Genomic DNA, 61,533 nt, shown 5'->3' with positions numbered 1-61,533 from the left:
GGGAACTTTTAGCAGGCATACCCATTGTTGTGGAAGTTTGGAGCCTGACACCCATCTCCAGTGTGACCTCATCGGAAACCCCTCTCACCACCTTGACTGAGCGCTTCCTCAACTGAGGCACCAACAGCAGCAGCAACAACAGGAGCGCCAAGCTGCTGCTCACCCAGCTGAAGCTGCACAAGCTAGAAGGTGCCAGTGTGCGACCACATTGCTGCCCGGGATGCAAGGGATGTACTAATCTTGGCCATATTTGCTTAGCATGCGCAATCAAACACTTTTGCCTCGCACCTTCTTATCAGGCCATTGACAATGGCCAAGAACCTGCGGACTCATTACACTCTGACCACCATACTGGCAATTGCAAGTCGCCCTAAGCCCTTATTATGGAAGTCCCATTAGCAAAATGACACACGCCACAACTGCAACAGTTTGCCATCAGAATATTAATGACAATAATCAACTGATGGCTTTTCAAAGTTAAACACAACATTACAACCAAGTGACTACCATTGTGACAACTTGTGCAATATCTTCCTCTCACGCGTGCTCCTACGTGAGGCTCCCCCAGTTGATCTCTCTCTTCCCCCCAGTCGCTCTCTCTCTATCTTCCAACAACGGAGAGGGTTACCCTGGCAACCGGGCTCGACAGCCACAAACGGCTGTCTCAAGCCGCTCAGGCCCAGACCCGGTCCTGGAGATCAGGAGGCGGAGAGGGGAGGAGGGGTACCAAGGCAACCGGGCCCGGCCAGCCGCAATCGGCCATCTCAAGCCCGGCTCGGGCTGACCGGGGCACTGTGCTCGGCATGTCAGAGCGTGGGGCTGCACGGAGCTCAGCGAAGCCATCGCCGGCAGAGGGGAGAGGGTCTGTTGGCTCCCCCTCCCTTTCTCCCGCCTCCTTCACCCACCTCCCCCACCCATCCACTCCTCTCCCCCCCTCTCCCCCTCCCCTCCCACCCCCTCCACTCGCCCCTCCCCTTCCCCCCTCCTCCCGCCCTCCTCCGCCTCCCCTCCCCCTCGACTTCCCCCCTCCTCCCCTTCCCCCCACCTCCCCCCTCCCCTCCCCCCTCCTCCCCTTCCCCCCTCCTCCCCCCTCCCCTCCCCCCTCATCCCCTCCCCCCTCCTCCCCTCCCACCCTCCACCCATCCTTCCCTCTCCCCTCCCCCCTTTTCCCCTGCCCCGCCCCCCCTCCTCCCCCCTCCTACTCCCCCCCCCTCCCACCCCCTCCCACCCCCCTCTCCCCCCCCTCCCCCTCCCCCTCTCTCCCCCCTCTCTCCCCCCTCCCCCCCTCTCCCAACCCCTCCTCCACCCCTCTCCCACCTCCTCCCCCCCTCTCCCACCCTCTCCTCCCCCCCCACTCTCCCCCCCCCCCCCCTCTTTCCAACCCCCTCCTCCCCCCCTCTCCCACCCCCCCTCTCCCCCACCCCCCACCTCCCCTCCCTCCCACCCCCTCCTCCCCCCTCTCCACCCCCTCCTCCCCTCCTCTCCCACCCCTCCTCCCCCACCCCCTCCTCCCCCCATCTCCCACCCACTCCTCCCCCTCTCTCCCACCCCCTCCTCCCCCACCCCCTCCTGCCCCCTCTCCCACCCCCTCCTCCCCTCCTCTCCCACCCCCTCCTCCCCAACCACTCCTCCCCCCCTCTCCCACCCCCTCCTCCCCCCCTCTCCCACCCCCTCCTCCCCTCGCCCCCCATTGCCCCTCACCTTCCCTTCCCCCTTCCCCCCTCCCCTCCCCTTCCTCCCCCCGTGCCGCTCCCCTTTCCCCCCTCCCCTCTCCCCCCCTTCCCCCGCTCCCCTTTCCCTACCACTCCCCTCCCCTTTCCCCACCCCTTCCTTCCCCCTCCCCTCCTTTCCCTCCCCCCTCCACTCCCCTCCCCCCTCCCCTTTCCCCCCTTCCCTCCCCATTCCCCTCCCCCCCCTTCCCCCCTTCCCTCCCCATTCCTCCCTTCCCCCACTTTCCCTCCCCTTTCCCCCTACCCTCCCCTTTCCCCCCTTTCCCACCCCTTTCCCCCACTTCCCCCCCTTCCCCCCCTTCCCCCCCATTCCCCCCCATCCCCCCCTTCCCCCCATTCCCCTCCTTCCCCCCTTTCCCTCCCCTTTCCCCCCCCTTTCCCTCCCCTTTCCCCCCCTTTCCCTCCCCTTCCCCCCCTTCCCACCCCTTTCCCCCCTTCCCTCCCCTTTCCCTCCCCTTCCCCCCCTTCCCTCCCCTTCCCCCACTTCCCCCCCTTCCCTCCCCTTTCCCCCATTCCCCCCCTTTCCCTCCCCTTTCCCCCCTTCCCTCCCCTTTCCTCCCCTTTCCCCCCCTTTCCCTCCCCTTTCCCCCCCCTTTCCCCCCCTTTCCCCCCCTTCCCTCCCCTTTCCCCCCCAATCCGCCCTCCACTCTCCCCCCAATTCCCCTCCCCTTCCCCCCATTCCCCCATCCCCCCCCTTCCCCATCCCCCATTCCCCCATCCCCCTCCCCCCCATCCCTCCCATTCCCCCCATTCCCCCCTCCCCTCCCCTCCCATTCCCCCCATTCCCCCCTCCCCTCCCCTCTCCTCCCCTTCCCCCTCCCCTTCCCCCCCTTCCCCCCTCCCCTCCCCTCTCCCCTCCCCTTCCCCTCCCCTCCCCTCCTCTCCCCCTCTCCCCTCCCCTTCCCCCTCCTCTCCCCTCTCCTCCCTCCCCTCCCCTTTCCCCCCCTCTCCCCCTCCCCTCCCCTCCCCTTTCCCCCTCCTCTCCCCCCTCCCCTCCCCTTTCCCCTCCTCTCCCCCCTCCCCTCCCCTCCCCTCTCCCCCTCCTCCCTCCCTTCCCCTCCTCTCCCCCCCTCCCCTCCCCTTCCCCCTCCTCTCCCCCTTTCCCCTCCCTCCCCCTCCCCTCTTCCCCCTCCCTCCCCTCCCCCTCCCTCCTCCTTCCCCCTCCTCTCCCCTCCCTCTCCCCCTCCCTCTCCCTCCCTTTCCCCCTCCTCTCCCCCTCCTCTCCCCCTCCTCTCCCCTCCCCTTTCCCCCTCCTCTCCCCCTCCTCTCCCCCTCCTCTCCCCTCCCCTTTCCCCCTCCTCTCCCCCTCCTCTCCCCTCCTCTCCCCTCCCTTTCCCCCTCCTCTCCCCCTCCTCTCCCCCCTCCCCTTTCCCCCATTTCCCCCCTCCTCTCCCCCTCCTCTCCCCTCCCCTTTCCCCCTCCTCTCCCCCTCCTCTCCCCCCCTCCCCCCCTCCCCTTTCCCCCCTCATCTCCCCCTCCTCTCCCCCTCCCCTCCCCTCCCCTTTCCCCCCTTCCCCCCTCCCCTTTCCCCCTCCCCTCCCCTTTCCCCCCTCCCCTCCCCTTTCCCCCCTTTCCCCTCCCCTCCCCATTCCCCCCTTCCCCCCTCCCCTTTCCCCCTCCCCTCCCCTTCCCTTTCCCCCTCCCCTCCCCTCCCCATTCCGCGCCTCCCCTCCACTCCCCTTCCCCCCTCCCCTTTCACCCCTCCACTTTTCTCCCATCCCCTCTCCCCCCCCTTTCCCACCTCCCCTTTCCCCCCTCCCGTTCCCCCCATCCCCTTTCCCCCCTTCCCCCATCCCCTTTCCCCCCTTCCCCCCAGTTGCGCTCTCTCTCTTCCCCAGTCACTCTCTCTCTTCCCCCGAGTCACACTCTCTCTTCCCCCGAGTCACTCTCTCTCTTCCCCCAAGTCGCTCTCTCTCTTCCCCCCAGTCGCTCACTCTCTGTCCCCAAGTCGCTCTCCCTCTTCCCCCCGTCGCTCTCCCTCTTCCCCCAAGTCGCTCTCCCTCTTCCCCCCAAGTCGCTCTCCCTCTTCCCCACAAGTCGCTCTCCCTCTTCCCCCCAGTCGCCCTCCCTCTTCCCCCCAGTCGCTCTCTCTCTTCCCCCCCAGTCGCTCTCTCTCTTCCAACAACAACATGCCCTCGAAAAAGCCTCGGTACCGCCGGGCACTCCAGCTAGTATTAAATAAATGAGGGCATCTGGCGCTTATCTCCCTGACACCGGGATACTAGTGAGACAGACTTTATAGCAAGGTTCTGTTTATTGTGAAAAAGCAAAAAAAAAATATTCTCCCGTAATTATCCAGACTTCAATCAGCGCTAAAAACAGCTCTGACCCCGCCGTGATTTGAACAAGCAGCCTACTAATCTAAACACGCAGCCTTCTAATCTAAACAGAGACGCGCGATCGTTGCGCCACGAGGTCACCACAGTACACAGAAATAAACTAGGAAACTGCTCAAAATACATAACAGGTCGAACAGATTCCGAAAAACACTTAAACTTTCGGAGTGCAGAAACTAGTTGGAGCTGCAATCAAGGCCGTGTGAAAATATAAACTGTGGGTGTATATATACAATCATAGCAACTCACAACACAGAAGGAGGCCATTAGGCCCATCATACCTGTGCTGGCTTTGAAAGAGCAGCTGTGCTTAGTGCCACCCCCGCCCGCCTTTTGTCCCTAACCCTGTAAGACCTCATCCTCAAGTAGCTGTGCAACTCCCTTTACAATTTTTTAATAAAATCAGCTTCCTCCACAATTTCAGGTAGAGCTTTCCAGATCCCAACAACTCTCTGAGGGAAGAAATTCTCCACATCCCCCCTCCAGATCTTTTGGCAGTGAATATAATCCTATGACCTCCGTTTATTGACCCACTCGCCCGAGGGAGTAGTTTTTCTCTATCTAGTCTACCAAAACCTCTATTAGGTCACCTCTTTACCTTCTCTGTTCCAAGGAGAACAGTCCTAACTTTTCCAACCTCTCCTCGTAACTGAAGCCCCTCATTCTGGCAGCATCCTGGGAAACCTCCTTTGTATCCTTTCTAAAGCCCTTACATCTTTCCTGAAGTGAGGTGCCCAGAATTGTCCACAATACTCCAGCTGAGGCCTGTGCTCATAAACCCAATTAAACCATATACTTTATTGACAAACTTACCATCTTGACTTGTCACCTTTAAGGATGTGTGTATATGGACACCAATGTATCTCTGTTCATCAACACTTTACATAATCGTGCCATTTATCGTATATTGCCTTTCCATATTAGTCCCCCCGAAGAGCATCACTTCACAATTCTCCGCATTGACTTCCCTTTGCCATGCTTCTGACCATTTCACCATCCTGTCTGTGTCATCCTGAAGACTACAACTATCCTCATCCTTACCTATTATGTTGCCAAGTTTCGTGACATCTGCAAACCATATAATGCTGCGCCAGTCTAGTTCGTTTATAAAAATTGAAAAGATTAATGGACCCAAAACAGTCCCTTGTGGAACACCCCTGCAAAACTCCTCTCCGTCTCAAAATCACCCGTCCAACACTACCCTTTGCTTCCTTTCACTGAGCCAATTCCGTTTCATAGCAACCCCTTTTTTCTTAATTCCATGGGCTTCCATCTTCTTAAAAGCCTCCTGTGTGAGTGTGATATTTACATGTAAATTTAGTGTTTATGTAATGAGTATGATGCTTTATATATGCATCAGTTTAAAGTTTATTTTTGTAATATGATAAACCTACATAAAAGTTAAATATATGTAACTGCATCTGTGATATTTCTAAATGTACTTGGGTGTACCTGTATACAAGTTATACATATATTTGTGTGTATCAGTCTTTTAGTTATCATTGTATTTGTGTGTGTCTGTGTGTGTGTAATTTAAATGTACCATATTGAGAAATAAATACTTACAAAGTATATTTGGAATAAACACAGTTGCCCCCAATAAATGAATCAATATCACAGATGCATGAAAATACATTTGTAAGCAGCAGAGTCATGAAATGCATTTACATATAAAACAAGTCAAAAATAAATTTGTGGCCAAAACGGATCGACCTCATTGTATTTAAAATTATTGCACCGTTTTCATTCATCCAGCCTAATGGTTAGAATTCGAAGCTCTCGCCACAGTGTCATAGAGTCATAGAGTCATAGCGTTATACAGCACAGAAAGAGGCCCTTCGGACCATCGTGTCTGCACCGTCCAGTGACCCGAGTTCGATTCAAAGTCATCGGAATAACTTTATTTATTCAACGGTTTTTTATGACTTTTAAGTGATTTTATTAAATTACTTACGTGCATCCAATATGAATAAAGAATTGTTTTAATCGCTGCTGATGAACCGATAGCGTTCGTTTTCAGAATGAAAGAAATGCGAACTGAGGGAGAATCGGTTCTTCAATATGTTGTTTGTGGGACCTGGTTGTGTGTAAAATTGTCTGTCGAGATTCCTAATTACAACTGTTAGCTTTTACTAGAAAGTCTCTGTCAAAACACTTGAATAAGTATTTCATTGGCTGTAACGCACTTTGTGACGCCCTGAGGTCAAGAAAGGCGCGATATGAATGGAAATATTTATTTCTTGTTTTCTTGCAGTTGGAAAAAACTTACTGCTTGCGAAATAGTTTATCGACAATCTGAAAATAAAACTATAATCTAAGCGGAAGAAAATTGTGTGTAGCAATGTTAGAGAAAGGCCAGCGGTTAGATGTGGAAATGTTAAGGCATGAAGTCGGTGGTTATCTTTGTTCTCCAGTTGCAGGAACAGTGTGACAATTTAGTCACAACTGGGGCAGAGCAGGAGGAGTCTTCAGGTTCTCGGTCTGATTCAGCCGCACTAATTAGCGGCTCTAACTGGGAGGACCAGGCTAGAGAGGGTTGGATAATTGCACCACAAACACAGCTGAAAGTGGGTCAGGCGTTAGGTTTGCTCTGATTTGGGCTTCAGCAACTTTTTATTTACCTCGAACAGAAGATTGTGATAACATGACATCAGAAGGAATCCGCTACCATGCTTATGATCATGAGCACTGATTAGATGCAACAAACGAGGACACTTTGTAACATGGGTTGTCTTTTGGAGACTGTGCATTATCAAAGTAAATTATTTCCAACAAGTATTGTATCATCACCGTGTATAACTCCAGCCATGAAAAACTGGCATCCCACAGGCGCTGCCATCTGAACATAGCAGGAATGAGATTTCGGCGATTCTGAACTCCCTTGTGTGTTTTAACTCTACACAATTACTGAATCACCCACAGGCTGGTTTCCAGCGACAGAGGGCTTTTGACGGCCTCAGCTGCACAGACCCAGTAATAGCTGTAGAATCAATGCTTGGGACTGATGACCATTAGGAGCCAGGCATCATTCCGGGCAACACCCAGACCTAGTCAGGACAGTGTTAATTCCATCAGCAGTAGGTGAACGCAGGTACAGTATATAAGGCTGAAATCAAGCACACTAAAGAGCAGTTATCCGATAGAGTGAAAATCCATTTTCGAAAACGCCCATCAGTGTTGTTACTATCACCGTAACTGTAGGGAGAGGCAATGAATTTGCACCATTGCTGATGATAAATTCCATGGTGCAATGTATTGGCTGTAAGAAATTTCAGGTGTAATGGCAGGTGTTAGAGATACAGGCAATAAGTATCAGGGATAATCAAAAAGGAAAACCTTTGCATTTGTGCGGCACCATTCACTATCTCAGGACATCCCGTTGCACTTTGTAGCCAATAATGTACTTTTTAAGTTTAGTTTAGTTAATAGCAACGAGATAATGAACAGATAATCTGTTTTCTGTGAATGTTGTTTAAGAGGTAACAATTGGCCGGACACTGGAGGAAACTCCCATGCCTTTTTTTGAATAAGTGCCATTGGCTGATTTGCTTCCACACAAGAGGGGAGACAGGACCTCGGTTTAACATCCCACCGAAGGCTTCAGCTGCGAGATTATATTCGCAAGTCTCTGCAGTAAGTCGTGAACTCTTGACCAGCTAAATCAAAGAACATAAGAACTTAAGAAATAGGAGCAGGAGTAGGCCATTCGGCCCTTCGAGCCTGCTCCGCCATTCAATGAGATCATGGCTGACCTTCTGCCTCAATTCCATTCTGTGGAGATGCTGGTGTTGGACTAGGGTGGACAAATGTAAGAAGTCACACAACACCAGGTTATAGTCCAACAGTTTTATTTGAAATCACAAGCTTTCGGAGTGCTGCTCCTTTGTCAGGTGAAGTGGAGAGATGCATAAAGACACAGCTTATATAGTCAGAGAATAATGCCAGATGATTACAGGTAATCTTTCTAACTGCCCTTTATCACACCTCGGCTGAGAGATAAACGTAGCAATCAAAGGTGTGAATGGTGTCCAAACAGGTCAGTCAGGAAAACATTACATCAAAGAACAATGAGATGGGGTCGCAAGTGGTCAAATGTTGCAGATGCTGGGGTCTGTATGAAAAAAAAGACAAAAAAACTTTTTTTTTGCTGGAATTCACAGCAGGTCTGGCCGCATCTGTGTAGAGATAACAAACCAACGACGACTCGAGTCTGGATGACTCTACGTCAGGTGGGGTTACATGTAGCGTGACATGAACCCAAGAACCCGGTTGAGGCCGTCCTCATGAGTGCGGAACTTGGCTATCAGTTTCTGGTCGATGATTTTGCGTTGTCGTGTGTCTCGAAGGCCGCCTTGGAGAATGCTTACCTGAAGTCCTGCCTGGTGATTGTTGTGTGGTGTCCGTTCATCCGTTGTCGCAGTGTCTGCATGGTTTCGCTGATGTACCATGCTCCGTGGCATCCGTTCCTGCAACGTATGATGTAGACAACGTTGGCTGAGTCACATGAGTAGGTACCATGTACCTGGTGGGTGGTGTCCTCACGTGTGATGATGGTATCTGTGTTGATGATCTGGCATGTCTTGCAGAGGTTGCCGTGGCAGGGTTGTGTGGTGTCGTGGTCGCTGTTCTCCTGAAAGCTGGGTAATTTGCTGTGAACGATGGTCTGTTTGAGGTTAGGCAGCTGTTTGAAGTCGAGTAGTGGAAGCATGTGGATGGCCTTAGCGATGACATGTTGAAGGCTGCGAAGAACATGGCGTAGTTTCTCCGCTCCAGGGAAGTACTGGACGACGAAGGGTACTCTGTTGGTTGTGTCCCGTGTTTGTCTTCTGAGGAGGTCTGTGCGATTTTTTGCTGTGGCCCGTTGGAACTGTCGATCGACGAGTCGAACATCATATCCCATTCTTACGAGGGTGTCTTTCAGTGTCTGTAGGTGTCCATCGTTTTCCTCCTCGTCTGAGCAGATCCTGTGTATTCGCAGGGCTTGTCCATAGGGGATGGCTTCTTTAACGGAGTTAGGTTGGAAGCTGGAGAAGTGAAGCATCGTGAGGTTGTCCGTGGGCTTGTGGGAGAGTGAAGTGCTGAGGTGTCCGTCTTTGATGGAGATTCATGTGTCCAAGAATGAAACCGATTCTGAGGAGTAATCCATGATGAGTTTGATGGTGGGATGGAACTTGTTGATGTTATCGTGTAGTCTTTTCAGTGATTCTTCGCCGTGGGTCCATAGGAAGAATCTGTCAATAATGTATCTGGTGTATAGCATTGGTTGGAGGTCCTGTGCAGCGAAGAAGTATTGGCCGAACTTGTGCATGAAGATGTTGGCGTATTGGGGTGCAAATCTGGTCACAATGGCTGTTCCATGTGTTTGGGTAAAGAACTGGTTGTCGAAAGTGAAGACATTGTGGTCAAGGATGAAGCGGATGAGTTGTAGGATGGCGTCTGGAGATTGGTTTTGTTGGTGTTGAATACTGAGTCTGTCGCAGCAATGATGTCATCGTGGGGGATACTGGTGTAGAGTGCTGAGACGTCCATCATGGCGAGAAGTGTTCCTGGTTCAACTGGTCCGTGGGTGCTGAGTTTCCGTAAGATGTCTGTAGTGTCGCGACAGAAGCTGGTGGTTCCCTGTACGATGGGTTTCAGGATGCGCTCGACGTATCCAGAGAGGTTCTCACAGAGGGTTGCATTGCCTGATACAATAAGACGTCTGGGTGTGTTGGCTTTGTGTATCTTTGGGAGGCAGTAGAAGTCTCCCACGCGGGGAGTACATGGGATGAGAGCGCATAGGATGCTTTGAAGGTCTGTATCAAAGGTTTTGATCAGTCTGTTGAGTTGGCGGGTGTGTTCTTTGGTCGGATCTGCAGGTAACTGTCTGTAATGTTCCTGGTTGTCCAGTTGTCGGTACACTTCTTTGCAATAGTCCGTTCTGTTCTGTATGACGATGGCTCCTCCTTTGTCTGCTGGTTTGATGACAATGTTGTGGTTGGTTTTGAGAGCGTGGTTGGCGTTGCGTTGTGCTCGGGTGACATTCTGGACTGTCTTGTGGCTGCGGCTGATGAATCTGGCGTTGATGCATCTCCTGACAGCTTGAGCATGCCTGTCAAGCTTAGGGCAGCGCCCCTCCGGAGGGGTCCAATTTGACTCTTTCTTCTTCGGTTGCTGCACTGCGGATCCCCCTGTCTGCTGTTCCGGATCATTGATTGTCTCATTGGGTTCGCTGCTGACATCTTGGGATTTGTGGAAGAATTCCCGGAGCCTCATTCTCCTGATGAATTCCTCTGTGTCTGCTGCGAGACCGATGGGGTCCATTTTGGTGGTGGGGCAGAAATTGAGCCCTCGGCTGAGAACTTCGATTTCGTCTGGTTGAAGGATGTGGTCGGGCAAGTTGACGATGGACTTCCCTGTGGTTTCAACCTTTGTACCGGGGGAGGCTTGGTTGCTGCTGGTGGTGATGCCGAGTTTCTCAAGCTTCCTGTTCCTGGTGTGCATGTAGGCAGTGTAGTTCTGTTGCCTCGTCTGTTTGGCGGTGTCTCATAGCTGGTCTGATGTGTCCTGAGCACAGGCTGAGAACATGGATTCTATCTTGGTTTTGAGGTTGCGGCGTCTGCTGTAGTGCTGGTGTACGAGATGGTTGAGGAGTGTGCGAGAGGTACGACGGCAGATTGGGTTACCGCTTTGCGGAACACCTCCATTCAGTCCGTAAGGGTGACCCCGAGCTTCCGGTCGACTGTCATTTTAATTCACCGCTGCATTCCCACTCGGACCTCACCGTCCTTGGCCTCTTGTATTGTTCCATGGAAGCTCAATGTAAACTCGAGGAACAGCACCTCATCTTCCGATTAGGCACTTTGCAGCCTTCTGGACTCAATGTGGAGTTCAACAATTTCAGATCATAACCTCGGCCCCTATTACTTTTTTCTTGTAATTTTTCCACTCTTTTCCCCCGCCCCCCCTTTCCTTTTGTTTGTCTTTCCCACCTGGCAGCTATCTCTTGCCCTGCCAGTGCACTTCACACCTAATCTCAGCCTATTACCATCTCGTCTGGTTTCGAATACCTTTTATTGTCTCTTCTACTACTTTTGTCTCTTTCACATCTTTTGTCCGATCGCAGCCCTGCCTTCCATCTATTTTCTTTTCTTTCCAGTTTGAAGAAGGGTTCGACCCGAAACGTCAACTCAAATTTCTCTCCACGGATGTTGCCTGACCTGCTGAGTTTTTCCAGCATTTTCTGTTGTCATTTCGGATTTCCAACATCTGCAGTATTTTGCTATCATTACCCTTATGCTTGTTGTTCTAACAACGCTCCCTTTCGCCCAAAGCCTCCATTGAAACTTCCAAGCTCGTCTTTAAATCCCTTCATAACTTTCCACCCTTTCTATTGCTGTAACCTCTTCCGGCCCAACAACCATCACCCGTAAAATCACCCGTTTTTATGTACCTAACCTTTTGTGCTTTGTCCTCCCTTTTCTCCACTATTGACAGCCGTGCCTTCAGCCACTGAGGCCCCGCCATGTGAATTTCAGCTCACCGGCTGACCATTGTGGTTGCTGATTGAGGAAGGTCACCTGGAAGAGCCTGCTGAGTCCACCAAGGTGCAGCTTCAAAAGAAGCAAGTTCGAGCCGGAAGATGCTGTTACCCTGCAGGATGGGTGTTGGTTTTCGCCTGGGCTCTTTGATTTTAGGAGAGATTGACATGCTGCAGCTTGGAAAAATGTCACAAAGGAATTTGGCACTTTGCTGGGCTTTGTACAAGAACAAGCTTGCACTTAAATGGCCCCATTAATGTAGGCAACCACCGCAAGCTGTTTCACAGTGCCTTACTTTTTACAAAATGGACAGCTAGACTGAGAAAGACTTGTTATATGAACATGCATACAAACATACGAATTCGGAGCAGGAGTAGGCCACTCGGCACTTTGAACCTGCTCCACCATTCAATAAGATCATGCCTGATCTGATTACTCCACATTCCCGTCTACCTCCATAACTTTTCACCCCCTTGCTTACCAAGAATCTATCTACATCTGCCTTAAAAATATACAAAGACATTACTTTCACTGCCCTCTGAGGAAGAGAGTTCCAAAGACTCACGAACATTTGTGAGAAAAAAATTCTCCTCATCTCTGTCTTAAATGGGTGACCACTTATTATTAAACAGTGACCCCTAGTTCTAGATTCTCCCACAAGAGGAAACATCCTCTCCACATCCACCCTGTCCAGACCCCTCAGGACCTTATATATTTCAATCAAGTCACCTCTTATTCTTCTAAACTCCAGCGGATACAAGCCTAGCCTGTCCAGCCTTTCCTCATAAGACAACCCGCCCATTCCAGGTATAAGTCTAATAAACCTTCTCTGAACTGCCTCCAACGCATTTACATCCTTCCTTAAATAAGGAGACCAATAATGTACACAGTACTCCAGATGTGGTCTCATCAATGCCCTGTACAACTGAAGCATAACCTTCCTACTTTTGTATTCAATTCCCCTCGCAAAAAACGATAACATTCTGTTAGCTTTCCTAATTACTTGCTGTACCTGCATAGTAACCTTTTGTGATTCATGCACTAGGACACCCAGATCCCTCTGCATCCCAGAGCTCTGCAATCTCTCACCATTTAGATAATATGCTTCTTTTTTATTCTTCCTGCCAAAATGGACAACTCACATTTTCCCACATTATACTCCATCTGCCAGACATTTGCCCACTCACTTAACTTATCTATATCCTTTGTAGCCTTCTTATGTCCTCTTCACAATTTACTTTCCTACCTATCTTTGTGTCATCAGCAAATTTAGCAACCATGCCTTTAGTCCCTTCATCCAAGTCATTTATATAAATTGTAAAAAGTTGAGGCCCCAGCACTGATCCCTGGGGCACATCACTCGTTACATCTTGCCAATCAGAAAATGACCCATTTATGTCTACTCCCTGCTTCCTGTTAACTAGCCAATATGTTATCCATGCCAATATGATACCCCCTACATCATGATCTTTTATTTTCCGCAATAACCTTTGAGGTGGCACCTTATCAAATGCCTTCAGGAAATCTAAGTACAGTACATCCACCGGTTGCCCTTTATCCACAGCACATGCTACTTCCTCAAAGAACTCCAATAAATTGGTTAAACATAATTTCCCTTGCACAAAACCATGTTGACTCTGCCTGATTACTTTGAACTTTTCTAAATGCCCTGGTATAACATCTTTAATAATAGCTTCTAACGTCTTCCCTATGACAGATGTTAAGCTAACTGGCCTGCAGTTTCCCGCTTTTTGTCTCCCTCCCTTTTTGAATAAAGAAGTTACATTTGCTATTTTCAAATCTAATGCAACCTTCCGCGAATCTAGGGAATTTTGGAAAATTAAAACCAACGTATCAACTATCTCACTAGCCACATATTTTAAGACCATAGGATGAAGTCCATCAGGACCCAGGGACTTTTCAGCCCGCAGCTCCAACAATTTGTTCAGTACCACTTCCCTGGTGATTATAATTTTCTTGAGTTCCCCCCTCCCTTCCATTTCCTGATTTACAGCTATTTCTGGGATGTTACTTGTATCCTCTATAGTGAAGACCGATGCAACATTCCTGTTCACTTCAACTGCCATCTCCTTATTTTCCATTATTAATTCCCCAGACTCACTTTTTTTATAGGGCCAACGCTAATTTTGTTAACTCTTTTTAAAAAAATATCTATAGAAACTCTTACTATCTGCTTTTATATTTCTAGCTAGCTTTCTCTCATACTCTCTTTTTTCTCTCCTTATTAATCTTTGTCATTCTTTGCTTTTTTATATATTCTGTCCAATCTTCTGAGCGGCCACCCATCTTTGCACAATTATATGCTTTTTCTTTAAGTTTAATACTATCTTTAACTTTTTTAGTTAACCACGGATGGTAGGTCCTCCGCTTGGAGTTTTTCTTTCTTGTTGGAATGTATATATTCTGTGTATTTTGAAATATCCCCTTAGTCTATTGACCTATCCCTTAACCTAATTTGCCAGTTCACTTCAGCTAGCTCTGCTTTCATGCCCTTATAATTGCCCTTATTGAAGTTTAAAATACTAGTCTTGGACCCACTCCACTCTCTCAAACTGAATGTAAAATCCAATCATTTAATGATCGCTGCTTTCTAGTGGCGCCTTCACTATGAGGTCATTAATTAATCCTATCTCGTTGCACAATACCAGGTCCAGTATAGCCTGCTCTCTGGTTGGCTCCAGACCGTGCTGTTGTAATAAACTATCCCGAAAACATTCCATGAACTCTTCATCTAGGCTACATTTGCCCATCTGATTTTTCCAGTCTATATGCAGATTAAAATCCCCCATCATTATTGCCATACCCTCCTGACAAGCTCCCATTATTTATTCCTTTATACTCCATCCTACCATGTGGTTACTGTTACGGGGCCTGTATACCACTCCCACAAATGTCTTCTTGCCTTTATTATTGCTCAGCTCTACCCAAACCGCTTCTGCATCCTGATTTCCTGAACTTAGTACATCCCTCTCTATTGTGCTAATATCATCATTAAATAACAGAGCCACCCCTCCACCTTTTCCCACCTTCCTGTCCTTCCTAAATGTCATGTCATGCAATATTCAGGTCCCAGTCATGCAATATTCAGGTCCCAATCTATGTCATCCTGCAGCCATGTTTCGGTAATGGCTATCAGAGCATATTTATGTATTTATTTCTATTTGCGCTATCAGATCATCTGTTTTGTTTTGAATGCTATGTGCATTCAGATGCAGAGCCTTTAGTTTTGTCCTTTTATTATTTTTGTCACCTCTAGCCTTATCTGTTCATTTCATCTTAGATTGTACTCTCTATCCCTTCCTGTCATGGTTGTTTATACTTTTCCCATATTAATACCTTTCTCTATTGCCTTGTCTCTAACCACTGATTTACCAAATCTTCCCAATTTTGATCCCATGCCTCCAATATTTAGTTTAAAGCCCTCTCTACCGCCCTAGTTATATGACTTGCCAGAACACTGGTCCCAGCACGGTTAAGATGAAGACTGTCCCAACGATACAGATCCCACTTTCCCCAGTACTGGTGCCACTGCCCCAGAAATTGAAACCCATTTCTCTCACACCAGTCTTTAAGCCACACATTCATCTCTCTAATTTGAGTTACTCTATGCCAATCTGCTCGTGGCTCAGGTAATAATGACGTTCTGCTTTTCAATTTAGCTCCTAGCTGCTCACACTCTCTCAGCAGAACATCTTTCCTAGTTCTACCTATATCGTTGGTACCTACATGGACCACTGGCTTCTCCCCCTCCCACTGCAAGTTCCTCTCCAGCCCAGAGCAGATGTCCGGGACCCTGGCACCAAGCAGGCAACATGACTGTCTGGACTCTCGCTCTTGGCCGCAGAGAACTGTATCTATCCCTCTGAAAATGCTGTCCCCAATTACCATTACATTCCTATTAACTCCCTCCGCTTGAATGGCTTCCTTCACCTCGGTGCAGTGGTCAGTTTGATCATCCACCCGACAGCCACCGCTTTCATCCATATCACCTGCCCTGCCATCTTTAATGACTCCTCATTTATTTACCTACCTGCCTGCTTGTCTGCCTGCCTGGTTGAAACAAGTGAGCTCTCTGGCAGTTATAGAACCAGATTAGACTAGTTAATTAATTAATTACTCTCACCTGCTCTACAGCACAGAGCTTGCTTAGACCTGCCCAAGCCTGGAAGAAACTTAAAACTTAAAACATTAATTTTAAATTTAAGTTGAATACTAATTGCAAGCACACAAGACTAGATTTTATATAAAAAAAGAGATTAATCTTTAAGATTCACTCCCTCACTCACCAAACTCGCAGCTTAACACTGAGTGGTTGGAATAACTTGGGCAGAAGTGGGTTTTAAGTAGGGTTTTAAAGAAGGGGAGGGAGTTGGAGATACAAAGGGGTTTAAATGTCAGTGGCAAAGTGTTAGCTCTCGGTGGCTGATGGCAGAGGGCGATGTGTTGTAGGGCAGGAGAATGTTACAGAGACATGAATGGGCTCAAGCACAAAAATATGAATTTTACATTTTTCAGCGATAGAGAAGAGAGAAACAACATTCTTCTGGCAAGAACCAGAGATAGAATACTGTAGTAGGAAATAACTACAGAAAATGCTGGAAGAACACAACAGGCAAGGCAGCATCCGTGGAAACAGAAAAGAGTTAATGTTTCAGGCCTGGGACTCTTCATCACAAATGGAAAAGGCTAGAAATATAACAGATTTTTAGCAGGTGGAGAGGTAGGGTTGGGGAGGGGAGGGAGGAACTGAAGGACATTCTGTGTTAGGGTTGGAGGCAGGAGAGATTAAATATTGCAAATGGGGATGGCAGAATCATAAACAGCATGAAAAATGGGGGCAGGGGTTATTGTGTGAAATTGTTGAACTCAGTGTTGAGTCCAGAAGGCTGTAAAGTGCCTACTCGAAAGATGAGGTTCTGTTCCTCGAGCTTACATTGAGCTTCATTGGAACAGTGTAAGAGGCCGAGGACAGAGAGATCAGAGTGGGAGTGGAGCAGATAATTAAAGTGACAAGCGACTGGAAGCTCAGGGTCAACCTTATGGACTGAGTGGAAGTGTTCCACAAAGCAGTTGTCCAATCTGCATTTGGTCTCCCCAATGTAGAGGAGACCACATCGTGAGCTGCGAATACAGTACACTAAATTGCAAGAAGTACAAGCAAATCGCTGTTTTATCTGGAAGGGGTGCTTGGGGCTCTGGACAATGGGAAGGGAGGTGCAGGGAGAAGAGGAAGTTGTCCACTCCTCAATCACCTCCATCAACTTTCCCCTTCGCCCAGCACCTTCCCTTGCAAGCGCAGGTGATGCAACACCTGCCCTTTTACCTTCTCCTTCCCGCAGTTTGGGCGACCGTTTTGTGGAACACCTCTTTTCAGTCATTAAGAGTGGCCCCAAGCTTCCGGGCACATGTCACTTTAATTCTCCACTCCACTCCCACTCTGACCTCTCCGTCCTTGGCCTCTTACACTGTTTCAATGATGCTCAACGTAAGCTCGATGAACAGCACCTCATCTTTCAATTAGGCACTTTACAGCCTTCTGGAGTCAACATAGAGTACAACAATTTCATACTATAACCCCTGCCCCTATCATCAGGTTGTTTATGATTCTGCCATCTCCATTTGCAACATTTAATCTCCCCTGCCTCCTACCCCAACACAGAATGTCCTTCAGTTCCTTTCTCCCCTCCCCTCCCACTTTCCCTGCCTCTGTACCTGCTTAAAATGCTTTACATCTCTAGCAGTTTCCTGTTCTGATGGGTGGTCCCAGACCTGACACGTTAACTCTGTTTCTCTCTCCACGGATGGTGCCTGGCCTGCTGAGTGCTTCCAGCATTTTCTTTTGTTATTTCAGATTTCCAGGATCCACAGTATATTGCTATTGTGATAGAATAGTAAGCATGGGCAGCATGCAACAGGCCCGTCGGATTCAAATAATTAATCCATCATTTCTCCCCTCAGATTGCACACGGACCGAGTGTGTTTTTGCAGCATTTTCTGCCAGATTGGAGCAGAGTGTCTGCCTGTGCTGCAGGACAGTGGGTTGCCAGAACTTCAGTAAACATTCAGAAAATGTTCGTGCTGATGGGGACGAAATATTCACTCCATTCCCCGGAGCAATGGGCAGGATTGTAACCTCAGATTGGTCGAAACAGAGTATGTGGTGGTGAGATAGGGGCTGGGATCTGTCTTAGTTTGCATGCTATGGGCTGAGAAAAGCATTTTGTTGAGCGTTCAATGACTTTCTTACAGACGACCGATCCAGTCACCAGGAGCAAAAAAAAAGACTTGCATTAATATCGAACCTTTCACGAGCACCGGACATCCCAAAGCGCTTTACATCCAATGAAGTACTTTTTTGAAGTATAGCCACTGTTGTTGTGTAGGAAACACGGCAGTCAATTTCTGCACAGCAAATTCCCACAAATAACAATGTAATAATGACCAGGTAAACTGTTTTTGGTGATGTTGAATGAGGGATAAACATTGGCTTGGACACCGGGGATAACTCCGTTGCTCTTCAAAATAGTGCCATGGGATGTATTACACCCACGTGGGAGCAGACGGGGCTTCGGTTCAAAGACTCATTCAAAAGTCGGCTCCTCTGACCGTGCAGCCCTCCCTCAGAACTACTTTGGAGTGTCAGCTTAGAGTTTTGTGTTCTAGTCTCTGGAGCAGGACTTGAAAACCCACAACCTTCTGACTCAACGGCATGGTTGCAATAAACTGAGCCACAGCTGAGCCAAGGAGCAGTTACAAATAATTGAAAATTTCACCCTTCAGAGGGCAAAAGCCGGAAACAATGATGGTGTAGGAATTAACGAATTCCTACGAATAACGGAGATCGACACAAGAGAACAGATCTTTACTCAATGGAGATGCCACGAGGACTGACTGGGCAGTCCCGTGGTTTACGACATGACGTCATCGCGTTTGCCCATGCTCTTAAAGGGGCCACGCCCCGTACATGCAAACTCTATATACAAAACTCAGTAATGCCTAACACAATGGTACAGGTTTAGGCTGGTGTTAGAACATCGTTAGAGAACTATATAGTTAGCCAGAGTCATTCAGTGGTTCTGCCACATGCGCCCCCCCCAGAATTCGCTTTTACGGACTAAGTCAAACGGTGAAGAGTCTAACAAGCCTGTCAGAACGACTCCTGTACTCTCGAGGCGGAGGCTGCTGGCGGTCTGGCGGGCGGTCGCACTTGGCTTGCTGAAACGACGATGGGTGGCCAACCCCGTCTCGGCCGTTGTGCTGTCTCAACGGGGCGGTCGAGGTCTAAATGTGCAGGCTTTAAGTGGTCGACCAAAATGTGGTCCGGTTTACCACCGACATCGACCGTGAAGGTTTTGTCCCCTGCTTCCAACACGTGGATGGGGCTGGTATATGGGGCCTTGAGCAGATCCCTATGTGCGTCATGGCGAATAAAAAAGTATTCAGCCTTGTGAAGCTCCGTGGGAACGTGTGACCTCTGTGGCCCGTGGTGCGAAGGGGGCACTGGTGCAAAACAACTGGCCACCTCTTGGTGACTAGCAAGCTGGGCAGACGCGGACCATGGCTCCGTCGACGTTGGTAGGAAGTCCCCTGCGACTCGCAGAGGCTGACCATACACAAGCTCCGATGAAGAGAGACGGTTTTCTTTGGGGGCCGTGCAAATGACCAACAGGACCCACGGTAGCTTGTCTGCCCATCCAGCATCCTGGAGGCTGGCCCTCAGGGTGGCTTTCATTGACCGGTGGAAGCGTTCGCAGAGGCCATTCGCCTGTGGGTGGTAGGCTGTGGTGCAATGTAAATTGACACCGAGTCCTTGGGCCACTGCATTCCAGAGTTTGGAGGAAAACTGCGGTCACCTCTCTGATGAAATATCTGCGGGCACTCCGAAACAGGTGATCCAGGAGGAAATGAACGCCCTGGCCACGTCTGCCGAAGCAGTGGATGACCGGGGGACTACCTCTGGCCATCTGGTGGTGAGGTCAACCATGGTCAGGATGTGTGGAAAACCATGGGAGGGTGGGAGTGGTCCTACCAGGTCCATGTTGACGTGGTAAAAACATCGCTCCGGAACTGTGAAGGCGGCCAACGGAGCTTTGATGTGGCACTGTGCCTTGGCCTTTTGGCAGACCACATAGGTGTTGGCCCAGTCGCGGACATCTTTATGCATGCCATGCCATACAAATTTCGCTGACATCAGTTTCTGAGATGCCTTCATTCCAGGGTGTGACAACACATGTATGGCGTTGAAAACTTTGCGGCGGCAGACGACCGGCACGACAGGGTGAGGATCTTGTACGGCGACGTCACACAACAGCGTGGTGCCTGCCTAATGGAACTTGACGTTGGCCAACTGGAGGCCAGTTATGGCTGTTCTGCAAGCTTGGACTTCCGGGTCTGTGGTCCGCTGCCATGAGGGCGTAGCCGATGCCCACATGAACCGTATTGACGATCGCACGGGAGAGGCAGTCTGCCACAAAGTTGTCCTTACCGGCCACGTGCTGTATATCCATGGTGAATTCGGATATGTAGGTCAGTTGACGCTGCTGTCAGGCTGACCACAGTTCGGCGGTACTGGACATTGCAAAGGTCAGCGGCTTATGGTCCACAAAGGCGGTGAAAGGATGTCCTTCCAGTAGGAACCGAAAATGGCGGATGGCCAGAAAAAGGGCAAGCACCTCCCGGTCGAAGGTGCTGTATGCTCTCTCATTCTGCCGTAGTTGACGGCTGAAGAATGCCAACAGCTGGCACGTCCCTTTCACCCACTGCTGTTGCACGGCACTGACTGCGTAGTCCGACGCGTCAGTGATGAGGGCGATGGTGCCTCCTGGCAGCGGGTGTGCCAGCATAGTCGTGTTGGCTAAGGTGCTTTTGGTGTCGGCGAACGCTCGGGCGATGTCATCCGTCCAGTCTACCGGGTTCTTGCCAGTCTTGCTCTTGAGGGCCTCGTACAGGCGCTGCATGAGTAGTGCCGCCTTAGGCACGAAACGGTGGTAAAATTTTACTATGCCTAGGAATTCCTGCAGGGCCTTTATGTTCCGCGGGCGTGGAAAGGATGGCTCTGCCTCTACCTTCGAAGGTAAAGGAACCGCTCCCACTGATGTGATGCGATGCCCCAGGAAGTCAATTTGGTGCAAGCCAAACTGACACTTGGCCGGGTTGATAATCAGGCCGTGTTGGCTGAGGCTTCAAAAAAGGGTGCGTAGATGACAGGTATGTTCTTCCTTAGTAGGACTGGCAATTAGAATATCGTCCAGGTAGACGAAGAGGAACTTGAGGTCCCGCAGCTCGGAGTCCATCAAGCGTTGGAAAGCCTGGGCGGCATTCTTTAACCCAAACGGCATCCGTAAACACTCGGAGTCTGAATGGGGTGATGACTGCGGTCTTCTGGACGTCTTGTGGATGAACTGGGACCTGGTGGTAGCCCCAGACGAGGTCAACTTTTGAGAACACGGTGTTCCCTGCCAAATGGGCAGAGAAATCCTGGATATGGGGGGGTCGGGTAGCGATCAGGAGTGGTGGCGTCGTTTAGTCATTGATAATCGCCGCAGGGCCGCCATCCACCGCCAGGCTTTGGGACGTTATGGAGGGGTGAAGCCCAGGGACTATTCAACTGGTGACAAATCCCTAACCGTTCCATGGTTGCAAACTTCGCCTTTGTGACCGCCAGCTTGCCAGGTTCCAGGCGCCGGGCCCGCGCGTAGACCGGGGGGCCGTTGGTGGTGATGTGGTATTCCACACCATGTTTCGTGGCTGTGGAGGAGAACGTGGGTCTTGTCAGGTTGGGGAATTCGCTGAGCAGGCGAGCGAACTCATCAGGAGTTGGGAATGCACAGGAGATGGTGCATGACGTAGTGTTACTGCGGCAACATGGAAGAGAATTAAAAGTTGCTGCGTTGATCAGCCATCGGTTCCTAACATCGACCAGGAAGCTGTTGGCACACAGGACATCCACGCTGAGGAGGGGCTGGGAAACTTTGGCCATAACAAACTCCCAGTGAAAACATTGCCACCCGAGGCACAACTCCACTCGCCGTCTGCCGAAGGTCCGAATTGTTCCGCCATTGGCCGCTTCAAGGGAGGGGCCGTGATTTCCCGTCTGCACATCGAGGGCGGACATGGGTAAAATGCTGCACTGCGCTCCGGTGTCACACAGAAAACGACGACCGGAGAGAGTATCAGTGATGAACAGAAATTTCCCATGTTGTCGATCGCCATTGCGGCCGCGGGGTGCCCGTTAGACCCGTTCCTCGGTGTCGCAGTGTCAGTTGTTGTTTTTTTGGGGGGAAAACTGCAGGGAGGGCGGCAACGCTTCGCCTTCGCGCCGAACTGCGCGTGGTAGAAACACAACCCAGAAGGCTGACAAGCTGGGACGGCGTCTGCGGGGGATGGGTGCCTCATGGCGGCGCAGTACTGCCGAGTTACAGCAAAAATGTTGTCGGCCTCCGCAGCGATTGTTGCGCAGTCTTGCATTTCAGATCTGGCCAGGGCAGCTTGTACCTGTTCAGGCAGTTGGCTGAGGAAAATCTTGCGGAATAGGAAACATTCCCGTTCTGAGCCCAGGAGTGTGAGCATTTGGCTCATCAACTGTGAAGGCTTGGAGTCCCCGAGCCCGGGCAGATAGCGAGTAATCGACGGGCACGCTCCGATTTTGTGAGCCCGAAAACCTGCAGTAACCGCGCTTTGAGGGTTTCATACTTGCGCTCCGTTGGGGGGTTTTCGAGGAGGCTGACGATCCGAGAGGCAGTGGAGTTGTCGAGTGCGGAGACCATGTAAAGATACTTGGTCTGATCCACATCGATGTTCCTCAGGGTGAACTGGGCCTCGACCTGAATAAACCACGAGGGCGCTTGCTGCTCCCAGAACTGCGGTTGCTTTAGCAAAACGGCGTTTGCTTCCATGCTGTGCACTTCTTTTGTGAAATCGTTCACAAAAATGGGGATACCAATGTAGGAATTAATGAATTCCTACGAATAACGGAGATCGACACAAGAGAACAATCCAACAGGTCTTTACTCAACGGAGATGCCACGAGGACTGACTGGGCAGTCCCGTGGTTTACGACATGATGTCATCGCGTTTGCCCATGCTCTTAAAGGGGCCACGCCCCGTACATGCAAACACTATATACAAAACACAGTAATGCCTAACACAATGGTACAGGTTTAGGCTGTTGTTAGAACATCGTTAAAGAGAATTATATACAGTTAGCCAGAGTCATTCAGTGGTTCTGCCACAATGGTACATTTTCTGAATTAAAGACAATATTTGGGATTTTGTTATTGCTTTAATGGAGGTAGAAAAATAGTGAGAATCTTAATCAGGATTATGTTACATGCAAGTAAAGTATCGAGCGTTTATATTCAATATTGTAATTGTCTCCCACCAGCAACCCCATCTCCTGCAGGCACACTGCCGTCCTGAGTCACACCAAAGTCCAGGGCAGTGTGTACATTATTCTGCTCAAACACTTTCCCATTTCTCTCCTTCTAGTGCTGATACTTCCTGGCGTCCGGGCAGTGGAGTCTCTGACGCTGTGGATGGGCCTCTGATGTCACAATGGGAGATGACGCTCGCTCAGCTCCAGCCGGGAACAGTTCCGCTAACGTCAGCAGTTAAAGCTGGAGCGGGGCCGGTCAAAGGGAGGGACAGAACATAGGTCCAAAATGACCATTCAATGAGACCAGTAACGTTTATGAAATGAAGATATCCACTCCCACCATTAGACCGGGTCTGGATTGCTGCACCGACTTCAGGTGTCTCTTTCCGTTTGAACTGAACTGATTCCCCCACAGCCTGAAACAGGTTAAACAGGAAATAAACAGATTGCCAACAGTGTAAATAACAGGGAGACTGGCGATAATACGTCAGTAGGAATTACAGACACATATTATCCATAACAGCGTAAATACAATAAAAAGGAACACAAACACTCACCCCACACACTCCAGACTTCTGCACGTCAGTATGAGGCGGCAGAAAGCGGGGACAGATTGGTCTGTGAAGAAGTTTGATTCCAGGTACAGAACCGTCAGTGAGCGGTGTGTGCCGAGAGCGGAGGCGAGATCCTCTACACAAGAATCTGAGAGAGCGTTCTCTTCCAGGCTGGGATCAGAGAGAGAGAAATACAGGAATTAGAGTAAATCTTGGAAGTATATACGAAACATACATTTGTCTTTGTTGTATGTGAGATTCAGCCGGTGGGCCGTCCGGAGGAATTTCTCTAGGTTAACGTCGTGGTCCTGCTGCTCGTGGCCGCAGATGGTGACGTTGTCTAGATATGGGAAAGTGGCCTGGAGCGCGTTCTGGTCAACCATCCGTTCCATCTCCCGTTGGAAGACAGAAACTCCGTTGGTGACGCCGAAGGGAACTCTGAGAAAGTGATAGAGCCGACCGTCAGCTTCAAAAGCTGTGTACTGGCCGTCCTCAGCCCTGATGGGGAGCTGGTGGTACGCCGACTTCAGATCAATTGTCAAAAACACCCGGTATTGTGCTATCTGATTGACCATGTCAGATATGCAGGGAAGTGGATATGCATCCAGCTGGGTGTAGCGGTTGATCGTCTGGCTGTAGTCAATAACTAGGCGCTGTTTGCTGCCAGCCTTCACCACCACCACTTGTGCTCGCCATGGGCTATTGCTGCTCTCGATAATCCCTTCCTTCAGGAGTCTCGCTACCTCGGATTTAATGAAACCCCTATCCCCGGCACTGTAACGCCTACTTTTGATAGCAATGGGCTTACAGTCGCGGGTGAGGTTAGCGAACAAGTAGGGGGGGGAGACTTTAAGGGTGGAGAGGCTGCAAATGGCGCGCGGCGGGCGATTTAAAAACTGCTGGCAGCAGACTGTGAGAGGGGGGGAGGGGTCCACAGTACGCTAAAGTGACACTCTTAAGGTGGCACTGAAAATCCAACCCCAGTAGGATGGCAGCGCAGAGATGGGGCAGGACCAGAAGTTTAAAATTTTTGTATTCAGTACCCCGCACTGAAAGAGTCACCATACAGTAGCCACCGACGTCTGCTGACTGGGCTTTGGAAGCCATCGAGATGCGATGACACGTCGGCAGGACCGGGAGAGAGTAACTGCGCACCGTGTCGGGGTGTATAAAACTCTCCGTGCTCCCGCTGTCAAAAAGGCAGGTAGTGGCGCGGCCGTTTACCGTAATGTCCATCATGGACCTGAACAGTTGATGCGGGAGAGATTGATCCAGCGTCATGGAAGCCAGCGTATGCTCAAGCGCATCTATGCGGTCGTCCGCAGCGGCGGTGGAGGAGTCCGGGTCCCCCGTAACCGAAGCCGGAGGCGTCCAAGATGGCGGAGCCCACGGTCCCGATCCCCACGCGGCTGGGGAGCAGAAGATGGCGGACAAGATGGCTGCGCCCACGGTTCGCACGCGGCGCTGCTGGCGTTAGCGGTCTTCTCTTTGCAGGCGCTAACGTAGTGACCTTTCTTCCCGCAGCCGGAGCAGGTAGCACTCTTCGCGGGGCAGCGTGCTCTAGGGTGTTTAGCTTGGCCACAAAAATAGCATTTTTGTGCCTTGGACATCACTGCAGCTGTCGGAGGTGGCGGTCCCATGGCCCAAGATTGTGGCGTCCACGGCGCAGGGCGATTAGGGGAGAAAGCGTCCATATTTCTGTTGGCCGCGTCGAGCGAGAGCGCGAGGGACACTGCCTTTGTGAGGTCTATTTCACCCTTCTCCAGCAGTCTCTGCCGGGAGTAGTCGGACCTTAGACCCGCAACGAAAGCGTCTCGTATCAGTCCCTCCGCATGTGCCGCGGCCGATACTTCCTTGCAGTCGCAGCCGCGTCCGAGTACCCGCAGTGCCCATAGGAAGGCCTCCACCAATTCCCCGGGCTGCTGTCTGCAAGATCTTAAAAGGTGCCTGGCATAGACCGTGTTAACCGGCCGTGCATACTGCCCTTTTAGTAGGTCGATAGCCGCCGCGTAGGTCGTCGCATCTTGGATTAAAGTATAGACTTGGTGGCTCACCTTCGAGGCCAGGATTTGCAGTTTATTTTCATCGAGAGTCACGGTTGAGGCTTCCAGATACGCCTCAAAGCAACGCTGCCATTGTGCGAATATAGTCGATGAACCCGCTTCTTGGGGGTCTAAGTCCAGGCGTGTTGGTCTGAGGGCTCGCAGCAGCGCATGCTGCTCAGCGTTTTGCGCCATTGGTTGATCAGCATTCGGAGCCAACATTTAACTTTGGTAATAAAATTGATGCACTATCAATTACTACAAAAGACTGGGAGTTAAGTGAGTAACAAACAGGCTTTTATTACCAAAGAACAGAGCATGCCTCTCGTGGTTGCCTGGTATCCAAAAGGGCAGGGGGCTGCCGAGCAGTCACCTTTATACCCGGCCATGTGGGAGGAGCCAGGGGCGGAGTCAGCTGAGGCATGCACAGACAAGTACAACAATGTGCAAGAGTGAACAACAGTGAACAACAATACTAACAACAGTGGTTTACCACACACTTTTAACATAATAAAACATCACAAGGCACTTCAAATGAGCGTTACTAAAAAAGAACACGGCAAGAGAGCCCCAGGTGGGCAGAGGAAATGCTTCAAGGACACCCTCAAAGCCTCCTTGAAAAAGTGCAACATCCCCAGTGACACCTGGGAATCCCTGGCCCAAGACCACACAAAGCGGAGGAGAAGCATCCGTGAAGGCGACAAATACCTCGAGTCTCTTCGCCGGGAGCAAGCGGAAGCCGAGCGCAAGCAACGCACGTTAACTCAAGCACCCCACCCACCCGCCCCTTCAACCACCATCTGCCCCACCTGTGACAGAGACTGTAGGTCCCGCATTGGACTCATCAGTCACCTGAGAACTCATTTTTAATGTGCAAGCAAGTCATCCTCAGTTCTGAGGGACTGCTTAAGAAGAAAAGTCCCATTGACTTCTCCAGTACTGTTTCTTTACTAATATTAATAACTTTAAGTTCCTAACTCTCATTGGAACCTGCTGGAATTCGTGAAAGTTAAATGTTTAACAGTCGAACATCTTTGTATCTTGGATTAGAGGCATTCTGATATAAACAGAATGACTTTGAAGTGTCGTAAAAAGAATATATTTCTTGTTTTCTGAAATGTAAAGTGCTTGAGTAAGGGATAGGTGGTAGTAGTGACGTCACCCAAGAATGGTGAAAGTTTAGTTTCAGGGTAATACACATCGATAGCAGGGCTCCATTCGCTACAGATAGCAGTTGTTAAAGTTTTTACTTCAAAGCTGTTAGCAACTGTTATGTCAGGAATGCTCGTGTAGGGGAAGTAGTTTTGAAGTAACCATCTGCAAACTGTTTACATGAATAGTCTATTTTCAAAGGGTTTGGGCATAGATACGTCATACAGTTTTTTCTATGATATTTTTGTTTGATGTCGTCACAATATATGGTATATAAAAGGAGCATGATTTTCAACAGTATCTCAGTGTGTGCTCGAAACAGGGAAAAAGTCACTCTCTAAGCAATTGAAGACCGATCGCCATTCTGTGTATCAGTAAAGTCTGTCCTTATACTCCACTACTCGAAACGTATTGTCGTGAACAAGAGGAGAAAGGAGGTTGACTACTCAGACCCTTGGCTCACCATTATTTCTGGTATGCTTCTTGTGTCTTCTATAGTGAAGACAGATACAACATATTTGTTTAACGTATCTGCTATTTCATTATTCCCCCTTATAATATTTCCTGTCTCAGCCTCTAAGGGACTCATTTACTTTTGCTACTCTCTTCCTTTTTACATACTCCTAGAAACTCGTACAATCTGTTTTATATTTTTTTCTATTTTCTGCCTCAATGACTTGCATGTTCATCCTTTGTTGGCTTCTAAAACTCTCCCAATCCGCAGGCCTGCTAATCTCCCTGCCAACATTATAAGCCCCTTCCTTTGAGCTAATACTTTCCTTAACCTCTTAAGTTAACCAAGGACAGATTACTTTTTACGTGGTGCTTTTGTTTCTCAATAGAATGTATATTTGTTGATAATTATGACTTGTTTCTTTAAATGTTCGCCATTGCTTATCTACCATTATACCTTTTAATCTAATTTCCCATTCTACTTTAGCCAAGTCGCCCCTAATATCCATGTAATTGTCTTTATGAAAGTTTTTTTTATATTCATTCATGTGATGTGGGCATCGCTGGCAAGGCCAGGCCAACATTTATTGTCCATCCATAATTGCCATTAACTGAGTGGCTTACCATTTCAGAGGGCAGTTAGGTGTCAACCACATTGCTGTGGGCCTGGAGTCACATTTAGGCCAGACCAGGTAAGAATGGCAGATTTCCTCCCCTAAAGGACATTAGTGAACCAGATGGGTTTTATCGACAATCCAATAGTTTCATGGTCACCATTACTGATGCTAGCTTTATATTCCAGGTTACTTTATTAACTGAATTTAAATTAACCAGCTGCCATGGTGGGATTTGAACTCATGTCTCCGGATCATTACCAGTATCATAACCACTATGCTACCATAGTACTCTTTGATACTCTAGTTTCGGGTTAAAGTACGTCACTATGGAACTCAATGTGAAATTATATCACATTATGATCGCTCTTCCCCAGTGGATTCCTTACTATGAGATTATTAATTTACCATGTATTATGACACAAGCCAAGATCTATGACGTATCATTCTAGGAAACTGTCTCAAATGCATTCCACGACATGGTCCTCCAGACTACCTGTGATTTGTCCAGTCTTTATGAAGGTTAACGTCCCCCAATACTATTGCATTGCCTTTGTTTCAAGCTCCTCTCACTTCTTGATAAATACTCTGTACCACAATATAGCTGTTAGTGGCCTATAAACTACACCCCCCGTTGTTTTCTGCCCCCTTTTATATCTTATCTCCACCCATACTGATTCTACTCCCTGCTCTTCCGAGCCAAGATCCTTCCACTCTACAGTCCTTATGTCATCTTTTAGTATCAGGGCTACCCCTCCCCCTTTACCATTTTGTCTCATCCAAACGTCAAGTATCATGGAATATTTAGTTCACAACCCTTGGTCACCATGCAACCACTGCTTTGTAATGGCTATTAGATCAAACGCATTTATCTCTATTTGTGCCATTAATTCGCCTATCTTGTTACGAATGCTTCATGCATTCAGATAAACCTCCTTTAATATTATCTTTATGGTATTTTTCCCTGATTTAACCTTATTCACTGTTGCACTATAAACTTTAATCTCTCTGTCCCATCCTGTCACACTCTGCTTATCTTTACACTGATCCATGGCCTTGACTTTTCTCTTCAGTTTCATAAATTTAACCTCATCTGAACACTCCCCCTTTTAGGTTAAAGTTCTATCTATAGCCCTAGCTTTTCAATTCACCAGGACACTGGTCCCAGCCTGGTTCATGAGGAGCCCATACCAACGGAACTGCTCCCTCTTTCCCCAGTATGGCTGTCAATGTCCCTTGAATCTAAACCCCTGTTTCCCACACCACACTTTAAGCCACACATTTAACTCTCTGATCTGTTTGACCCTATGCCAATTTGCACGTAGCTCAGGAAGTAATCCAAAGACTATTACCTTTGAGTTTCTGCTTATTAATTTGGATACCAGCTCTTCAAACTCCCTCAGCAGAACCTCATGCCGAGTTCTAGCTATGCCTTTGATTGCTACATGGACCACAACATCTGGATCCTCCTCCCACTCCAAGCTCTTCTCCAGCCCAGAGATGATGTCCTTAACACTGGCACGGGGCAGGCAACACAACCTTCAGAACTCCTGGTTGCGTTTGCAGAGAGCAGCATCTATCGCCCTGACTATACTGTGCCCTACACTAACACATTAATTTTCACTCCTCCACTTGAATGGCCTTGAAGAGCAGGGAGTAGAATCAGTATGGGTGGAGATAATATATAAAAGGGGACAGAAAACACTGGTGGGAGTAGTTTATAGGTCATTAACAGCTATATTGTGGTACAGAGTATTAATCAGGAAGTGAGAGGAGCTTGAAACAAAGGCAATGCAATAGTATTGGGGGACTTTCATCTTCATAAAGACTGGACAAATCAAAGGTAGTCTGGAGGACCATGTCAAGGAATGTATTTGAGACAGTTTCCTAGACCACGTTAATCCGGTCAGTTTGATCATCTGCCCTGCAGAATTTGCCCTTATCCACACAGGCCATAACAAACTCATACCTGTTGGATAAAGACAAATGCCAAGGCTCCTGCAGCAATGTTCCTGGTGTCCCCTTACCGGCCTGACTCGCAGTCACACCCTCCTATTTATGACCACGAACCAGACTTGTACTATTTCTTAACCCAAGGGGTGTGCCTGCCTTCTGGATAAAAGTTTCCAGGTAACTATCACCCTCCCTGATATCCCATAAAGTCCGCCCCACAAACTTATGCTCAGCAACTCTGAGCTAAGGTTCATCGAAATGCAGACACGCATTGCAGATGTGGTTGTCTGGGATCACGATGCTGTCCACACACTCCCACATTCATCAGTTGCAGCACACCACCACTGCAATTCATATTTAAACCTAGAGTCATAGAGTCATAACGGCACAGAAGGAGGCCATTAGGCCCATCAAGTCCGTGCCGGCTCTCTGTGGAGAAATCCAGTCAGTCCCATTCCTCCGCTTTATCCCCGTAGCCCTGCAAGTTTATTTCACTCCAGTGCTTATCCAGTTTCCCCTTGAAAACATTGAGTGTCTCCGCTTCCACCACTTCCATCGGCAACGAGTTCCAGCTCCTCACCACTCGCTGAATCTCTTGCCCAAAACCTTAAATCTGTGTCCCCTAGTCCTTGTACCATCAACTAGTGGGAACAGCATTTCCCCGTCCAGTCTATCCGAACATGTCAAAATCTTGTACACCTCTATCAAATCACCCCTCAACCTCCTTTGCTCTAGTCTAATGAAAACAAATCCAGGTTCTCCAATCTGTCCTTGTAGCCAAGATCCCGCATCCCCGGAACCATTCTGGTAAATCTCCTCTGCATCTGCTCAAGGGCCTTCACATCCTTCCTGAATGAAGTTTTATTTATTTAATTAATTAACGTTTATGCATTTAATCAATGTAGATGATTTTTTTTAATCTACCTATAATTTAAACTAGATAAAGTAATTGGTTTAAAAACTAAAAATACTTAACTATAAATTGAACCACGAGTAGATTTGGAGGCAAAAAACAGCACCTCATTCCCCCTCTGCACTGAAATCCCACTCTCACCAAATTCCCAACTTGTCACTCTCTTAATGGTGGGGCCACTCTGTGCGACCTCTCTGTGCGACAACTCGGTGCACTTTTAAACAACTTTTGGAGGCACATCAAAGTTCGAAGTGCTCACTCAGCTTCCTGCTCACAGTAATCAACTCACCTATTCAGGCAATAGAAACATAGAAACATAGAAGATAGGAGCAGGAGTAGGCCATTCGGCCCCTTGAGCCTGCTCTGCCATTCAATGGGATCATGGCTGATCATCCAAACTCAGTTCCCTGTCCCTGCCTTCACCCCATATCCCTTGATCCCTTTAGCCTTAAGAAATATATCTAACTCCTTCTTGAATATATTTAATGAATTGGCCTCAACTGCTTTCTGTGGTAGAGAATTCCACAGGTTCACCACTGTCGGGGTGAAGAAATTCCTCCTCGCCTCTGTCCTAAATGGCTTACCCCTTACCTTTAGACTGTGACCCCTGGTTCTGGAATCCCCCGCCATCGGGAACATCCTTCTTGCATCTAGTCTGTCTAGTCCTGTTAGAATTTTATAAGTTTCAATGAGATCCCCTCTCATTCTTCTAAACTCCAGCGAGTATAAGCCCAATCGGCCCAATCTCTCCTCATACATCATTCCTGCCATCCCAGGTATCAGCCTGGTGAATCTTCGCTGCACTCCCTCCATGGCAAGAACATCCTCCTCAGATAAGGTGACCAAAACTGCACACAATACTCAAGGTGTGGTGTCACCAAGGCCCTGTACAACTGCAGCAAGACATCCTTGTTCCTGTACTCGAATCCTCTCACCACGAAGGCCAACATACCATTTGCCTTCTTAACCGCCTGCTGCACCAGCATGCTTACCTTCAGCGACTGGTGCACAAGGACATCCAGGTCTCGTTGCACTTCCCCTTCTCCCAATCTATTGCCACTCAGATAATAATCTGCCTTCCTGCTTTTGCCACCAAAGTGGATAACCTCGCATTTATCCACATTATATTGCATCTGCCATGCATCTGCCCAATCACCCAACCTGTCCAAATCATACTGGACTTTCTCGGCATCCTCCTCACTGCACACACGCCCACCCAGCTTTGTGTCATCTGCAAACTTGGAGATATTACATCTAGTTCCCTCGTCTAGATCATTAATATATATTGTGAATAGCTGGGGTCTTAGGACCGATCCCTGCGGTACCCCACTAGACACTGTCTGCCACTCGGAAAACGACCCATTTATTCCAACTCTTTGCTTTCTGTCTGCCAACCAGTTCTCTATCCAAGTCAGTACCTTGCCCACAATCCCATGTGCCTTAACTTTACACGCTAATCTCTTATGCAGGACCTTATCGAAAGCCTTCTGAAAGTCCAAATACACCACCTCCACTGGTTCTCCCTTATCTATTCTACCAGTTACATCCTCAAAAAATTCCAGTAGATTAGGCAAGCACGATTTACCTTTTGTAAATCCATGTTGACTTTGTCTGATCCGGTCACTTTTTTCCAAGTGCTCTGCTATTACATATTTTATAATAACGGACTCCAGCATTTTCCCCACTACTGATGTAAGGCTTACCAGTCTATAATTCCCCGTTTTCTCTCCACCACCTTTGTTGAACAGTGGGGTAACATTAGCTACCCTCCAGTTACAGCTGATTGATTGTTAACTGTTAACAGCCACTGACAGGCACTTCCTGTTAATTGTTGATAAACATGCAGTTTATTTCACAGTTTTTAAAATTTTAAGTACCGCTCATTAAATTTCCAACTTCGACACTGATTATGATGCACTCCCTTTATGGCCACTCTGTGCGACCACTCTGCTATTAATACATATACTGTACAGTATTTGTAACAGTACTGCAGATACTAATATTAATGTACAGTATTAGACATCCAGTTGTTATAACACAATCTCTCACAGTCTGGTACTTAGCCCAGTTCCTGTATTTTACAGTCCGGGTTCCTCAAAACCACAGACAGTAGTTTCACTCCTGAATCTCCCAGTTTATTATAACCCAGGTTCAGAGCCGTCAGTGACCGGTTTGCACTGAGCATGGAGGCGAGATCCTCAGCACAAGAAGCTGTGAGACCGACACTATCCAGCCTGGGGATCAGCATGTTGGAAAATAAGGATGTTGATAATTTTATACTATTACTGAGGCTAATATGAATTTGCTGTGTTTATTAATAACAATATGGCTGCTAATAAAAGTGTTCAATAACTCAATTACTGAAAACAAGAATGGTGTATATTAATAACACTAGTCCTGATACTGATAATAAACTTCAGTGTTAGACATCCAGTTATTATAAACACAATCTCACAGAGTCTGGTACTTACCCCAGTTCCTGTATTTTACAGTCCAGGTTCCTCAGAGCCGCAGACAATAGTTTCACTCCTGAATCTCTTAGATTATTATTATTCATCCTAAACACAGGTAGACAAAGTGCGAGAAACGAAGTGAATCAAACCTTAATTCATAGACAAATTACGTGTCTCTGATATTACAGGAAACCTGAAAGCAACTTAAGGAAATGATTGCAGAGGTTTCAGTCACTGAACATTAAACTCAATGCCGATCACTTTAACTTTTAGCGACAGTGTAAAATGGGTGCTATCAGACAGACCGCCCGCCCGATTTGTCTTTTGGTTGAAGTCAATGGAAAATTTAATTTAGGCACAGTATAAACTGGCTAACTATTTACTGTTGCACGTTTCCCATTATTAATGAAGACTGATTTCACCCCTGTCAGTATTTATTAAATGATGTGCTGTCTGTGTGAAGTCTTTAAATGTCCCTCAGTCTGATCTCATTCCCTGATGATCAGAATTACCCTCCTGGAACTCAGTGACTGGCCCGGTCATTTTTGGGAAAACCTGTCCCAGTTCTACTGCTCCTTCAATCCCAGATTTTTGGGAATGAGGCGAATGTCTCTCAATTAAACGATAAAGTGGTGATTCTCTGCAATTTATACTCTGTGCATTATATTAATTTGTATAATAACTCGGGGTGAGTTATATTGTGAAACGGCACTAACTGCTGCTGTAAAATCCGTCCCCCAGGATTTTATGTAACAAGGAGAGTTTATTCTGTCCCGTTACAATTTTAAATGTCCTTGTGCTCCTAGTTTATAGGGGAGGGGAGTCTCTCACTTTATTCCCCATTAAACTGGCTCTGCATTTATTTAAATTCCTTTTTTTTTGACGATATTTCCAGGAGTTCAGAGTCCATTGCCGTGCTCCCGGCAGGTCCTCGGGTTACCGGGAAATCGCGAGTCCACTAACGGCAGTTTGCCCAGAAACCATCCAATGTGTGCGAACCCCATGCGCTGGTGCGAATTCTGGGAAAATCCCACCTGGCTGCCTGGTGTAAGTCTATGTCCTGCGATATAACTGGGTAACTGGAGATTTTGGTGACTTTTTTAAAAATGGCATGTTTATTTATTTCATGTACAGCATTGGGAATAATTCTACATAGTTACAGTGCTAAAGTGCCTTTACCTTATATTGTCAATCGAAGACATTTTCTCTCCCCACCAGAAGCCATTTGGCTATATACCATGACATCATGGAAGCATTTTCCCTACTGTTCTGTGTACAGTTTGTAGTTGATATGGAAAACTGTTAGATTTTAAATTATTTTTATCTGAACAACATTCGCACCCGAACGACCAGATTTAGGAACAGCTTCTTTCCCAGGGTTGTCATCCTACTGAACTCTACAAATAAAGCCTGCACATCTGCCAATGCACTTTATTCTGTTTATGTTTATGTATTACAAGCCAAATGAATGTTGAATGTTAAATGTCTTAATCAAAATGTACACTCTCGGGAGCTGCAAGCCTACATTTCGTTGTACTGCACTTGTGCACCAACAATGACAATAAAGTTGATTATTATTATTATGTTTGTTAAGTTCAGCATATCTGTTTTATGCTGTCCATTGTTAATAAATATGCCGCTATTTGACATCATAATTTCATGATCAAACTCTTTCAGTTCCCGATAAGATTTACAGCATGCCCACTTGTTGGTACCACACCAATCTCATTTCCTGGTTAGAATTATACCCTGGTACTTCTGTTACTTGGTAAAGTTCTTGCTACTCGGCCTGGCTTTGGTTGAACTGGAAGCTTTTTTTTCTTCATTTATAACAAAATGTACACCTAACAAGTGGCTGTTAAACAACTCAAATAACAGCTATGGAAACAAACATGCAGTTACCTCAACACTTGACACTTGTGCAGTACGGGTTCCAGCCGCTGGAGTCCTTCACATTGAATGTAGCAGTGCTGTAGATCGAGGTGTTTTATTGTATCACAGAGTCCAATGATACCAGTCAACAACGCACAGTCAATCGGGGTCAGTCACAATGCTTTGTGTGAATGAGAGACTCCAAATATATGTTGTTGCATGGAACCCACTGTGACCAGCACGAGTGCGTGGTTCTGAGATTCAAACAGGTAATGAAATGTGTTCAGGAGGTCTCTTTTACCAGTTTTACTCGCTATGTTCCCAATCTGTCCTTGAACATTCTCCTTCACCCAGTCAATCAATCGGCAGGTGGTTTGATGAAGAAATGGACCTAAAAACTCCTCCAGGGGCCGAGCCGACTGTGGGGAGGAAAGACCAGCAACAAAACGGAGAAATATCTGAAATCGCCCATCTTCTTTGCTGTGGGCTTCATTGAGGAGTTTCCGGATGTCCCCGGGATTTGGAGTCAGGAATTGTGCGAGTGCGGCTACAAACTCTTGGATGGTGTGGTGTGGGAATGTGTACACCACGCTCTGGGCAGAATCACCTTTCTCCAAAAGTTCCATCATGAACCCAGACAGGAACTGGGAAGGTTGCAGATTGTACTTGATCAAATCTCCATTTCTAAATACAATCTTCTTCTCGGAGACTCCTGTGAAGGCCACCTCACCAAGCTTCAGTAACACATCACGGGGGCTTTCAATCTCTCGGCCATGGTTTTTCAGAATGTTGTAAATATAGTAGGAATATAGCTGGGTGATGGTCTTGCGAACTCGCTGCTGTTTCCTGTCTCTTTGTGTAAAGAAGGGACCCAGTGCCAGCCCGAGGATCCCGCAGTAGGAAGGGTTGTAGCACATGGTGTACAGGATCTCGTTCTCCTCCACGTGTTTGAAAACAGCTGCTGCCACCGTCTGATCTTCAAAAAACTTGTTGAAATATTCCTTCCGTTCTTCACCAGCAAATCCCAGGATATCAGCCCAGACACTGATCTCAGCCTTTTCCAATAAATGTAATGCAGTGGGGCGACTGGTCACTAGCACGGAACATCCTGGGAGCAGCTTGTGCTGTATTAAACTGTACACAATGTCAGATACTTCACACCAGTCTTCGGGATCTGTGCACATGTGCTGAGGTTCTGTATTTCTCCGACTGTCAGCAAAATCGATCCTGTCATTGAATTCATCCAATCCATCGAATATAAACAGCAATCCCTCTGGGTTCTTCCAAAGCTCTCCCAGAATATTCCCAAAGTAAGGATAGAGATCCAGTATCAGATTCCTCAGGTTTATTCTACAGTTAATAGCGTTCAAATCCCTGAATTTAAAACTGAAAACAAATTGAAAGTGTGGGTATATTTTCCCAGTGGCCCAGTCATGTACAACCTTTTGAACCATTGTTGTTTTTCCAATCCACGGGACTCCGCTCACTGCTCCTGAACTCCCAGATTTGGATTTTCTCTGGGAAAAACTGCTCTGGAGCAATTGATCTGTTCGGATTTTTTCCAGTTCTCTCCGGAGATATTTCTCTCTCCACTCTTCATGGTCTCGGCCTCTTGCCAGCAGTTCATGTTTACAAGTGTCTGATCTCGAACAGTAGAAATGACCGTTAGCTCAGCGTTTTGATCAACCAGCTGGAAAACTTTAACCTTCTCATTTATTAGGATAATGTTCACTCTCAGTGTTTCAGTTTGTACCCGGAGTGTTTCCTTGTGCTTCTGTTTAACATCTTCAATGAGAACAGAACGAAAGTGGTTCAAAATGTTAATTGCATTGACATAAAAAAACTCAATACCATTGCACTATTCAGTAAATTATTGCAAGATTTAATTCACAGCATCAATAGATGTGCATGTAGAAATTAAAACTGTTAATGGAAACCTCGCTGCAAATTGAACAATGACCATAAAATGTTTCAAATTCTCACTTGATTCTAATATTCACTGAACATGGAGATTTCTATGAAGGTGATATTTCCCTCTGATGGTTAATGCAATCAGCCCTGCATTGTACTACAGACATCTCATTATAAATCCACCCATGATCCTGGTTATACAACAGTAGTGGTTCTCACTGATCAATCTTCAAATGGAGCAGCTAGAAGACAGGAGAAGGAGCATAGGGACAAACTGTGAATGACCACTAGTCCCACTGTAATTGTATCAGACCATGGGATGGTTATCTGGCGGATTGTGTGCACAGAGAGGAAAACACTGTGAAGGGCCAGGAGCCTCACTCTCATTGCATCAGGCCGTGGGATGGTTATCTGGAGGGTTGTGTGCACTGAGAGAGGGACAGACTGTGAATGGCCTGGAGTCCCACTGTCGTTGTATCAGACCGTGGGATGGTTATCTGGAGGATTGTGTGCACTGAGAGAGGGACAGACTGTGAATGGCCTGGAGTCCCACTGTCGTTGTATCAGACCGTGGGATGGTTATCTGGAGGATTGTGTGCACTGAGAGAGGGACAGACTGTGAATGGCCAAGAGTCCCACTCTCATTTTATCTGACCATGGGATGGTGATCTGTAGGATTGTGTGTAATGGGAGAGGGACAGACTCTAAATGGTCAGAAGGTCCACTGTTCCTGTATGTTAGCTGGGGTATTGTGTGAACTGTGTGTGAAATAGACTAAGTGGTCAGAAGTTCTAATCAGGGCTTATTTGACACTTATCTGACCTTCCGACCCGATATCTTGTCCATCACCAAGACCGCCTACTTCAACCTCCAAAACATTGCTCATCTCCGCCACTGCCTCAAGACATCTGCTGCTGAAACTCTCATCAATGCCTTTGTTATGTCCAGACTTCACTATTCCAATGCTCTCCTGGTCGGCCTCCCACGATGTACCCTCCGTAAACTTAAGCTAATACAAAACCCAACTGCCCATATTCTAACTTGCACCAAGTCCCGTTCACCCATTACCCCTGCAGTCACTGAGCTACATTTGCTCCTGATCCAACAACGCCTTGGTTTTAAATTTCTCATTATTATTTTTAAATTGTTTCATGGTCTTGTCCCTCCCTATCTCTGTAACCTCCAGCACTAGCATCCTCAGAGATCTCTGCCTTACTCCAATTCTGGCCTCTTCTGCATCTCCGATTTTCATCACTCCACCATTGGCGGATGCCCCTTCAGCTTCCGGGGCCCGAAGCTCTGGAATTCCCTCCCTTATCCTTTCCGTCTCTTAACAGAAGTTCCACTGGTATTATATCAGGACTCGGGCAGGTTATCTGGTGTATTGTGTATAGAGAGAGGGGCAGACTATGAATTGACAGTTGTCTGGGTTATTACCTGCACTGCTATAGATACCTGAACACAGGTAAATGTAACTGCATTCTGATGGTACAGAGGGGAATCAGGAAGATGATTTAAGGTTTCAGGAGTTTAAGTTGAGGGTGCTTTATATATTTTGTTTTGGGCAAGAGACATCGGTACTGAAATGTTTTAATGGAATTCACAACATTAGTGCAGGAAACAAGTAGCGAAATAAATAGTAACGGTGAAAATTGAAAATCAGAAGTAAGAATGCAAATCAGGGTACATTTTTCACCCAAGAGGTATTAGAGCGGGTGGACCTGTTACCAGGGAAGGGCACTAAAGGGCAGTGTAGGTGGGGTCTAGAGACAATTGAAGATATTTTTGTGGATATTCTGAGAGGAGTATTAGGTGGCTTCATCTCTCTAATGGGCAGATTTGATTGACCCGAATGGTATTTTCCTGCCCCTAATCATTCTCCGGTTACATTGTATCTCCGAAATTGCAAACATTTTTTCAGCAGTTTTACACATACAAACACTAAATATGTTTTTATAACAGTCCTGTTATATCACTGATTAGAAATATAAATAGGTTTCCAGCATCCGCAGTATTTTGCTTTAGAATTACAAATAAAGCTGCCGCCTACTTCACCCAGTTTAATGTTAGAGCAGAAAACATTCACCGTCGATTTGAACTGTTCTACCAATAATTTTACTCCGTTTTTTTTCAAGTTGGTATAAGTTTCCTATAATGTAGGTTTGGGAAATTACAAATGTGTTTCCGTTAGTCATTACATTGGGTAAAAATACATGTGATTTAAGGACTATCCTTTGAGTAGAATGAGTGCCTCTCGTTCAATACCATTATAAAGAAAGCCAATAACTTCCTTGTCACCCTGAACATTGTACAGTTTTACACGGAATAATATTCTATTGTGTGAACACCTGTATATCTTCTCAGATCAGATATAGCACTTTCCAAAATATTATTGTGTGCTAAGAAGCGATAACATTATACAGTAACGCATGTCTCCAGAACTTTCCCTGCACTTTATGGTGGAACAGATTTCCAGGGGCACAGGAACCCCTTAAAAACTGGCTCAAGGCACTTTCTGATCCCAGAATTTCTGCGTGGCACAGCGGAGGTTTGTATTAAGATTCGCTGCATATCAGAATACTACCAGATGTGTATGGGGTTTCACAGTGTATCAGAATCCTGCCAGGTGTGTATGGGATTTCACAGTGTATCAGGATCCTGCCAGATGTGTATGGGGTTTCACCGTGTATCAAGATCCTGCCAGGTGTGTATGGGGTTTTGCAATGCATCAGGATCCTGCCAGGTGTGTATGGGGCTTCACAGTGTATCAGGATCCTGCCAGGTGTGTATGGGGTTTCACCGTGTACCAAGATCCTGCCAGGTGTGTATGGGGTTTCACAGTGCATCAGAATCCTGCCAGGTGTGTGTGGGGTTTCACAGTGTATCACGTTCCTGTCAGGTGTGTATGGGGTTTCACAGTGTATCACGTTCCTGTCAGGTGTGTATGGGGTTTCACAGTATATCACGTTCCTGTCAGGTGTGTAAGGGGATTCACAGAGCATCAGGATCCTGCCAGGTGTGTATGGGGCTTCACAGTGTATCAGGATCCTGCCAGGTGTGTATGGGGTTTCACCGTGTACCAAGATCCTGCCAGGTGTGTATGGGGTTTCACAGTGCATCAGAATCCTGCCAGGTGTGTGTGGGGTTTCACAGTGTATCACGTTCCTGTCAGGTGTGTATGGGGTTTCACAGTGTATCACGTTCCTGTCAGGTGTGTATGGGGTTTCACAGTATATCACGTTCCTGTCAGGTGTGTAAGGGGATTCACAGAGCATCAGTGTCCTGCCAGCTGTGTATGGGGTTTCACAGTGTATCAGGATCCTGCCAGGTGTGTAAGGGGATTCACAGTGCATCAGGGTCCTGTCAGGTGTGTATGGGGTTTCACAGTGCATCACGTTCCTGCCAGGTGTGTATGGGGTTTCACAGTGTATCACGTTCCTGCCAGATGTGTATGGGGTTTCACAGTGTATCACGTTCCTGTCAGGTGTGTTTGGTGTTTCACAGTGTATCAGGATTCTGCCAGGTATTTAGAATACCTCACAAGTGATAGAGATCAGCAGCTGGATTTAATGAAATACTGCAACGTCCGCATTATGCACGAAACATCAGAAATTGTTTGATTTGAATTTGAACCTATAAAGACTAGCTTTGGATTGATAATAAATCTAAAGACTTCCAATCATATGTTTCCAGGCTTTGAACTTCGGATTCCCAGATTCCGACAAACTCGAAACAAATGGGTACAGTCAATCATTCTGATTCTCAGATGTTAAATAAAAGTTTAGAAATCTCCAGGTTGTCACTTACCTTTCAGGTGCCTGGGTACTTCGGATAAACCTCGTGCGATGTTCATATAATCAAATGGATCAGAACCTGTTTAAATTAATGAGCGTTCATGAAATTAGATCTGTGTATTATTACAGCAAATCATGCTTTATTCCAATGTGAAATTGAATCCAGTGTGTGATTTTACCGTACCAAGTTCGAGCATTTCTCTCATTATTTTGTCCAACTTTGGTACCCCATGGCGCATTTTCACAAAGGGTTCCCACATCACCCTTCGGGCCCCAGAGCCTTTCTCCATCACCAGGTTTAGGAGAAGTTTGGAACTGTCCGCCCGGTTTCCCTTCTCCACGAGATCAGTGACTTTCTGTAAAGTATAATAAGGAGTATATTGACGAGCGAAGTGAAAGATAAACACTCAGAATCAGAAGGAAATGATCTGCACAGTGATAGGATCTCCCAGTTGTTTTGAGCTGAGAAAGCAATCACTGGGCCGGGTACTGACCCATTCTGAACATGGGCAGAATATTCTGTAAACATCTTGATTCACCATTAACGGGAAATAAATGTGATGAGTTTTAGTTCTAGTGGAGAAAGGAATCACTGAGAATCTGCAGCAGTTTTAATGCGATTAGTTTTCTCTCTCCATTCGTGTCCAACATGACACCAGCTTACTGATTGACGATATGATTCACTCATTTCTCACATGTTTTCCTGCTGACCCACTTTGTGATTTAATGAGAAATAAAGCAGCATAGAGACTGAACTCCAGTTACAGGGAAGGAACAAATCATAAGTGAGAGAAGCTGCTAGAAAGCTGCCCGAGAAATTATCGCTGACTAATTGAAATAACCACTGTTGATGTATAGGGCCAGAGAATCGAACAATTAAAATAAAGGTGAAAAATCGAATCTTTTGTTCCCTCGGTAACTGAAATGTTTGACACCCATTATTTGACACATCCACTGCCGGTATGAAACCTCGTTAACTGGGAACAGATATCCAGCAATGGGGTCGATGTAGTCATGGCATTCTTCATCAAAGGCTAGATTTATATAACGCCATTAAAGCAGAAAAGAAATCATCGAAAGGCACTTCACAGAGGTGCAATCAGACAATGGACACAGAGATGGCGAGGTGTGGAGAACGAGAGTGTGATTGTTATATTACTGGACCAGTAATGAGAAAGAGTTGGTGAGGGGAGAACGAGAGCGTGTTGGTTATATTACTGGACCAGTAACGATATAGAGACAGCGAGGGGAGAACGAGAGCGTGCTGGTAATATTACTGGACCAGTAACGATATAGAGAAGGCGAGGGGAGAACGAGAGTGTGTTGGTTATATTACTGGACCAGTAACGATAGAGTGACGGCGAGGGGAGAACGAGAGCGTGTTGGTTATATTACTGGACCAGTAACAATATAGAGACGGCAAGGGGAGAACTAGAGCCTGTTGGTTATATTACTGGACCAGTAACGATATAGAGACGGCGAGGTGTGGACAACGAGAGTGTGTTGTTTATATTACTGAACCAGTAACGATATAGAGACGGCGAGGTTTGGAGAACGAGAGAGTGTTGGTTATATTACTGGACCAGGAACGATATAGTGACGGCAAGGGTAGAACGAGAACGTGTTGGTTATATTACTGGACCAGTAACAATATAGAGACGGCGAGGGGAGAACGAGAGCGTGTTGGTTATATTACTGGACCAGTAACGATATAGAGATGGTGAGGTGTCGAGGACGAGAGCATGTTGGTTATATCACTGGACCAGTAACGATATAGAGACGGTGAGGGGGGAACGAGAGCGTGTTGGTTATATTACTGGACCAGTAACGATAAGGAGACAGCGAGGGGAGAACGAGAGCGTGTTGGTTATATTACTGGACCAGTAACGATATAGAGATGGCGAGGTGTGGAGAACGACAGCGTGTTGGTTATATTACTGGACCAGTAACGATATAGAGACGGCGAGGGGAAAACGAGATTGTGTTGGTTATATTACTGCACCAGTAACGATATAGAGACAGCGAGGGGTTGAGAACGAGAGTGTGTTGGTTATGTTACTGGACCAGTAACGATATAGAGACGGCGAGGGGAGACCGAGAGCATGTTGGTTATATTACTGCATCAGTAATGATATAGAGACGGCGAGGGGAGAACTAGAGTGTGTTGGTTATATTATTGGACCAGTAACGATATAGAGATGGCGAGGTGTGGAGAACGAGAGCGTGTTGGTTATATTGCAGGACCAGTAACAATACAGAGAAAGCAAGGGCAGAACGCGAGCGTGTTGGTTATATGACTGGACCAGGAATGATATAGAGAGGGCGAGGGGAGAATGAGATTGTGTTGGTTATATTACTGGACCAGTAACGATATAGAGACGGTGAGGGGAGAACGAGAGCGTGTTGGTTATTTTACTGGACAAGTAACGTTATAGAGACGGGGATGTATCGAGAACGAGAGCGTGTTGGTTATATTACTGGACCAGTAATGATATAGAGACGGCAAGGTGTCGAGAACGAGAGTGTTTTGGATATATTACTGGACCAGTAACGATATAGAAACGGCGAGGGGAGAACGAGAGTGTGTTGATTATATTACTGGCCCAATAACGATATAGAGACGGTGAGGGGAGAACGAGAGTCTGCTGGTTATATTACTGGACCCATAACGATATAGAGATGGCGAGGGGAGAACGAGAGCATGTTGGTTATATTACTGGACCAGTAACGATATAGAGATGGTGAGGTGTGGAGAACGAGAGCATGTTGGTTATATTACTGGACCAGTAACGATATAGTGACGGCGAGGGGTCGAGAACGAGAGCATATTGGTTATATTACTTGACCGGTAATGATATAGAGACGGCAAGGGGAGAACGAGAGCGTGTTGGTTATATTACTGGACCAGTAACGATAAGGAGACAGCGAGGGGAGAACGAGAGCGTGTTGGTTATATTACTGGACCAGTAACGATATAGAGATGGCGAGGTGTGGAGAACGACAGCGTGTTGGTTATATTACTGGACCAGTAACGATATAGAGACAGCGAGGGGAAAACGAGATTGTGTTGGTTATATTACTGCACCAGTAACGATATAGAGACAGCGAGGGGTTGAGAACGAGAGTGTGTTGGTTATGTTACTGGACCAGTAACGATATAGAGACGGCGAGGGGAGACCGAGAGCATGTTGGTTATATTACTGCATCAGTAATGATATAGAGACGGCGAGGGGAGAACTAGAGTGTGTTGGTTATATTATTGGACCAGTAACGATATAGAGATGGCGAGGTGTGGAGAACGAGAGCGTGTTGGTTATATTGCAGGACCAGTAACAATACAGAGAAAGCAAGGGGAGAACGCGAGCGTGTTGGTTATATGACTGGACCAGGAATGATATAGAGAGGGCGAGGGGAGAATGAGATTGTGTTGGTTATATTACTGGACCAGTAACGATATAGAGACGGTGAGGGGAGAACGAGAGCGTGTTGGTTATTTTACTGGACAAGTAACGTTATAGAGACGGGGATGTATCGAGAACGAGAGCGTGTTGGTTATATTACTGGACCAGTAATGATATAGAGACGGCAAGGTGTCGAGAACGAGAGTGTTTTGGATATATTACTGGACCAGTAACGATATAGAGACGGCGAGGGGAGAACGAGAGTGTGTTGATTATATTACTGGCCCAATAACGATATAGAGACGGTGAGGGGAGAACGAGAGTCTGCTGGTTATATTACTGGACCCATAACGATATAGAGATGGCGAGGGGAGAACGAGAGCATGTTGGTTATATTACTGGACCAGTAACGATATAGAGATGGTGAGGTGTGGAGAACGAGAGCATTTTGGTTATATTACTGGACCAGTAACGATATAGTGACGGCGAGGGGTCGAGAACGAGAGCATATTGGTTATATTACTTGACCGGTAATGATATAGAGACGGCAAGGGGAGAACGGGAGCGTGTTGGTTATATTACTGGACCAGTAGCGATATAGTGACGGCGAGGGGTCGAGAACGAGAGCGTTTTGGTTATATTACTGGACCGGTAATGATATAGAGACGGTGAGGGGAGAACGAGAGCATGTTGGTTATACTACTGGTACAGTAACGATATAGAGACGGTGAGGAGTGGAGCACGAAAGCATTTTGGTTATATTACTGGACCACTAATGATATAGAGATGGCGAGGTTTCAAGAACGAGAGTGTTTTGTATATATTACTGGGCAAGTAACGATATAGAGACAGCGAGGGGAGAACGAGAGTGTGTTGGGTATATTACTGGACCAGTAACGATATAGAGACATTGAGTGGAGAAGGAGAGTTTGTTGGTTATATTACTGGACCAGTAACGAAATAGAGACGGCGAGGGGTGGAGAACAAGAGAATGTTGGTTGTATTACTGGACCAGTAACGATATAGAGATGGCGAGGGGTGGAGAACGAGAGCGTGTTGGTTATATTACTTGACCAGTAACGATATACAGACAGCGAGGGGAGAACGACAGCCTGTTGGTTATATTACTGTACCAGTAACAATATAGAGACTGCGAGGGGAGAACGAGAGCCTTTTGGTTATATTACTGGACCAGTAACGATATTGAGTCGGCGAGGGGAGAACGAGAGTCTGTTGGTTATATTACTGGACCAATAACGATATAGAAACGGCGAGGAGAGAACGAGAGCATGTTGGTTATATTACTGGGCCAGTAACGATATAGAGACGGCGAGGGGAGAACGAGAGTGTGTTGGTTATATTACTGGACCAGTAACGATATATAGACAGCGAGGGGTTGAGAGCGAGAGCGTGTTGGTTATGTTAATGGACCAGTAATGATATAGAGACGGCGAGTGGAGAACGAGTGTGTTGGTTGTATTACTGGACCAGTAACGATATAGGAACGGCGAGGTGTGGAGAACGAGAGCGTGTTGGTTATATTACTGGACCAGTAACGATATAGACATGGCGAGGGGAGAACGAGAGCGTGTTGGTTATATTACAGGAACAGTAACGATATAGAGACGGCGAGGTGTCGAGATGGAGAGTGTTTTGGATATATTTCTGGACCAGTAACGACAGAGACGGCGAGGGGAGAACGAGAGCGTGTTGGTTATATTACTGGACCAGTAACGATATAGAGACTGCGAGGAGAGAACGAGAGCGTGTTGGTTATATTACTGGACCAGTAACGATATAGAGACGGCGAGGCGAGAACGAGAGCATGTTGGTTATATTACTGGACCAGTAATGATATAGAGACGGTGAGGGGAGAACGAGAGCGTGTTGGTTATATTACTGGGCCAGTAAGGATATAGACGGCGAGGTATCGAGAACGAGAGTGTTTTGGATATATTACTGGACCAGTAACGATATAAAGAAGGCGAGGGGAGAACGAGAGTGTGTTGGTTATATTACTGGGCCCGCAACGTTATAGAGACGGCGAGGGGAGAACGAGAGCCTGTTGATTATATTACTGGACCCGCAAAGATATAGAGACGGCGAGGGGAGAACGAGAGCATGTTGATTATATTACTGGACCAGTAACGATATAGAGACGGCGAGGGGAGAACAAGAGCGTGTTGGTTATATTACTGGACCAGTAATGACAGAGAGACAGCGAGGGGAGAACGAGAGCGTGTTGGTTATATTACTGGACAAGTAACGTTTTAGAGACGGGGATGTATCGAGAACGAGAGCGTGTTGGTTATATTTCTAGACCTGTAACGAAATAGACGGCGAGGTATCGAGAACGAGAGTGTTTTGGATATATTACTGGACCAGTAACGATATAAAGTCGGTGAGGGGAGATCGAGAGCGTGTTGCTTATATTCCTGGACCAGTAACGATATAGAGACGGCGAGGGGAGAACGAGAGTGTGTTGGTTATATTACTGGACCCGTAACGATATAGAGACGGCGAGGGGAGAACGAGAGCGTGTTGTTTATATTTTTGGATCCGTAACGATATAGAGACGGCGAGGGGAGAACGAGAGCATGTTGGTTATATTACTGGACCAGTAACAATATAGAGACGGCGAGGGGAGAACGAGAGCGTGTTGGTTATATTACTGGACCAGTAACGATATAGAGACGGCGAGGGGAGAACGAGAGCGTGTTTGATATATTACTGGACCAGTGACGATATAGATACGGCGAGGGGAGAACGAGAGCGTGTTAGTTATATTACTGGACCAGTAAGGATATAGACGGCGAGGTGTCGAGAACGAGAGTGTTTTGGATATATTACTGGACCAGTAACAATATAGAGACGGCGAGGGGTCGAGAACGAGTGCATGTTGTTTATATTACTGGACCAGTAACGATATAGAGATGGTGAGGGGAGAACAAGAGCATGTTGGTTATATTACTGGACCAGTAACGATATAGAGACAGCGAGGGGTCGAGAACGAGAGCATGTTGTTTATATTACTGGACCAGTAATGATATAGAGACGGCGAGGGGAGAACAAGAGCATGTTGGTTATATTACTGTATTACTGGTCCAGTAACGATATCGAGACGGCGAGGTGTGGAGCATGAGAGCATGTTGGTTATATTACTGGACCAGTAATAACGATATAGAGATGGTGATGTGTGGAGAATGAGAGCATGTTGGTTATATTACTGGACCGGTAACGATATAGAGACGGCGAGGGGAGAACAAGAGCATGTTGATTATATTATTGGATCAGTAACAATATAGAGATGGCGAGGTGTGGAGCACGAGAGCGTGTTGGTTATATTACTGGTCCAGTAACGATATAGAGATGGCGAGGTGTGGAGAACGAGAGCATTTTTGTTATATTACTGGATCAGTAACGATATAGAGATGGCGAGGTGTGGAGATCGAGAGTGTGTTGGTTATATTACTGGACCAGTAATGATATACAGACGGCGAGGGGAGAACGAGAGGGTGTTGGTATATTACTGGACCAGTAACGATATAGAGATGGCGAGGGGAGAATGAGAGCATGTTCGTTATATCACTGGACCAGTAACGATATAGAGACGGCGAGGGGAGAACGAGAGTGTGTTGGTTATATTACTGGACCAGTAACGAAATAGAGACGGCGAGGGGTCGAGGACAAGAGAGTGTTGGTTGTATTACTGGACCAGTAACGATATAGAGATGGCGAGGTGTGGAGGACGAGAGCTTGTTGGTTGTATTACTGGACCAGTAACGATATAGAGATGGCGAGGGGAGAACGAATGTGTTGGTTATATTACTGGACGAGTAACGATATAGAGAGGGCGAGGGGAGAATGAGAGCATGTGGGTTATATTACTGGACCTGAAACGATATAGAGGCGGCGGGGGGAGAACGAGAGTGTGTTGGTTATATTACTGGACAAGAGACGTTCTAGAGACGGCGAGGGGAGGACGAGAGTGTGTTGGTTATATTACTGGACCAGTAATGATATAGAGACGGCAAGGGGAGATCGAGAGCGTGTTGGTTATATTACTGGACCGCTAAGGATATAGACGGCGAGGTATCGAGAACGAGAGTGTTTTGGATATATTACTGGACAAGTAATGACATAAAGACGGCGAGGGGAGAACGCGAGTGTGTTGATTATATTACTGGACCAGTAACGATATAGAGACGGCGAGGGGAGAACGTGAGCGTGTTGGTTATATTACTGGACCAGTAACGATATAGAGACGGCGAGGGGAGAACGAGAGTGTGTTGGTTATATTACTGGACCAGTAACGATATAGAGACGGCGAGGGGAGAACGAGAGCGTGTTGGTTATATTACTGGACCAGTAACGATATAGAGACGGCGAGGGGAGAACGAGAGCGTGTTAGCTATATTACTGGACCAGTAAGGATATAGACGGCGAGGTGTCGAGAACGAGAGTGTTTTGGATATATTACTGGACCAGTAACGATATAGAGACGGCGAGGGGACGAGAACGAGAGCATGTTGTTTATATTACTGGACCAGTAACGATATAGAGACGGCGAGGGGAGAACAAGAGCATGTTGGTTATATTACTGGTCCAGTAACGATATAGAGATGGCGAGGTGTCGAGATGGAGAGTGTTTTGGATATATTTCTGGACCAGTAACGACAGAGACGGCGAGGGGAGAACGAGAGCGTGTTGGTTATATTACTGGACCAGTAACGATATAGAGACTGCGAGGAGAGAACGAGAGCGTGTTGGTTATATTACTGGACCAGTAACGATATAGAGACGGCGAGGCGAGAACGAGAGCATGTTGGTTATATTACTGGACCAGTAATGATATAGAGACGGTGAGGGGAGAACGAGAGCGTGTTGGTTATATTACTGGGCCAGTAAGGATATAGACGGCGAGGTATCGAGAACGAGAGTGTTTTGGATATATTACTGGACCAGTAACGATATAAAGAAGGCGAGGGGAGAACGAGAGTGTGTTGGTTATATTACTGGGCCCGCAACGTTATAGAGACGGCGAGGGGAGAACGAGAGCCTGTTGATTATATTACTGGACCCGCAAAGATATAGAGACGGCGAGGGGAGAACGAGAGCATGTTGATTATATTACTGGACCAGTAACGATATAGAGACGGCGAGGGGAGAACAAGAGCGTGTTGGTTATATTACTGGACCAGTAATGACAGAGAGACAGCGAGGGGAGAACGAGAGCGTGTTGGTTATATTACTGGACAAGTAACGTTTTAGAGACGGGGATGTATCGAGAACGAGAGCGTGTTGGTTATATTTCTAGACCTGTAACAAAATAGACGGCGAGGTATCGAGAACGAGAGTGTTTTGGATATATTACTGGACCAGTAACGATATAAAGTCGGTGAGGGGAGATCGAGAGCGTGTTGCTTATATTCCTGGACCAGTAACGATATAGAGACGGCGAGGGGAGAACGAGAGTGTGTTGGTTATATTACTGGACCCGTAACGATATAGAGACGGCGAGGGGAGAACGAGAGCGTGTTGTTTATATTTTTGGATCCGTAACGATATAGAGACGGCGAGGGGAGAACGAGAGCATGTTGGTTATATTACTGGACCAGTAACAATATAGAGACGGCGAGGGGAGAACGAGAGCGTGTTGGTTATATTACTGGACCAGTAACGATATAGAGACGGCGAGGGGAGAACGAGAGCGTGTTTGATATATTACTGGACCAGTGACGATATAGATACGGCGAGGGGAGAACGAGAGCGTGTTAGTTATATTACTGGACCAGTAAGGATATAGACGGCGAGGTGTCGAGAACGAGAGTGTTTTGGATATATTACTGGACCAGTAACGATATAGAGACGGCGAGGGGTCGAGAACGAGTGCATGTTGTTTATATTACTGGACCAGTAACGATATAGAGATGGTGAGGGGAGAACAAGAGCATGTTGGTTATATTACTGGACCAGTAACGATATAGAGACAGCGAGGGGTCGAGAACGAGAGCATGTTGTTTATATTACTGGACCAGTAATGATATAGAGACGGCGAGGGGAGAACAAGAGCATGTTGGTTATATTACTGGTCCAGTAACGATATCGAGACGGCGAGGTGTGGAGCATGAGAGCATGTTGGTTATATTACTGGACCAGTAATAACGATATAGAGATGGTGATGTGTGGAGAATGAGAGCATGTTGGTTATATTACTGGACCGGTAACGATATAGAGACGGCGAGGGGAGAACAAGAGCATGTTGATTATATTATTGGATCAGTAACAATATAGAGATGGCGAGGTGTGGAGCACGAGAGCGTGTTGGTTATATTACTGGTCCAGTAACGATATAGAGATGGCGAGGTGTGGAGAACGAGAGCATTTTTGTTATATTACTGGATCAGTAACGATATAGAGATGGCGAGGTGTGGAGATCGAGAGTGTGTTGGTTATATTACTGGACCAGTAATGATATACAGACGGCGAGGGGAGAACGAGAGGGTGTTGGTATATTACTGGACCAGTAACGATATAGAGATGGCGAGGGGAGAATGAGAGCATGTTCGTTATATCACTGGACCAGTAACGATATAGAGACGGCGAGGGGAGAACGAGAGTGTGTTGGTTATATTACTGGACCAGTAACGAAATAGAGACGGCGAGGGGTCGAGGACAAGAGAGTGTTGGTTGTATTACTGGACCAGTAACGATATAGAGATGGCGAGGTGTGGAGGACGAGAGCTTGTTGGTTATATTACTGGACCAGTAACGATATAGAGATGGCGAGGGGAGAACGAATGTGTTGGTTATATTACTGGACGAGTAACGATATAGAGAGGGCGAGGGGAGAATGAGAGCATGTGGGTTATATTACTGGACCTGAAACGATATAGAGGCGGCGGGGGGAGAACGAGAGTGTGTTGGTTATATTACTGGACAAGAGACGTTCTAGAGACGGCGAGGGGAGGACGAGAGTGTATTGGTTATATTACTGGACCAGTAATGATATAGAGACGGCAAGGGGAGATCGAGAGCGTGTTGGTTATATTACTGGACCGGTAAGGATATAGACGGCGAGGTATCGAGAACGAGAGTGTTTTGGATATATTACTGGACAAGTAATGACATAAAGACGGCGAGGGGAGAACGCGAGTGTGTTGATTATATTACTGGACCAGTAACGATATAGAGACGGCGAGGGGAGAACGTGAGCGTGTTGGTTATATTACTGGACCAGTAACGATATAGAGACGGCGAGGGGAGAACGAGAGCGTGTTGGTTATATTACTGGACCAGTAACGATATAGAGACGGCGAGGGGAGAACGAGAGCGTGTTGGTTATATTACTGGACCAGTAACGATATAGAGACGGCGAGGGGAGAACGAGAGCGTGTTAGCTATATTACTGGACCAGTAAGGATATAGACGGCCAGGTGTCGAGAACGAGAGTGTTTTGGATATATTACTGGACCAGTAACGATATAGAGACGGCGAGGGGACGAGAACGAGAGCATGTTGTTTATATTACTGGACCAGTAACGATATAGAGACGGCGAGGGGAGAACAAGAGCATGTTGGTTATATTACTGGTCCAGTAACGATACAGAGACGGCGAGGTGTGGAGCATGAGAACATGTTGGTTATATTACTGGACCAGTAATAACGATATAGAGATGGTGAGGTGTGCAGAACGAGAGCATGTTGGTTATATTACTGGACCAGTAACGATATAGAGACGGCGAGGGGAGAACAAGAGCATGTTGATTATATTACTGGACCAGTAAAGATATAGAGACTGCGAGGGGTCGAGAACGAGAGCATGTTGGTTATATTACTGGACCAGTAACGATATAGAGACGGCAGGGGGAGAACGAGAGTGTGTTGGTTATATTACGGGACCAGTAACGATATAGAGATGGCGAGTGGAGAACGAGAGTGTGTTGGTTATATTACTGGACCAGTAACGATATAGAGATGGTGAGGGGAGAACGAAAGCGTATTGGTTATATTACTGGACCAGTAACGATATAGAGACGGCGAGGGGTCGAGAACGAGAGCGTGTTGGTTATATTACTGGACCAGTAATGATATCGAGACGGCAAGCGGAGAACGAGAGTGTGTTGGTTATATTACTGGTTCAGTAACGATATAGAGACGGCGAGGTGTGGAGCACGAGAGCGTGTTGGTTATATTACTGGTCCAGTAACGATATAGAGGTGGCGAGGTGTGGAGAACGAGAGCATTTTTGTTATATTGCTGGACCAGTAACGATATACAGACGGCGACGGGAGAACGAGAGGGTGTTGGTATATTACTGGACCAGTAACGATATAGAGATGGCGAGGGGAGAATGAGAGTGTTTTGGTTATATTACTGGACCAGTAATGATATAGAGATGGCGAGGTGTGGAGGACGAGAGCGTGTTGGTTGTATTACTGGACCAGTAACGATATAGAGATGGCGAGGGGAGAACGAATGTGTTGGTTATATTACTGGACCAGTAACGATATAGAGACGGCGAGGGGAGAATGAGAGCATGTGGATTATATTACTGGGCCAGTAACGATATCGAGACAGTGAGGGGAGAACGAGAGCATGTTGGTTATATGACTGGACCAGTAACGATATAGAGGCGGCGGGGGGAGAACGAGAGTGTGTTGGTTATATTACTGGAGAAGTAACGTTATAGTGACGGCGAGGGGCGGACGAGAGTGTATTGGTCATATTACTGGACCAGTAATGATATAGAGAGAGCGAGGGGAGATCGAGAGCGTGTTGGTTATATTACAGGACCAGTAAGGATATAGACGGCGAGGTATCGAGAACGAGAGTGTTTTGGATATATCACTGGACCAGTAACGACATAAAGACGGCGAGGGGAGATCGAGAGTGTGTTGTATATATTCCTGGACCAGTAACGATATAGAGATGGCGAGGGGAGAACGAGTGCGTGTTGGTTATATTACTGGACCAGTAACGATATTGAGACGGCGAGGGGAGAACGAGAGCATGTTGGTTATATTACTTGACCAGTAACAATATAGAGATGGCGAGGGGAGAACGAGAGGGTGTTGGTTATATTACTGGACCAGTAACGATATAGAGACGGCGAGGGGAGAACGAGAGCGTGTTGGTTATATTACTGGACCTGTAACGATATAGAGACGGCGAGGGGAGAACAAGAGCGTGTTGGTTATATTACTGGACCAGTAACGATATAGAGATGGCGAGGGGTCGAGAACGAGAGCGTGTTGGTTATATTACTGGACCAGTAACGATATAGAGACTGCAAGGGGAGAACGAGAGTGTGTTGGTAATATTACTGGTCCAGTTACGATATAGAGACGGCGAGGTGTGGAGCATGAGAGCGTGTTGGTTATTTACTGGAACAGTAATAACGATATAGAGATGGCGAGGTGTGGAGAATGAGAGCATGTTGGTTATATTACTGGACCAGTAACGATATAGAAACGGGGAGGGGTCGAGAACGAGAGCATGTTGGTTATATTACTGGACCAGTAACGATATAGAGATGGCAAGGGGAGAGCGAGAGTGTGTTGGTTATATTACTGGTCCAGTAACGATATAGAGACGGCGAGGTGTGGAGAACGAGATCGTGTTGGTTATATTACTGGACCAGTGACGAAATGGAGACGGCGAGGGGTCGAGATCAAGAGAATGTTGGTTATATTACTGGACCAGTAACGATGTAGATACTGCGAGGGGATAATGAGAGTGTGTTGATTATATTACTGGACCAGTAACGATACAGAGACAGCGAGTGGAGAACGAGTGTGTTGGTTGTATCACTGGACCAGTAATGATATGGAGACGGCGAGGTGTGGAGAACGAGAGCGTGTTGGTTATATTACTGGACCAGTAACGATATAGAGAATGCTAGGGAAGAATGAGTGTGTTGGTTATATTACTGGACCAGTAACGATATAGAGACACTGAGTGGAGAACGAGAGCGTGTTGGTTATATTACTGGGCCTGTAACGATATAGAGAATGCTAGGGAAGAATGAGTGTGTTGGTTATATTACTGGACCAGTAACGATATAGAGACAGTGAGTGAAGAACCTGTGTGTTGGTTGTATTACTGCTCCAGTAACGATATAGGAATGGCGAGGTGTAGAACGAGAGCGTGTTGGTTATATTACTGGACCAGTAACGATATAGAGACGGTGAGGGGAGAACGAGAGAGTTTTGGTTATATTACTGGAACAGTAACGATATAGAGATGGCGAGGGCTCGGGAACGAGAGCGTGTTGGTTATATTACTGGACCAGTAACAATATAAAGACGGTGAGGGGAGATCGAGAGCGTGTTGTTTATATTCCTGGACCAGTAACGATATAGAGACGGCGAGGGGAGAACGAGAGTGTGTTGGTTATATTACTGGACCCGTAATGATATAGAGACGGCGAGGGGAGAACGAGAGCGTGTTGGTTATATTACTGGACCCATAATGATATAGAGATGGCGAGGAGAGAACAAGAGCATGATGGTTATATTACTGGACCAGTAACGATATAGAGACGGCGAAGGGAGAACGAGAGCGTGTTGGTTATATTACTGGACCAGTAACGATACAGAGACAGCGAGGAGAGAATGAGAGCGTGTTGGTTATATTACTGGACCAGTAACGATATAGAGACGGCGAGGGGAGAACGAGAGTGTGTTGGTTATATTACTGGGCCAGTAAGGATATCGACGGCGAGGTATCGAGAACGAGAGTGTTTTGGATATATTACTGGACCAGTAACGACATAAAGACGGCGAGGGGAGAACGAGAGTGTGTTGATTATATTACTGGACCAGTAACGATATAGAGACGGTGAGGGGAGATCGAGCGTGTGTTGTATATATTCCTGGACTAGTAACGATATAGAGATGGCGAGGGGAGAACGAGAGCGTGCTGGTTATATTACTGGGCCAGTAAGGATATCGACGGCGAGGTATCGAGAACGAGAGTGTTTTGGATATATTACTGGACCCATAACGATATAGAGACGGCGAGGAGAGAACGAGAGCATGTTGGTTATATTACTGGACCAGTAACGATATAGAGACGGCGAGGGGAGAACGAGAGCGTGTTGGTTATATTACTTGACCAGTAACGATATAGAGATGGCGAGGGGAGAACGAGAGGGTGTTGGTTATATTACTGGACCAGTAATGATATAGAGACGGCGAGGGGAGAACGAGAGCGTGTTCGTTATATTACTGGACCAGCAACGATATAGAGACGGCGAGGGGAGAACAAGAGCGTGTTGGTTATATTACTGGATCAGTAACGATATAGAGACTGCAAGGGGAGAACGAGAGTGTGTTGGTAATATTACTGGTCCAGTTCCGATATGGAGACGGCGAGGTGTGGAGCATGAGAGCGTGTTGGTTATATTACTGGAACAGTAATAACGATATAGAGATGGCGAGGTGTGCAGAACGAGAGCATGTTGGTTATATTACTGGACCAGTAACGATATAGAAACGGTGAGGGGTCGAGAACGAGAGCATGTTGGTTATATTACTGGACCAGTAATGATCTGGAGATGGCAAGGGGTGAGCGAGAGTGTGTTGGTTATATTACTGGTCCAGTAACGATTTAGAGACGGCGAGGTGTGGAGAACGAGAGCGTGTTGGTTATATTACTGGACCAGTAACGAAATGGAGACGGCGAGGGGTCGAGATCAAGAGACTGTTGGTTATATTACTGGACCAGTAACGATGTAGATACTGCGAGGTGATAATGAGAGTGTGTTGATTATATTACTGGACCAGTAACGATATAGAGACAGCGAGTGGAGAACGAGTGTGTTGGTTGTATCACTGGACCAGTAACGATATAGAGATGGCGAGGTGTGGAGAACGAGAGCGTGTTGGTTATATTACTGGACCAGTAACGATATAGAGAATGCTAGGGAAGAATGAGTGTGTTGGTTATATTACTGGACCAGTAACGATATAGAGACAGTGAGTGGAGAACCTGTGTGTTGGTTGTATTACTGCTCCAGTAACGATATAGGAATGGCGAGGTGTTGAACGAGAGCGTGTTGGTTATATTACTGGACCAGTAACGATATAGAGACGGTGAGGGGAGAACGAGAGAGTGTTGGTTATATTACTGGAACAGTTACGATATAGAGATGGCGAGGGCTCGGGAACGAGAGCGTGTTGGTTGTATTACTGGACCAGTAACAATATAAAGACGGTGAGGGGAGATCGAGAGCATGTTGTTTATATTCCTGGACCAGTAACGATATAGAGTTGGCGAGGGGAGAACGAGAGTGTGTTGGTTATATTACTGGACCCGTAATGATATGGAGACGGCGAGGAGAGAACGAGAGCGTGTTGGTTATATTACTGGACCCATAATGATATGGAGACGGCGAGGAGAGAACAAGAGCATGTTGGTTATATTACTGGACCAGTAACGAAATAGAGACGGCGAAGGGAGAACGAGAGCGTGTTGGTTATATTACTGGACCAGTAACGATATAGAGACAGCGAGGAGAGAATGAGAGTGTGTTGGTTATATTACTGGGCCAGTAAGGATATAGACGGCGAGGTATCGGGAACGAGAGTGTTTTGGATATATTACTGGACCAGTAATGACATAAAGACGGCGAGGGGAGAACGAGAGCGTGTTGGTTATATTACTGGACCCGTAACGATATTGAGATGGCGAGGGGAGAACGAGAGCGTGTTGGTTATATTACTGGACCAGTAACGATATAGAGACGGCGAGGGGAGAACGAGAGCATGTTGGTTATATTACTTGACCAGTAACAATATAGAGATGGCGAGGGGAGAACGAGAGGGTGTTGGTTATATTACTGGACCAGTAACGATATAGAGACGGCGAGGGGAGAACGAGAGCGTGTTGGTTATATTACTGGACCTGTAACGATATAGAGACGGCGAGGGGAGAACAAGAGCGTGTTGGTTATATTACTGGACCAGTAACGATATAGAGATGGCGAGGGGTCGAGAACGAGAGCGTGTTGGTTATATTACTGGACCAGTAACGATATAGAGACTGCAAGGGGAGAACGAGAGTGTGTTGGTAATATTACTGGTCCAGTTACGATATAGAGACGGCGAGGTGTGGAGCATGAGAGCGTGTTGGTTATTTACTGGAACAGTAATAACGATATAGAGATGGCGAGGTGTGGAGAATGAGAGCATGTAGGTTATATTACTGGACCAGTAACGATATAGAAACGGGGAGGGGTCGAGAACGAGAGCATGTTGGTTATATTACTGGACCAGTAACGATATAGAGATGGCAAGGGGAGAGCGAGAGTGTGTTGGTTATATTACTGGTCCAGTAACGATATAGAGACGGCGAGGTGTGGAGAACGAGAGCGTGTTGGTTATATTACTGGACCAGTAACGAAATGGAGACGGCGAGGGGTCGAGATCAAGAGAGTGTTGGTTATATTACTGGACCAGTAACGATGTAGATACTGCGAGGGGATAATGAGAGTGTGTTGATTATATTACTGGACCAGTAACGATATAGAGACAGCGAGTGGAGAACGAGTGTGTTGGTTGTATCACTGGACCAGTAACGATATAGAGACGGCGAGGTGTGGAGAACGAGAGCGTGTTGGTTATATTACTGGACCAGTAACGATATAGAGAATGCTAGGGAAGAATGAGTGTGTTGGTTATATTACTGGACCAGTAACGATATAGAGACACTGAGTGGAGAACGAGAGCGTGTTGGTTATATTACTGGGCCTGTAACGATATAGAGAATGCTAGGGAAGAATGAGTGTGTTGGTTATATTACTGGACCAGTAACGATATAGAGACAGTGAGTGGAGAACCTGTGTGTTGGTTGTATTACTGCTCCAGTAACGATATAGGAATGGCGAGGTGTAGAACGAGAGCGTGTTGGTTATATTACTGGACCAGTCACGATATAGAGATGGTGAGGGGAGAACGAGAGAGTGTTGGTTATATTACTGGAACAGTAACGATATAGAGATGGCGAGGGCTCGGGAACGAGAGCGTGTTGGTTATATTACAGGAACAGTAACAATATAAAGACGGTGAGGGGAGATCGAGAGCGTGTTGTTTAAATTCCTGGACCAGTAATGATATGGAGACGGCGAGGGGAGAACGAGAGTGTGTTGGTTATATTACTGGACCCGTAATGATATAGAGACGGCGAGGGGAGAACGAGAGCGTGTTGATTATATTACTGGACCCATAATGATATAGAGATGGCGAGGAGAGAACAAGAGCATGTTGGTTATATTACTGGACCAGTAACGATATAGAGACGGCGAAGGGAGAACGAGAGCGTGTTGGTTATATTACTGGACCAGTAACGATACAGAGACAGCGAGGAGAGAATGAGAGCGTGTTGGTTATATTACTGGACCAGTAACGATATAGAGACGGCGAGGGGAGAACGAGAGTGTGTTGGTTATATTACTGGGCCAGTAAGGATATCGACGGCGAGGTATCGAGAACGAGAGTGTTTTGGATATATTACTGGACCAGTAACGATATAAAGACGGCGAGGGGAGAACGAGAGTGTGTTGGTTATATTACTGGACAAGTAACGTTAAAGAGACGGCGAGGGGAGGACGAGAGTGTATTGGTTATATTACTGGACCAATAATGATATAGAGACAGCGAGGGGAGATCGAGAGCGTTTGGGTTTTTTACTGGACCAGTAAGGATATAGACGGCGAGGTATCGAGAACGAGAGTGTTTTGGATATATTACTGGACCAGTAACGACATAAAGACGGCGAGGGGAGAACGAGAGTGTGTTGATTATATTACTGGACCAGTAACGATATAGAGACGGTGAGGGGAGATCGAGCGTGTGTTGTATATATTCCTGGACTAGTAACGATATAGAGATGGCGAGGGGAGAACGAGAGCGTGCTGGTTATATTACTGGACCAGTAACGATATAGAGACGGCGAGGGGAGAACGAGCGCGTGTTGGTTAAATTACTTGACCAGTAACGATATAGAGATGGCGAGGGGAGAACGAGAGGGTGTTGGTTATATTACTGGACCAGTAACGATATAGAGACGGCGAGGGGAGAACGAGAGCGTGTTGGTTATATTACTGGACCAGCAACGATATAGAGACGGCGAGGGGAGAACAAGAGCGTGTTGGTTATATTACTGGATCAGTAACGATATAGAGACGGCGAGGGGTCGAGAACGAGAGCGTGTTGGTTATATTACTGGACCAGTAACGATATAGAGACTGCAAGGGGAGAACGAGAGTGTGTTGGTAATATTACTGGTCCAGTTACAATATAGAGAGGGCGAGGTGTGGAGCATGAGAGCGTGTTGGTTATATTACTGGAACAGTAATAACGATATAGAGATGGCGAGGTGTGGAGAACGAGAGCATGTTGGTTATATTACTGGACCAGTAACGATATAGAAACGGTGAGGGGTCGAGAACGAGAGCATGTTGGTTATATTACTGGACCAGTAACGATATGGAGATGGCAAGGGGTGAGCGAGAGTGTGTTGGTTATATTACTGGTCCAGTAACGATTTAGAGACGGCGAGGTGTGGAGAACGAGAGCGTGTTGGTTATATTACTGGACCAGTAACGAAATGGAGACGGCGAGGGGTCGAGATCAAGAGACTGTTGGTTGTATTACTGGACCAGTAACGATGTAGATACTGCGAGGGGATAATGAGAGTGTGTTGATTATATTACTGGACCAGTAACGATATAGAGACAGCGAGTGGAGAACGAGTGTGTTGGTTGTATCACTGGACCAGTAACGATATAGAGACGGCGAGGTGTGGAGAACGAGAGCGTGTTGGTTATATTACTGGACCAGCAACGATATAGAGAATGCTAGGGAAGAATGAGTGTGTTGGTTATATTACTGGACCAGTAACGATATAGAGACAGTGAGTGGAGAACCTGTGTGTTGGTTGTATTACTGCTCCAGTAACGATATAGGAATGGCGAGGTGTAGAACGAGAGCGTGTTGGTTATATTACTGGACCAGTAACGATATAGAGAAGGTGAGGGGAGAACGAGAGAGTGTTGGTTATATTACTGGAACAGTAATGATATAGAGATGGCGAGGGCTCGGGAAGGAGAGCGTGTTGGTTGTATTACTGGACCAGTAACAATATAAAGACGGTGAGGGGAGATCGAGAGCGTGTTGTTTATATTCCTGGACCAGTAACGATATAGAGATGGCGAGGGGAGAACGAGAGTGTGTTGGTTATATTACTGGACCCGTAATGATATAGAGACGGCGAGGGGAGAACGAGAGCGTGTTGGTTATTTTACTGGATCCATAATGATATAGAGACGGCGAGGAGAGAACAAGAGCATGTTGGTTATATTACTGGACCAGTAACGAAATAGAGACGGCGAAGGGAGAACGAGAGCGTGTTGGTTATATTACTGGACCAGTAACGATATAGAGACAGCGAGGAGAGAATGAGAGCGTGTTGGTTATATTACTGGACCAGTAACGATATAGAGACGGCGAGGGGAGAACGAGACTGTGTTGGTTATATTACTGGGCCAGTAAAGATATAGACGGCGAGGTATCGGGAACGAGAGTGTTTTGGATCTGTTACTGGACCAGTAACGACATAAAGACGGCGAGGGGAGAACGAGAGTGTGTTGGTTATATTACTGGGCCAGTAAAGATATAGACGGCGAGGTATCGGGAACGAGAGTGTTTTGGATATATTACTGGACCAGTAACGACATAAAGACGGCGAGGGGAGAACGAGAGCGTGTTGGTTATATTACTGGACCCGTAACGATATAGAGACGGCGAGGGGAGAACGAGAGCATGTTGGATTTATTACTGGACCAGTAACGACATAGAGACGGCGAGGGGAGAACGAGAGCGTGTTGGTTATATTACTGGACCAGGAATGACAGAGAGACGGCGAGGGGAGAACGAGAGCGTGTTGGTTATATTACTGGACAAGTAACGTAATAGAGATGGGGATGCATCGAGAACGAGAGCGTGTTGGTTATATTACTGGACCAGTAACGATATCGACGGCGAGCTATCGAGAACGAGAGTGTTTGGATATATTACTGGACGAGTAAAAATATAAAGACGGTGAGGGGAGATCGAGAGCATGTTGTTTAAATACCTGGACCAGTAACGATATAGAGACGGCGAGGGGAGAACGAGAGTGTGTTGGTTATATTACTGGAACCGTAACGATATAGAGACGGCGAGGGCAGATAGAGAGCGTGTTCGTTATATTACTGGACCCGTAACGATATAGAGACGGCGAGGGGAGAACGAGAGCGTGTTGGTTATATTACTGGACCAGTAACGATATAGAGATGTCGAGGGGAGAACGAAAGCATGTTGGTTATATTACTGGACCAGTAACGATATAGAGACGGCGAGGGGAGAACGAGAGGGTGTTGGTTATATTACTGGAC

The 61,533-nt window shown here is 47.1% G+C and overlaps 1 pseudogene; it reads right to left on the bottom strand.

Annotated features, from left to right (window-relative positions):
- Positions 1–23,294: 23,294 nt before the first annotated feature.
- LOC147092589 (NACHT, LRR and PYD domains-containing protein 3-like) lies at positions 23,295–36,772 on the bottom strand (annotated as a pseudogene).
- Positions 36,773–61,533: the final 24,761 nt, after the last annotated feature.

The sequence above is a fragment of the Somniosus microcephalus genome, unplaced genomic scaffold (genome assembly GCF_052327205.1).
Source record: "Somniosus microcephalus isolate GS21.2 unplaced genomic scaffold, FLI_Smic_1.0 unresolved_chr2, whole genome shotgun sequence".
NCBI classification, from domain to species: domain Eukaryota; kingdom Metazoa; phylum Chordata; class Chondrichthyes; order Squaliformes; family Somniosidae; genus Somniosus; species Somniosus microcephalus.
Note: the sequence above shows the minus strand (reverse complement) of the source record. Positions and strands in the feature narration are given on the sequence as shown.